Here is a 63802-nt window from a genome sequence, read left to right as displayed (position 1 = left end):
GGGCTAAGCAGCAGGATACAGACAGGAACCTATAACAGAGACAGTCAGAGACAAGGACTAGACAGCAGCATACTGACAGGACCCCATAACAGAGAAAGTCAGAGACAAGGACTAGACAGCAGGATACTGACAGGACCCCATAACAGGAACAGTCAGAGACAAGAACTAGACAGCAGGATACTGACAGGAACCCATAACAGAGACAGTCAGAGACAAGGGCTAGGGAACAGGATACTGACAGGACCCCATAACAGGAACAGTCAGAGACAAGGGCTAGGCAGCAGGATACTGACAGGACCCCCATAACAGGAACAGTCAGAAACAAGGACTATGGAGCAGGATACTGACAAGACCCCCATAACAGAGACAGTCAGACACAAGGACTAGGCAGCAGGATACTGACAGGACCCCATAAAAGAGATAGTCAGAGACAAGGACTAGGCAGCAGGATACTGACAGGACCCCATAACAGAGACAGTCATAGACAAGGACTTGGCAGCAGGATACTGACAGGAGCCCATAACAGGAACAGTCAGAGACAAGGACTAGACAGCAGGATACTGACAGTACCCCATAACAGAGACAGTCAGAGACAAGGGCTAGACAGCAGGATGCTGACAGGACCCCATAACTGAGACAGAGACAAGGACTTGGCAGCAGGATACTGACAGGACCCCATAACAGGAACAGTCAGAGACAAGGACTAGGCAGCAGGATACTGACAGGACCCCATAACAGGAACAGTCAGAGACAAGGGCTAAGCAGCAGGATACTGACAGGAACCCATAACAGAGACAGTCAGAGACAAGGACTAGACAGCAGGATACTGACAGGACCCCCATAACAGGAACAGTCAGAAACAAGGACTATGGAGCAGGATACTGACAAGACCCCCATAACAGAGACAGTCAGACACAAGGACTAGGCAGCAGGATACTGACAGGACCCCATAAAAGAGATAGTCAGAGACAAGGACTAGGCAGCAGGATACTGACAGGACCCCATAACAGAGACAGTCATAGACAAGGACTTGGCAGCAGGATACTGACAGGAGCCCATAACAGGAACAGTCAGAGACAAGGACTAGACAGCAGGATACTGACAGTACCCCATAACAGAGACAGTCAGAGACAAGGGCTAGACAGCAGGATGCTGACAGGACCCCATAACTGAGACAGAGACAAGGACTTGGCAGCAGGATACTGACAGGACCCCATAACAGGAACAGTCAGAGACAAGGACTAGGCAGCAGGATACTGACAGGACCCCATAACAGGAACAGTCAGAGACAAGGGCTAAGCAGCAGGATACTGACAGGAACCCATAACAGAGACAGTCAGACACAAGGACTAGGCAGCAGGATACTGACAGGACCCCATAACAGAGACAGTCAGAGACAAGGACTAGACAGCAGGATACTGACAGGACCCCATAACAGAGAAAGTCAGAGACAAGGACTAGACAGCAGGATACTGACAGGACCCCATAACAGAGATAGTCAGAGACAAGGACTAGACAGCATGATACTGACAGGACCCCATAACAGGAACAGTCAGAGACAAGGGCTAGGCAGCAGGATACTGACAGGACCCCCATAACAGGAACAGTCAGAAACAAGGACTATGGAGCAGGATACTGACAAGACCCCCATAACAGAGACAGTCAGAAACAAGGGCTAGACAGCAGGATACTGACAGGACCCCATGACTAAGACAGTCAGAGACAAGGACTTGGCAGGAGGATACTGACAGGACCCCATAACAGGAACAGTCAGAGACAAGGACTAGACAGCAGGATACTGACAGGACCCCATAACAGAGACAGTCAGAGACAAGGGCTAGACAGCAGGATACTGACAGGACCCCATAACTGAGACAGAGACAAGGACTTGGCAGCAGGATACTGACAGGACCCCATAACAGGAACAGTCAGAGACAAGGACTAGACAGCAGGATACTGACAGGACCGCATAACAGAGACAGTCAGAGACAAGGGCTAGACAGCAGGATGCTGACAGGACCCCATAACTGAGACAGAGACAAGGACTAGGCAGCAGGATACTGACAGGACCCCATAACAGGAACAGTCAGAGACAAGGACTAGACAGCAGGATACTGACAGGACCCCATAACAGGAACAGTCAGAGACAAGGACTAGGCAGCAGGATACTGACAGGACCCCATAACAGGAACAGTCAGAGACAAGGGCTAAGCAGCAGGATACTGACAGGAACCTATAACAGAGACAGTCATAGACAAGGACTAGACAGCAGGATACTGACAGGACCCCATAACAGAGAAAGTCAGAGACAAGGACTAGACAGCAGGATACTGACAGGACCCCATAACAGGAACAGTCAGAGACAAGAACTAGACAGCAGGATACTGACAGGAACCCATAACAGAGACAGTCAGAGACAAGGGCTAGGGAACAGGATACTGACAGGACCCCATAACAGGAACAGTCAGAGACAAGGGCTAGGCAGCAGGATACTGACAGGACCCCCATAACAGGAACAGTCAGAAACAAGGACTATGGAGCAGGATACTGACAAGACCCCCATAACAGAGACAGTCAGACACAAGGACTAGGCAGCAGGATACTGACAGGACCCCATAAAAGAGATAGTCAGAGACAAGGACTAGGCAGCAGGATACTGACAGGACCCCATAACAGAGACAGTCATAGACAAGGACTTGGCAGCAGGATACTGACAGGACCCCATAACAGGAACAGTCAGAGACAAGGACTAGACAGCAGGATACTGACAGGACCCCATAACAGAGACAGTCAGAGACAAGGGCTAGACAGCAGGATGCTGACAGGACCCCATAACTGAGACAGAGACAAGGACTTGGCAGCAGGATACTGACAGGACCCCATAACAGGAACAGTCAGAGACAAGGACTAGACAGCAGGATACTGACAGGACCCCATAACAGGAACAGTCAGAGACAAGGACTAGGCAGCAGGATACTGACAGGACCCTATAACAGGAACAGTCAGAGACAAGGGCTAAGCAGCAGGATACTGACAGGAACCCATAACAGAGACAGTCAGAGACAAGGACTAGGCAGCAGGATACTGACAGGACCCCATAACAGAGACAGTCAGAGACAAGGACTAGGCATAAGGGTACTGACAGGACCCCATAACAGGAACAGTCAGACACAAGGACTAGGCAGCAGGATACTGACAGGACCCCATAAAAGAGATAGTCAGAGACAAGGACTAGGCAGCAGGATACTGACAGGACTCCATAACAGAGACAGTCATAGACAAGGACTAGGCAGCAGGATACTGACAGGACCCCATAAGAGGAACAGTCAGACACAAGGACTAGGCAGCAGGATACTGACAGGACCCCATAACAGAGATAGTTAGAGACAAGGACTAGACAGCATGACACTGACAGGACCCCCATAACAGGAACAGTCAGAGACAAGGGCTAAGCAGCAGGATACTGACAGGACCCCCATAACAGAGAGGGTCAGAGACAAGGACTAGGCAGCAGGATACTGACAGGACCCCCATAACAGAGATAGTTAGAGACAAGGACTAGGCAGCAGGATACTGACAGGAACCCATAGCAGGAACAGTCAGAGACAAGGGCTAAGCAGCAGGATACTGACAGGACCCCCATAACAGAGAGGGTCAGAGACAAGGACTAGGCAGCAGGATACTGACAGGACCCCCATAACAGGAACAGTCAGAGACAAGGACTAGGCAGCAGGATACTGACAGGACCCCATAACAGGAACAGTCAGAGACAAAGGCTAGGCAGCAGGATACTGACAGGACCCCATAACAAAGACAGTCAGAGACAAGGACTAGGCAGCAGGATACTGACAGGACCCCCATAACAGAGACAGTCAGAGACAAGGACTAGGCAGCAGGATAATGACAGGACCCCATAACAGGGACAGTCAGAGACAAGGACTAGGCAGCAGGATACTGACAGGACCCCATAACAGGAACAGTCAGACACAAGGACTAGGCAGCAGGATACTGACAGGACCCCATAACAGAGATAGTCAGAGACAAGGACTAGGCAGCAGGATACTGACAGGACCCCATAACAGAGACAGTCAGAGACAAGGACTAGGCAGCAGGATACTGACAGCACCCCATAACAGAGATAGTCAGAGACAAGGACTAGACAGCATGACACTGACAGGACCCCCATAACAGGAAGAGTCAGAGAGAAGGGCTAGACAGCAGGATACTGACAGGACCCCATAACAGGAAGAGTCAGAGACAAGGACTAGGGAGCCGGATACTGACAGGACCCAATAACAGAGATAGTCAGAGAGAAGGGCTAGGCAGCAGGATACTGACAGGACCCCATAACAGGAACAGTCAGAGACAAGGGCTAGACAGCAGGATAGTGACAGGACCCCATAACAGGAACAGTCAGAGAGCAGGGCTAGACAGCAGGATACTGACAGGACCCCATAACAGGAACAGTCAGAGACACGGGCTAAGCAGCAGGATACTGACAGGAACCCATAACAGAGACAGTCAGAGACAAGGACTAGGCAGCAGGATACTGACAGGACCCCATAACAGAGACAGTCAGAGACAAGGACTAGGCATAAGGGTACTGACAGGACCCCATAACAGGAACAGTCAGACACAAGGACTAGGCAGCAGGATACTGACAGGACCCCATAAAAGAGATAGTCAGAGACAAGGACTAGGCAGCAGGATACTGACAGGACCCCATAACAGAGACAGTCATAGACAAGGACTAGGCAGCAGGATACTGACAGGACCCCATAAGAGGAACAGTCAGACACAAGGACTAGGCAGCAGGATACTGACAGGACCCCATAACAGAGATAGTTAGAGACAAGGACTAGACAGCATGACACTGACAGGACCCCCATAACAGGAACAGTCAGAGACAAGGGCTAAACAGCAGGATACTGACAGGACCCCCATAACAGAGAGGGTCAGAGACAAGGACTAGGCAGCAGGATACTGACAGGACCCCCATAACAGAGATAGTTAGAGACAAGGACTAGGCAGCAGGATACTGACAGGAACCCATAGCAGGAACAGTCAGAGACAAGGGCTAAGCAGCAGGATACTGACAGGACCCCCATAACAGAGAGGGTCAGAGACAAGGACTAGGCAGCAGGATACTGACAGGACCCCCATAACAGGAACAGTCAGAGACAAGGACTAGGCAGCAGGATACTGACAGGACCCCATAACAGGAACAGTCAGAGACAAAGGCTAGGCAGCAGGATACTGACAGGACCCCATAACAAAGACAGTCAGAGACAAGGACTAGGCAGCAGGATACTGACAGGACCCCCATAACAGAGACAGTCAGAGGCAAGGACTAGGCAGCAGGATAATGACAGGACCCCATAACAGGGACAGTCAGAGACAAGGACTAGGCAGCAGGATACTGACAGGACCCCATAACAGGAACAGTCAGACACAAGGACTAGGCAGCAGGATACTGACAGGACCCCATAACAGAGATAGTCAGAGACAAGGACTAGGCAGCAGGATACTGACAGGACCCCATAACAGAGACAGTCAGAGACAAGGACTAGGCAGCAGGATTCTGACAGCACCCCATAACAGAGATAGTCAGAGACAAGGACTAGACAGCATGACACTGACAGGACCCCCATAACAGGAAGAGTCAGAGAGAAGGGCTAGACAGCAGGATACTGACAGGACCCCATAACAGGAAGAGTCAGAGACAAGGACTAGGGAGTCGGATACTGACAGGACCCAATAACAGAGATAGTCAGAGAGAAGGGCTAGACAGCAGGATATTGACAGGACCCCATAACAGGAACAGTCAGAGACAAGGGCTAGGCAGCAGGATACTGACAGGACCCCATAACAGGAACAGTCAGAGACAAGGGCTAGACAGCAGGATAGTGACAGGACCCCATAACAGGAACAGTCAGAGAGCAGGGCTAGACAGCAGGATACTGACAGGACCCCATAACAGGAACAGTCAGAGACAAGGGCTAGACAGCAGGATAGTGACAGGACCCCATAACAGGAACAGTCAGAGACAAGGACTAGGGAGCCGGATACTGACAGGACCCCATAACAGAGACAGTCAGAGACAATGGCTAGGCAGCAGGATACTGACAGGACCCCATAACAGGAACAGTCAGAGTCAAGGACTAGACAGCAGGATACTGACAGGACCCCATAACAGAGATAGTCAGAGACAAGGACTAGACAGCATGATACTGACAGGACCCCATAACAGGAACAGTGAGAGACAAGGGCTAGGCAGCAGGATACTGACAGGACCCCATAACAGGAACAGTCAGAAACAAGGACTATGGAGCAGGATACTGACAGAACCCCATAACAGAGACAGTCAGAGACAAGGGCTAGACAACAGGATACTCACAGGACCCCATGACTGAGACAGTCAGAGACAAGGACTAGACAGCAGGATACTGACAGGACCCCATAACAGGAACAGTCAGAGACAAGGACTAGGCAGCAGGATTCTGACAGGACCCCATAACAGGAACAGTCAGAGACAAGGGCTAAGCAGCAGGATACTGGCAGGAACCCATAGCAGGAACAGTCAGAGACAAGGGCTAAGCAGGATACTGACAGGACCCCAAAACAGAGACAGTCAGAGACAAGGACTAGGCAGAAGGATACTGTCAGAACCCCATAACAGAGACAGTCAGAGACAAGGACTAGGCAGCAGGATACTGACAGGACCCCATAAAAGGAACAGTCAGACACAAGGACTAGGCAGCAGGATACTGACTGGACCCCATAACAGAGACAGTCAGAGACAAGGACTAGGCAGCAGGATACTGACAGGACCCCATAACAGGAACAGTCAGAGACAAGGACTAGGCAGCAGGATAGTGACAGGACCCCATAACAGAGACAGTCAGAGACAAGGGCTAGGGAACAGGATACTGACAGGACCCCATAACAGGAACAGTCAGAGACAAGGGCTAGGCAGCAGGATACTGACAGGACCCCCATAACAGGAACAGTCAGAAACAAGGACTGTGGAGCAGGATACTGACAAGACCCCCATAACAGAGACAGTCAGACACAAGGACTAGGCAGCAGGATACTGACAGGACCCCATAAAAGAGATAGTCAGAGACAAGGACTAGGCAGCAGGATACTGACAGGACCCCATAACAGAGACAGTCATAGACAAGGACTTGGCAGCAGGATACTGACAGGACCCCATAACAGGAACAGTCAGAGACAAGGACTAGACAGCAGGATACTGACAGGACCCCATAACAGAGACAGTCAGAGACAAGGGCTAGACAGCAGGATACTGACAGGACCCCATAACTGAGACAGAGGCAAGGACTTGGCAGCAGGATACTGACAGGACCCCATAACAGGAACAGTCAGAGACAAGGACTAGAAAGCAGGATACTGACAGGACCCCATAACAGAGACAGTCAGAGACAAGGGCTAGACAGCAGGATACTGACAGGACCCCATAACTGAGACAGAGGCAAGGACTTGGCAGCAGGATACTGACAGGACCCCATAACAGGAACAGTCAGAGACAAGGACTAGACAGCAGGATACTGACAGGACCCCATAACAGAGACAGTCACAGACAAGGGCTAGACAGCATGATACTGACAGGACCCCATAAGAGGAACAGTCAGAGACAAGGACTAGACAGCAGGATACTGACAGGACCTCATAACAGAGATAGTCAGAGACAAGGACTAGACAGCATGATACTGATAGGACCCCCATAACAGGAGCAGTCAGAGAGAAGGACTAGGCAGCAGGATACTGACAGGACCCCCATAACAGGAACAGTCAGAAACAAGGACTATGGAGCAGGATACTGACAGGACCCCATAACAGAGACGGTCAGAGACAAGGGCTAGACAGCAGGATACTGACAGGACCCCATAACAGAGACAGTCAGAGACAAGGACTTGGCAGCAGGATACTGACAGGACCCCATAACAGGAACAGTCAGAGACAAGGACTAGGCAGCAGGATACTGACAGGACCCCCGTAACATGAACAGTCAGAGACAAGGGCTAGGTAGCAGGATACTGACAGGACCCCATAACAGGAACAGTCAGAGACAAGGGCTAAGCAGCAGGATACTGACAGGAACCCATAACAGAGACAGTCATAGACAAGGACTAGACAGCAGGATACTGACAGGACCCCATAACAGAGAAAGTCAGAGACAAGGACTAGGCAGCAGGATACTGACAGGACCCCATAAAAGAGATAGTCAGAGACAAGGACTAGGCAGCAGGATACTGACAGGACCCCATAACAGGAACAGTCAGAGACAAGGGCTAAGCAGCAGGATACTGACAGGAACCCATAACAGAGACAGTCATAGACAAGGACTAGACAGCAGGATACTGACAGGACCCCATAACAGAGAAAGTCAGAGAAAAGGACTAGACAGCAGGATACTGACAGGACCCCATAACAGGAACAGTCAGAGACAAGAACTAGACAGCAGGATACTGACAGGACCCCATAACAGAGACAGTCAGAGACAAGGGCTAGGGAACAGGATACTGACAGGACCCCATAACAGGAACAGTCAGAGACAAGGGCTAGGCAGCAGGATACTGACAGGACCCCCATAACAGGAACAGTCAGAAACAAGGACTATGGAGCAGGATACTGACAAGACCCCCATAACAGAGACAGTCAGACACAAGGACTATGGAGCAGGATACTGACAGGACCCCATAAAAGAGATAGTCAGAGACAAGGACTAGGCAGCAGGATACTGACAGGACCCCATAACAGAGACAGTCATAGACAAGGACTTGGCAGCAGGATACTGACAGGACCCCATAACAGGAACAGTCAGAGACAAGGACTAGACAGCAGGATACTGACAGGACCCCATAACAGAGACAGTCAGAGACAAGGGCTAGACAGCTAGATGCTGACAGGACCCCATAACTGAGACGGAGACAAGGACTTGGCAGCAGGATACTGACAGGACCCCATAACAGGAACAGTCAGAGACAAGGACTAGACAGCAGGATACTGACAGGACCCCATAACAGGAACAGTCAGAGACAGGGACTAGGCAGCAGGATACTGACAGGACCCCATAACAGGAACAGTCAGAGACAAGGGCTAAGCAGCAGGATACTGACAGGAACCCATAACAGAGACAGTCAGAGACAAGGACTAGGCAGCAGGATACTGACAGGACCCCATAACAGAGACAGTCAGAGACAAGGACTAGGCAGCAGGGTACTGACAGGACCCCATAACAGGAACAGTCAGACACAAGGACTAGGCAGCAGGATACTGACAGGACCCCATAAAAGAGATAGTCAGAGACAAGGACTAGGCAGCAGGATACTGACAGGACCCCATAACAGAGACAGTCATAGACAAGGACTAGGCAGCAGGATACTGACAGGACCCCATAACAGGAACAGTCAGACACAAGGACTAGGCAGCAGGATACTGACAGGACCCCATAACAGAGATAGTTAGAGACAAGGACTAGACAGCATGACACTGACAGGACCCCCATAACAGGAACAGTCAGAGACAAGGGCTAAGCAGCAGGATACTGACAGGACCCCCATAACAGAGAGGGTCAGAGACAAGGACTAGGCAGCAGGATACTGACAGGACCCCCATAACAGAGATAGTTAGAGACAAGGACTAGGCAGCAGGATACTGACAGGAACCCATAGCAGGAACAGTCAGAGACAAGGGCTAAGCAGCAGGATACTGACAGGACCCCCATAACAGAGATGGTCAGAGACAAGGACTAGGCAGCAGGATACTGACAGGACCCCCATAACAGGATCAGTCAGAGACAAGGACTAGGCAGCAGGATACTGACAGGACCCCATAACAGGAACAGTCAGAGACAAAGGCTAGGCAGCAGGATACTGACAGGACCCCATAACAAAGACAGTCAGAGACAAGGACTAGGCAGCAGGATACTGACAGGACCCCCATAACAGAGACAGTCAGAGACAAGGACTAGGCAGCAGGATAATGAAAGGACCCCATAACAGAGACAGTCATAGACAAGGACTAGGCAGCAGGATACTGACAGGACCCCATAACAGGAACAGTCAGGCACAAGGACTAGGCAGCAGGATACTGACAGGACCCCATAACAGAGATAGTCAGAGACAAGGACTAGGCAGCAGGATACTGACAGGACCCCATAACAGAGACAGTCAGAGACAAGGACTAGGCAGCAGGATACTGACAGCACCCCATAACAGAGATAGTTAGAGACAAGGACTAGACAGCATGACACTGACAGGACCCCCATAACAGGAAGAGTCAGAGAGAAGGGCTAGACAGCAGGATACTGACAGGACCCCATAACAGGAAGAGTCAGAGACAAGGACTAGGGAGCCGGATACTGACAGGACCCCATAAAAGAGAAAGTCAGAGAGAAGGGCTAGACAGCAGGTTATTGACAGGACCCCATAACAGGAACAGTCAGAGACAAGGGCTAGGCAGCAGGATACTGACAGGACCCCATAACAGGAACAGTCAGAGACAAGGGCTAGACAGCAGGATAGTGACAGGACCCCATAACAGGAACAGTCAGAGAGCAGGGCTAGACAGCAGGATACTGACAGGACCCCATAACAGGAACAGTCAGAGACAAGGGCTAGACAGCAGGATAGTGACAGGACCCCATAACAGGAACAGTCAGAGACAAGGACTAGGGAGCCGGATACTGACAGGACCCCATAACAGAGACAGTCAGAGACAATGGCTAGGCAGCAGGATACTGACAGGACCCCATAACAGGAACAGTCAGAGTCAAGGACTAGACAGCAGGATACTGACAGGACCCCATAACAGAGATAGTCAGAGACAAGGACTAGACAGCATGATACTGACAGGACCCCATAACAGGAACAGTGAGAGACAAGGGCTAGGCAGCAGGATACTGACAGGACCCCCATAACAGGAACAGTCAGAAACAAGGACTATGGAGCAGGATACTGACAGAACCCCATAACAGAGACAGTCAGAAACAAGGGCTAGACAACAGGATACTCACAGGACCCCATGACTGAGACAATCAGAAACAAGGGCTAGACAACAGGATACTCACAGGACCCCATGACTGAGACAGTCAGAGACAAGGACTAGACAGCAGGATACTGACAGGACCCCATAACAGGAACAGTCAGAGACAAGGACCAGGGAGCCGGATACTGACAGGACTTCATAAAAGAGAAAGTCAGAGAGAAGGGCTAGACAGCAGGATATTGACAGGACCCCATAACAGGAACAGTCAGAGACAAGGGCTAGGCAGCAGGATACTGACAGGACCCCATAACAGGAACAGTCAGAGACAAGGGCTAGACAGCAGGATAGTGACAGGACCCCATAACAGGAACAGTCAGAGAGCAGGGCTAGACAGCAGGATACTGACAGGACCCCATAACAGGAACAGTCAGAGACAAGGGCTAGACAGCAGGATAGTGACAGGACCCCATAACAGGAACAGTCAGAGACAAGGACTAGGGAGCCGGATACTGACAGGACGCCATAACAGAGACAGTCAGAGACAATGGCTAGGCAGCAGGATACTGACAGGACCCCATAACAGGAACAGTCAGAGTCAAGGACTAGACAGCAGGATACTGACAGGACCCCATAACAGAGATAGTCAGAGACAAGGACTAGACAGCATGATACTGACAGGACCCCATAACAGGAACAGTGAGAGACAAGGGCTAGGCAGCAGGATACTGACAGGACCCCCATAACAGGAACAGTCAGAAACAAGGACTATGGAGCAGGATACTGACAGAACCCCATAACAGAGACAGTCAGAAACAAGGGCTAGACAACAGGATACTCACAGGACCCCATGACTGAGACAATCAGAAACAAGGGCTAGACAACAGGATACTCACAGGACCCCATGACTGAGACAGTCAGAGACAAGGACTAGACAGAAGGATACTGACAGGACCCCATAACAGGAACAGTCAGAGACAAGGACTAGGCAGCAGGATACTGACAGGACCCCATAACAGGAACAGTCAGAGACAAGGGCTAAGCAGCAGGATACTGGCAGGAACCCATAGCAGGAACAGTCAGAGACAAGGGCTAAGCAGCAGGATACTGACAGGACCCCATAACAGAGACAGTCAGAGACAAGGACTAGGCAGAAGGATACTGACAGAACCCCATAACAGAGACAGTCAGAGACAAGGACTAGGCAGCAGGATACTGACAGGACCCCATAACAGGAACAGTCAGACACAAGGACTAGGCAGCAGGATACTGACAGGACCCCATAACAGAGACAGTCAGAGACAAGGACTAGGCAGCAGGATACTGACAGGACCCCATAACAGGAACAGTCAGAGACAAGGACTAGGCAGCAGGATAGTGACAGGACCCCATAACAGAGACAGTCAGAGACAAGGACTAGACAGCATGACACTGACAGGACCCCCATAACAGGAAGAGTCAGAGAGAAGGGCTAGACAGCAGGATACTGACAGGACCCCATAACAGGAGCAGTCAGAGACAAGGGCTAGACAGCAGGATAGTGACAGGACCCCATAACAGGAACAGTCAGAGACAAGGACTAGGGAGCCGGATACTGACAGGACCCCATAACAGGAACAGTCAGAGACAAGGGCTAGGCAGCAGGATACTGACAGGACCCCATAACAGGAACAGTCAGAGACAAGGACTAGACAGCAGGATACTGACAGGACCCCATAACAGAGACAGTCAGAGACAAGGGCTAGACAGCAGGATACTGACAGGACCCCATAACTGAGACAGAGGCAAGGACTTGGCAGCAGGATACTGACAGGACCCCATAACAGGAACAGTCAGAGACAAGGACTAGACAGCAGGATACTGACAGGACCCCATAACAGAGACAGTCAGAGACAAGGGCTAGACAGCAGGATACTGACAGGACCCCATAACTGAGACAGAGGCAAGGACTTGGCAGCAGGATACTGACAGGACCCCATAACAGGAACAGTCAGAGACAAGGACTAGACAGCAGGATACTGACAGGGCCCCATAACAGAGACAGTCACAGACAAGGGCTAGACAGCATGATACTGACAGGACCCCATAAGAGGAACAGTCAGAGACAAGGACTAGACAGCAGGATACTGACAGGACCTCATAACAGAGATAGTCAGAGACAAGGACTAGACAGCATGATACTGACAGGACCCCCATAACAGGAGCAGTCAGAGAGAAGGACTAGGCAGCAGGATACTGACAGGACCCCCATAACAGGAACAGTCAGAAACAAGGACTATGGAGCAGGATACTGACAGGACCCCATAACAGAGACGGTCAGAGACAAGGGCTAGACAGCAGGATACTGACAGGACCCCATAACTGAGACAGTCAGAGACAAGGACTTGGCAGCAGGATACTGACAGGACCCCATAACTGAGACAGTCAGAGACAAGGACTAGGCAGCAGGATACTGACAGGACCCCCGTAACATGAACAGTCAGAGACAAGGGCTAGGCAGCAGGATACTGACAGGACCCCATAACAGGAACAGTCAGAGACAAGGACTAGACAGCAGGATACTGACAGGACCCCTATAACAGGAACAGTCAGAGACAAGGGCTAGACAGCAGGATACTGACAGGACCCCAAAACAGAGACAGTCAGAGACAAGGACTTGGCAGCAGGATACTGACAGGACCCCATAACAGAAACAGAGATAAGGGCTAGACCTCAGGGTACTGACAGGACCCCATAAGAGGAACAGTCAGAGACAAGGACTAGGCAGCAGGATACTGACAGGACCCCAAAACAGAGACAGTCTTAGGTAAGATTCAAACAGCTCCTATCTTTCCTGACGATTTCCGTTTGCGCGGAATCGCCCCTGGATTTTGCCGCACGCGATCAGATTTTGGCGCATTGGCACTGGCTTGCATGCGACAGAAATCAGAGGGCGGGCAGTCGGACAACCCGACGGATTCGGACAAACCGCAGAATTTTAAAAACGCGATTGTGTTGCAAGATCAGCAGTCCCATGCACTGGGAAGGAAGAAGAAGGTGAACTCCGTCGGACCTCGGCACAGCAACAACACATGCAGGAACTCGGGCTCATGATCTTCATGAATCGCACTGTACCCGAGTCCTCGCCAGACAACGCGCAGCCGGATCGCGACAGGACCGGGTAAGTAAATCTGCCCCATTGTATCTTAACTAGAGATGAGCGAGCACTAAAATGCTTGGGTACTCGTTATTCGAGACAAACTTTTCCCGATGCTCGAGTGCTCGTCTCGAATAACGAGCCCCATTGAAGTCAATGGGAGACTCGAGCATTTTTCAAGGGGACCAAGGCTCTGCACAGGGAAGCTTGGCCAAACACCTGGGAACCTCAGAAAAGGATGGAAACACCACGGAAATGGACAGGAAACAGCAGGGGCAGCATGCATGGATGACTCTGAGGCTGCTTAATCGCACCATTATGCAAAAATTATGGGCAACAGCATGGCCATGACAGAGTGACAGAATGAAGCTAGATAGCATGTAAAACATCCAATAATTGACCCTGACACTATAGGGGACGGCACGCAGAGGCAGCGGCAGCAGTGGCAGGCTAGAGAGTGTCATGGCGACATACCCTAAATGGACTCAGGCTTCACCAAAGGAGGTGAGCAAGAAGCGCTGAAATGATTTCCTATGTGAACAAAAGTTTGACGGTATATTTAGTCGATAACACAGCATGGTGGCGACATAGTGACCAAGTTCCATAACGTATCTGGTGAAACACCCGAAAAATGAGCCTGACACAGCTCTTTTGATAAGGGGACGACATGTGGAGGCAGCCATGGAGACGACTTCCATGATTAAGAGCGACAGTATGGGGCATTCATTTTGCGCTGCTATGATTGCAACTTCAGGTCTCCAGCATGGCAGCGACAGATGGGCCGAGTTCCACTATGTATCTGGTGAAACACCTGAAAATTCTGCCTGACACAGCTCGTTTGATAAGGGGATGATGTGCTGCATATCCTCTCGTGCTCCAGCGTCTGGGGTATAGAGAGTTGAAATGAGACATTGGTGGACGCTGTGGAGGATCGTGGAGGCAAAATGGACAGGAAACAGCAGGGGCAGCATGCATGGATGCCTCTGAGGCTGCCTAATCTTGGGATGGAGCTGGCGGTCCGCTGCCAGGTGAGCTTTCGCCTGTCCAAGCCCCTGTCTCTCGGCTCCTCCCCACCCAAAATGGGCCTGGGGGCCAGAAGCGTTTACTTTGAAAAAATTATAATTTTCAAAGCCGGCCGGGTCGTTTGAATATTTCATCTAGGAATAATGGAATAGCATAGTGGTTCTATTTTTAATAGTTTTTTCGGAAATGGTTCCATGATTAAGAGCGACAGTGTGCGGTATCCATATTGCACTGCTATGATTGCAACTTCAGGTCTCCAGCATGGCGGCGACAGATGGGCCGAGTTCCACTATGTATGTGGTGAAACACCTGAAAATTCTGCCTGACACAGCTCGTTTGATAAGGGGACCATGTATGGAGGCAGTGAACTAGTAGTAGATTAAAGGTGCTGCCGTTAATACTATGTTAGTTGGATCTTGGGATGGTGCTGGCGCTCCGCTGCCAGGCGAGCTTTCGCCTATCCAAGCCCCTGTCTCTAGGCTACTCCCCAAACAGCACTTCTAAGAACCTTTTGTATAAGAACAAGTGTAGTAGCGTTCTTACAAGTTTGGGTTATGGCGGGTGAGGGGAATGTAAACAGATGTGCAAGAAGCGCTGAAATAATATTGGTAAATGATAAAAGTTTTCCAGTATATTTTGTGGATTACACAGCAGGGTGGCGACAAAGTTAACAAGCTTGATGTGGAAGCCATGAAAACAACTTAAAATTCTGCCTGACACAGCTCGTTTGATAAGGGGACCATGTATGGAGGCAGCTATATGGACGACTTTTGGAGGCAGCTATGGCGATGACGTGTGGAGGTAGCAATGGAGACAACGTGTGGAGGCAGCTAAAAAGACGACGTGTGGAGGCTGCTATGGAGACAATTTAATTTGGATAGTGCCTGTATGTGGCAGTCCAAAAAAGTTTTCAAACCAGAGGAGCAGGTAGGTGGTCCTCCAGAAAATTAAATACATAGAGTACTATAGCTATAGCCATTTGGCCCTGGAAAAAAATAGCCAGTTTCCTCTGCTTTAGTGTACAAAGAGGAGGATAAGGAGGACAATGAGGAGGAGGAGTGCATACATTATTCAGGTTGAGCTTCTTTCACCTTGTGGAGAATTGAAATCCTGGGAAATCCAGACTTTATTCATCTTGATAAGCGTCAGCCTGTCAGCGCTGTCAGTCGACAGGCGTGTACGCTTATCGGTGATGATGCCACATCACGGGATAGGCAGCCTAGCATGAAATCTGCTATATGCGCCAGAGTCCCAACGCGCAAGAATTCACTTCCCTCACTGGCCTGACTCTCCATTTCCTCTTCCTCCAACTCCTCTTCTTCTGCCCATACACGCTGAACAGTGAAGGACTGAACAATGGTCCCCTCTTCTGTCTCGCAACATTCTCCTCCTCTTCCTCCTCCTCCTCCTCCACCTCCTCCGATATGCGCTGAGAAACAGACCTGAGGGTGCTTTGGCTATCAACAAGGGAATCTTCTTCCCCCGTCTCTTGTGACGAGCGCAAAGCTTCCGACTTCATGCTGACCAGAGAGTTTTTCAACAGGCCAAGTAGCGGGATGGTGAGGCTGATGATGGCGGCATCACCACTGACCATCTGTGTTGACTCCTCAAAGTTACTCAGCACCTGACAGATATCAGACATCCACGTCCACTCCTCATTGTAGACTTGAGGAAGCTGACTGACCTGACTACCAGTTCTGGTGGAAGTTGACATCTGGCAGTCTACAATCGCTCTGCGCTGCTGGTAAACTCTGGATAACATGGTTAATGTTGAATTCCACCTCGTGGGCACGTCGCACAACAGTCGGTGAGCGGGCAGTTGGAGGCGGCGCTGCGCTGCCCTGAGAGTGGCAGCATCTGTGTTGGACTTCCTGAAATGCAGATGCGGCGCACCTTCGTGAGCAAAACAGACAGATTGGGGGATGTCTTGAGGAAACGCTGAACTATGAGATTTAACACATGGGCCAGGCATGGCACATGTGTCAGTCTGCCGAGTTGCAGAGCCGCCACCAGGTTACGGCCGTTGTCACACACAACCATGCCTGGCTTCAGGTTCAGCGGTGCCAGCCACAGATCAGTCGGCGCCGTGATGCCCTGTAATAGCTCTTGGGCGGTGTGCCTTTTATCGCCTAGGCTCAGCAGTTTGAGTACCGCCTGCTGTCGCTTAGCGACGGCACTGCTGCTGTGCCTAGAGCTACCGACTGATGGCGCCATGCCCACGGATGGTAATTCGGAGGAGGAGGAGGTGGAGGAGTGGTGGGAGGAGGAGGAGGCATAGTAGGCCTTTCAGACCTGGACCGAGGTAGGCCCCGCAATCCTCGGCATCGGCAGTATATGACCAGCCCCAGGGTCAGACTCGGTCTACCAACAGTGCTCTACCATGAGTCCCAGTAACTTGAGACATGAACCTAGGGAGTGTAGCTGTGCGGCGTTCCCCTGCTCCCTCATCAGCAGGTGGTGTCTCACCCCGCCCAGGACCACGGCCTCTGACCCCTGCAGTAGTTGGACGCCCACGTCCACGCCCTCGTCCTCTACCCCTAGCCCGCGGGTTAAACATTTTCCAAATAAAGTGTAAACTTGAATTTTTTTTTTTGTTTTTTTTTTTTAAACAAAACGATGCTATCCTATTGCTATGGCTAGTTTCTAACCTACACTGACAGCACACAACTGGATTTTGTGCTGTGCCTGATGAGTCTGAGTTATAAAAAGAAATAAACGTAAAAAAAAAAAATCAGCAGACTGTGCCTAATTCAAATCAAACCCCTAATAAATTGTCCCACTTCGGTGTTTGAGGTGGATATGTGTGTCACTAAGAGCTAAACACAACGGTCGCAAGTCTCCCTGCAAATTACTCACAATATGGTCCTAGCTGCACTACTAATAGCAGCAAGTCCAGCCACAAGCAAACCAAAAAAAAGTAAAATAAAACGTTATTGTAGCCCTAAGAAGGACTGTTGGGTTCTTGTAGAATCACTCCTGCCTAACACTATTCTAATAGAACACCTTAACGCTTTCCCTGACCAGCAGCAGCTCTCTCCCTAGCGGCATCCAGACACAGAATGATCCGAGCAGCGCGGGCAGGGGCTAGTCTATTCCAGGGTCACCTGATCTGGCCAGCCAACCACTGCTATCGACGTGTAAGGGTACCACGTCATGCTGGCTGGAGTGCAGAGTCTCCTGGCTTGTGATTGTCTGTTTCTGGCCGCCAAAAATCACAACGGTGGGAGATGCCATTTTCTCGAGCTGGCGAAGTATTCGTCCGAGCAACGAGCAGTTTCGAGTACGCAAATGCTCGAACGAGCATCAAGCTCGGACGAGTATTTTCGCTCATCTCTAATCTTAACCTATTCTTTACTACCTGGGCAATTTCCTGCAAACTCCTGATATGACTTGACCTACATGTATATAGTTAATTTTGGGAGGTTTCATATAGTAAGTGTTAACCCTATCTCCTTAAACTGCCCATAGCCATTAGATTAGCAAATGAGGGTAATAATTAAAGAGGTCCTGTCATACAGATATCATTGAAGCAGCTCATAATGGAACTTGTCTCTATTCAGGACTGAGGAGGACTACCTGAAGGGAGGGGTCTAAGTGGTCCTAAGGGTGATGTCACACGTTCAGTTTTTCAGATGCAGTTTTTGATGCCCAAACCAGGAATGGAGTAAAAGTAGGAGGAGGAGCAGCACCTTTCAATTATTTGTCTCACCCATTATGATCCACACCTGCTTCTGGCTTCAAAAACTGCATCTGAAAAACTGAACGTGTGCCATCACCCTAATTTTGATTTAGACCTCACTGTGTATGTCTGTAGTACCATGGCATGTGAAGTTGGTGCACTTTGATCTATTGAATCTTTCATTATGATGAAGATTCTTGGAAATTCATCACAGATGATTCCAGGTATGACTGTACAATTTTCCACTCTCATACAAAAATGGTTTGATGTCCCAAAGCTGCAGCAAAAAATCATTTCCCCTTTAATTAAGGAACAAAAGCATGCCCGATTTCCACTGCGGAGGTTTCATCAGATACCATCCGCTGTAATACAAAGCTCCTCAATTGACAAGGAGGTATAGAGTTACCACATCTCATCTGAAGCTGGAGATGTGTGTAGGCTGCCTTGCCTCTCGTAATTGATTAGATGTGCTCCAGGTGGAAACAAGTCCTTCTCTAGCCTGGAGGTGTTACATTATTTGATGAAGACATTGTGGTGACAGCTTGTATATAACTATGCCTTTACTGTATCAATACTTTCATAGGTCATCTCCATTGCCTCATTCTGTAGAAGACATCTATACCACATGCTTCTATTCTCCTTCCAAATGTGTCTGAAGAAACGTCAAGTTGATGTTGGCTTTCAGTATTAGCAAAATGGTCCCTTTCATCTCATCCCACTTCTCGCGGTAGTCCTCCCTCCAACTATTGACTATTGTCATGGTTGCTATACTACTGCTTTACCAAAGAGATTTCAGAACCTCTACTTAAACCAGTACAATTTATCTTAGTTGTTCTCTCCAACTTCTGTTCATTTTTGCTCCAGTCTTTCTCCAGTTTTCTTGACTTGTAGCTTTGTCTGGTTCCTGATTTATTCTCTCTCTTGGCTTGTTGCTTGAGGTTGTGTTACTGTTCTAGTTTGACTCCTGGTTCTTTGCTCTGACTATACTTTTGCTACCACCTTGTGCTTGCTTTGTTGTCTGTTGCTCAACCTCAGGCCTTAGGTACTTTACATCTGTTATCAATGTAAGGTCAGTAGCATTACAAGGATGTGCTCCTGAAAAGGAGAAGAAAATTAGTAAATGCTTTGCATGTCGTTTTTGGCGAAGACCAAACATTGATTTACGACCCTGTAAGGTCTGAAGTCAAGAGTGTCAAAGTTCAACCCTAAGGTGTTCAAGACTTTGACTGTGGATGACAAGAACTTCAAGAAGAGAGTCATGGCAAAATAGGAGTCATATTGCTACCTCATTCACTAATATAACATCAGGTGTCACAGGAGGACATATATATCTTCTGTTGTGGCCAAAATCACCGTATAGGCACAGTCCTAAACTAATACCCATGTGATATAGTAAATATAAGCTGTAGTATAGTATAGTATAAGCTGTAACACACTTGAGTCTTCATGCATTGCCCTGTAGAACACATGATCTACCATGAAATATGTGGTCACTTGGAGTTCACCAATGTGGTGTCCCCTTTATACCATATCTATGAAGGGTTTATGTTGGGTCAGGCTCTTTGAGTTTGATTTTCCTGGGATAGGAAACTCTGTTGGGGGTCACATCCTTACTAATTGTATTATATACACTCATTAAAGACGGGAAATGTAAACTTGTAAATAGGGGAACTTGGTGATAAAATGAACAATTGACCTCCAGAAATTTCTCATTTCTAGGAAACTGCAGGAAAAAGAGAAAGCGAGTATATTAGATGGAATCACCAGTGAAGCTTATGAGGTTATTCAGGTCTTATATTTATCAGTCGCACACTCATGAACCTTCCTGGGCATTGGTGATTAGTAGTGGAAAAATGAGATGGTTGGCGGAATATTGGTTTAAAGCGCTACAGCCATAAAATGGGTGATAACTTGGTGAATGGTCCTAGCCTAACCACTCTTACCAATCTTTTGTACCCCAAATGAATGGAGTAACTGAGCGTGTAGACACCACTCATGCCTTTAATTTCTATGGAGCTTCCAGAAACTCATTCAAATACTGAATGTAATTTGTAAAACCCATGATTCTTATATATAACATGTATTATTACCTGCATGATTTGAATTGGACTACATTTCCCATGAAGCCTTGCAGGCTGTAATCAGGGGTGAACCTAAACTCTCTGCTGCCTGAGGCGAGCTATAGAACGGCGCCCCCTCCACCCGATCTGGTAGTAATATATCAGTATGAGGGTACTCCATCCAGTGTCTCACGCTCATGCTGACATGGGGTGTTAAGAGACCCTAATTTTAAGAGTCAGGTCCTGCTTTGTAGCAGGTGACTGCACCCCTGATGCTGCCCCCCATATTGGTGCAGGTGGTGCTGCCTAAGGTAAGAGGCTCAACTCGCCTCATGGCTGGTGCACCCCTGACTGTAAGCATTGTCTGAGAGTCTTATTTTCAAATTACAGCAAGGACTCTGCATGTGCAATATATACTGTAGAAATTCAAGTCCACATACATTGGCATTAATCTCACAATATGGGACTACAATTACCAGCTCTCATCCAATCTGATGCTTATATGGGATATCACTAGACTACAGGAGGCAGTGATGTCACAGGACATAAGTGTCACGGGTGGTGACCCGTGCTCCCCGGGGCTCGCAGGCGCGGTGCCAGCACAACTCACCTCTCCCCGTTTCGGAATCGCTGCCAAGTTCCGGCCGCGCACGTCAGGAAATCTAATGGGCCAGTGCACCGCTAATTGGTGCACTGGCTGATAACTTCCACTTTAAAAACCCTGCACCTTCCTTACACTCTTGCCGGATCTTTGTGCCTCACAGCCTTAGAGAAAGCTCTGTTGCGATTTGCCTGCGTTCCAGTGTCTCCTGCATTCCAGTGTCTCCTGCGTTCCAGTGTCTCCTGCGTTCCAGTGTCTCCTGCGTTCCTGACTCCCTACGTGTTCCTGTGTTGCCTGACCTCCTCCGTGTTCCCGTGTACCAGTGATCCTCCGTGTTGCTGTCCTGTTTGCTGTGTTCCCGTACCCTTCTGCTTGGACCTCCTGTTGCTGACCCCGGATTGGACTCTGACGCCTGCCCTGACCCTGTGACTGGACTGTGACCTCGAGATTGCCTGCCGATTCTGTACCTCGACCTTGACCGCCACTGCAGACAAGTCACGCCTGAGGAACGACCTGGTGGTACCACGCCGCAGCTTATCTAACCCGCCTTGCGGCGGCTCTGGTGAAAACCGGGTACCACTTAGACTCCGGTCCCAGGTAGTGGGTTATCGTCTGCAGTGGTCCAGAGGATCTACAACTGCAAGCCTGACAATAAGATTTACAGCCAGAGTGTGGAAGAAGAGTAGGGTTAGTATGTAACTATATTGTAAAACAGGAGGATTATAGGAAAATAAAAAAATATTTGGACAATTCCTTTAAGTTTCAGGACAGTAAATGCCATAGTCCACGAATGATAAGGAGAAGAAGAGGATCTGCTATAATATTATAACCTGTAGCAGTTGGGTCTGTTGTTTTTACTGGATGTCCTTGAGTTTTCAGAGTCCAGACTGCAATGTTATGGCAGGACAGCAAAAAATGCCATCAGTCAACAGCCCAAAAAACTTACAATGAACAATGGAGAAAACTGGATGGTGACAACGTGAACAAGTACAGAAATATTAGTGACCGCGGCCAATGTCATCTATAAAAATATTATTGGTAAATAAAACTATGAATTGATTATCTGGGTCTATAATATAGCGTTATAAGGGCCCATCTTCCAGCACCCTCCTTATACCAGGGCTAGGAGTAAGCACTGTGTCGCCTCTTCATTTAGCAAAGTGACTTACATTTTGTAGAGGCCATGTGTGGTATTACAACTTCCATTCGATTGTTCAGAACTATGGTGTAGTACCAGATACAGCCACTGCAGAATGTATGGTGCTGTGATTGGTAATGAAAAGGCCATATCAGTAGCACTGCCACAGGATGGCCAGGGATCAGAACTTTGCTGTTCTCATATTGATAGCCTATCCTTAGGATAACCTTTCAAGTCCTGGAAAATCCCTTTAAGCAACACATCTCTACATTGTTTTACTGGGGTCCTTGTCTTACTTGTACTGGTATTTATTCGAGGTATCTTATTTTACATGGCTGTTACAGGTTGGTGCTCCAGTTTTATGATGCAGCACTCTGAATCCTCGTAAGTTTGTGGATCAATGTGGGGCTCATTTACTAAGGGTCTGCGGACCGCACTATCGTCGGAATATCCAACGATTTCCCATGTGCACTGCATTTAGAAGGGTTTTTTGTCGTACACGATCGGATTTTGTCACTTTGGTGCCGGCTTTCATGCAACATAAATCGGAGGACGGGCCGTCAGATGATCCCACTGATTCGGACAAAGCGCTGGATTTAACATCTCAAATTGTGTCGGAAGACACGCACTCACATACACCGGGAAGAAGAAGGTGAACTCCGACGGACATCAGTGGGGAAGCAACACATGCAGGATATTGGACGCACGATCTTGGTGAATCTCGCTGGACTTCATCCTCGTCAGACAGTCCGGATCGGGGATCGTGATGGGTAAGTAAATGTGCCCCTATGTTTTACCTATTCAGATTGACAAGGATGTTATCCTGCTATCCCTGGACTCTTTTGTAATTAGGATACATGGCTGCTACCTCTCATAGTAGTAGATAGCACAGGCAGCTAAGCATATGCCAATACCAAGCACCAAGGGTCCGGTAAAAATGGCCAAACCATCCAAGTTCAGGGCAAATGGCAATCCAGTGGAATATAGACAACAAGCCTCAGGTCGGAGCAGGCCTTAGGTCAGGGTAGGTGGATATGGATCTAAGTCAGGTCAAGAAGGGGTGGTCAAGAGAGTGCAATAAGGTGTCACAGAATTGGAGTCCACAAACGGGGTAAAACAAGGAGTACAGATCATAGTGGTTAAGGCACAACATCACTGGAAACACTTAGGGAGTAGAATAGGGAAGGCTGAATGGAAGAACGCTCAACCACCTCTTATTGGGAAGGGTGCCTTTTATCACCAAGGGTGTTCACTGGCTGCCAAGGGACACGTAAATCTCAGAGAGTTGTGTACCAAGAAGGGTCTGACTAGCAGCATCAGGTAGAACAGAGCAAGGATTCCCCCCGTGATGAAGAGTCCAAGACCTGCCCGAACCAGTGAGATAGCACCAGGCAGAGAATGCCACTGTTACACCCCTGCTTAGACATAATGCTAAACGATTTCCTTGTGCCACCAGTAGGGGGAGTTTCAGAGCTTAGCGCATACAGTCGAATATCGTCAAAGTCTAAGCTTTATTGTATGACATACATGTTCCATGCAAGATACATTTCACATTCAGCAATCTAGAGGACCCTAGTATGAACAGCTCAGGCTGTAGGGAAAGGATAAGAATGACATCAAAGAGATGAGAGGTAAAGGAATCTTCTAGAATAAGCGACACTGAGAATATGATTCCTATTTTATATGAATAGTTATGCAGACATGGATAGGGGTATCATGCGGCCCGTCATCCCGTATCACCCGTCTTGAACTATACTTGTTATTTCTATTTTTGGATGACTTTTTCTTTCACAAACAGGAAGCTTCTACTGTAGATAATTCTTAACATGTTCTTGGTATGTAGACTATGAAAACATCTGACTATCTCCAGCAGGAAAAAAAAAAGATAGGGGATATGATACAAGAAGGAGCTAGAAATAAATGGAAAGAATGATATAAGATTGTGAGAGAGATAAGATCCATGGATGGATACGAGACCGATAGACAAACATGAGATGGTACACTCCATTAAAGGGTTAAAACACAAAGAATGAAGATCACTATTAAAAATTTAGCCCAAAATTTATATTCCAGGTAATTTATGTGCCATACAAAGGAAATCTCTACTAATGTAATCTACTTGAAGTTTTCTCTTCCTTGTTATGTAATTGACTTTGAGAAGAAAGAAGAAATTCTAATTCTCTAGTTTCACCTTCAAAGGTTAGTATAACCCAAGTATAACCCAAGATAGCAGCACTACAGGAATAAAGGTGGGGTACACTGATCCCCCAGGGGACCAGGACCATCAGGCAAAATTTCCCATATGAAGATACCAGCATATAAAAAATACATTAAAGCGAACCTGTCACCAGGAATGTCGTTTTTTAAAATCTGACAGGTCCTAATAGCCGATTCTGACATAAAAAATGTCTTTGTCAGCATTCTGAATCATTTTAGTACTTTTTAAAAGTTTATATCACATTACCTGGCTCATTTCCAGCAGCATGTGGAGAGTCCCAGGCAGCTTGTGTGTGCCTGTGTCTCAGTCTCCTCATGTATTCTTCCTCTACTCTACACTCATACATCCCTCCCCCTATCCTCTTCCTGCCATGTGATATGAGCAGACAGGGCAGGGAGGGGGATGGTGTGGAGAGACGAAAAATGCATGAGGAGACACATACACACAGATGCTGCAGCTGGCACTCCCTGGTACTCACCAGAAGATGCTGACAGGGAGCCTGGTAATGTGAAATAAACTTTTATAAAGTACTGAAATGATTCATAATGCTGCAAAAGAAAATTTTAGAATAAGCATAGCATACTACTGGAACTTGTTACCAGCTATAAATGACATTCCTGGTTCAATTTAAGTATGGGGAGAGGCTGGCATAGCTTTTATAATAGTAATCATCTTTATTTATATAGCGCCATCCAATTCCATAGCACTTTACAAATCATATTTTAAACAGTCTAACATATTGGGGCTCATTTACTAAGGGTCCGCAGACCGCACAAACATCGGATATTCCGACGATTACCGCTTTGCACTGCATTAAAAAGCGGATTTTAGCGCAAACGCGGCGGCTTTCATGCAACACAAATCGGGGGCAGGTTGTCGGATGATCTGACGGATTCGGACAAACCGTGGAATTTAAAAAAGATTTTGTTTCGCAAGATCAAGCACTCACATGAACCGGGAAGAAGAAGGTGAACTCCGGCGGACCTCGACACATGCAGGAACTCAGATGCACGATCTTAGTGAATCGAGCCGGACCCGAATCCCAGCCAAAATCTGATCGCGTGCGCCAAAATCCCCGGGCAATTCGGCGCAAAATGTAAATATTTGGGAAACCCGGCAAAAGTGCGGTGTTTGGACCCTTAGTAAATGAGCCCCAATGTTTTATATGCAATTTATAATCTGTTGGCAATTTTTATCTGCTGTGCATTTAGGCTCACTGTCTATGCTCAGCATGGCACAGATGGTCTGGTAATTGGGAGTGGATTGGTTTAGTTGGAGCCAGAGTTAGTTTCAGCACAGTAGCTCTGTCATCAGCTGCAGAAGCAGTAGATACTCACCAACCACAAGCGTCTACTCACCACCAAGAGAAGATCACAGAATCCTTGCCATGTCACACATTCTTAGAGAGTCCTGTAAAAGTTTTTATAAGGAGCGCCTCACTCCTAGTCAGCTAGTCTTAGTTCACGTGGTGTTAGACTTAGTTTCAGCCCATAGGGCAGCTCTGTCATCAGCTGCAGAAGCAGTAGATATTCACCTACCACAGTCTCCTCACCACCAAGAGAAGATCACAGAAACCTGACCACACACAGAGCATGAGAACATCTAAGCCATTGTAAGGCAAGGAACCAAATACCAATTAGTCATGAGAAGGGGCCAGAATGGCCGCACAAAACCAGAGCCACACGGATATAGTAAGTTGAAATGGTGAACTGTGTGAATTTTGTGTTATCATCAAATTGTTCTGGGGCCTAGTAGCAAAAAAGCCTATAAGCCTACACCAAACCCAGTATTGTAAAAAGAATTATATCTACAGGACTTAAATGTATGGTGACTAAATGAAAAGGAATTACTATTGACTGATTGTCCGCAATGGTTAAGCTATAATCTAGCGTACAGCTCCCGGGACCCCTCAGCTGGACGTAAGACATGGAGCAGAAGTGACTTGATGCCATCACTGCTGATATGGCTGTTAGGGCTTCTGTGAATGTGAGTAGCATTCTAAGGTCTATCTTTAGAAATAAATCATCCACAAATACCATGAATCAAGGGTATCCCCACCTACATCTATTCCCAACCCTTTTTTGGAAAGGTTCCTTGGCCACTGATTGTTGGGGGATATGGTGTCAGTCCACCTACTAGTCAACTATTGATAGCCTTTGCCAAGAACAGGTCTACCTTTAGAAATAAATGGAACAGTAAGTAGAGATGAGCGAACATACTCGTCCGAGCTTGATGCTCGTTCGAGCATTAGCGTACTCGAAACTGCTCGTTGCTCGGACAAGTATTTCGCCAGCTCGAGAAAATGGCATCTCCCGCCGTTTTGCTTTTTGGCGGCCAGAAACAGAGCCAATCACAAGCCAGGAGACTCTGCACTCCACCCAGCATGACGTGGTACCCTTACACGTCGATAGCAGTGGTTGGCTGGCCAGATCAGGTGACCCTGGGATAGACTAGCCGCTGCCCGCGCTGCTCGGATCATTCTGTGTCTGGATGCCGCTAGGGAGAGAGCTGCTGCTGGTCAGGGAAAGCGTTAGGGTGTTCTATTAGCTTACTGTTAGGCAGGAGTGATTCTCCAAGAACCCAACAGCCCTTCTTAGGGCTAGAATAGCATTATTTAATTTTTTTTATTTGCTTGTGGCTGGCCTTGCTGGCATTAGTAGTGCAGCTAGTACCATATTGTGAGGAATTTGCAGTGAGACTTGCTACCGTTGTGTTTAGCTCTTAGTGACACACATATCCACCTCAAACAGCTAAGTGGGACAATTTATTAGGGGTTTGATTGAATTAGGCACAGTCTGCCGATTTTTTTTTTTTTTTTTTCAAAAGTGAAAGTCACAGCACAAAATCCTTTTGTGTGCTGTCAGTGGTGCAAATGCAATTTCATCTAGCTTAGTCTGCCTGCTACTGTTTAACAAGCTAGTCTCCAGAAATCCCAATCCACATTCTCTCTGCCGGTGAAGCGTACTGTACGTCACGTGTGGCGTAATCTAATAAGTTTTTTTGTTCACATTAGTGTCATCGCCATGCTGTTGCCCATAATTTTGGCATAATGGTGCGATTAAGCAGCCTCAGAGGCATCCATGCATGCTGCCCCTGCTGTTTCCTGTCCATTTCCGTGGTGTTTCCATCCTTTTCTGAGGTTCCCAGGTGTTTGGCCAAGCTTCCCTGTGCAGAGCCTTGGTCCCCTTGAAAAATGCTCGAGTCTTCCATTGACTTCAATGGGGTTCGTTATTCGAGACGAGCACTCGAGCATCAGGAAAAGTTTGACTCGAATAACGAGTACCCGAGCATTTTAGTGCTCGCTCATCTCTAATGGTAAGATCATCTGTTGAATCAGGCGTGTAACTAGGAGAGGCAGGGTCCTATAGCAGACTTCTAAATGGGGCCTACCAACCCCCTCAGAAAATATACCTATTTGTATACTCACAAATGTATCTCTTCCCTAACATTTCTTATCTGAGCTGCTGATTCATGCTCTTTACTGTGTAATATATGCCCTAATGCAGCATAATGGGACAGATTTACTTACCCGGTCCTGACACGATCCCGTACGTTGTCCGGCGAGGATTCGGGTTTGCCACTTTTCACGAAGATCCTGCGCCCGAGTTCCTGCATCCGTCGCTTCTGCAGCGAGCTCCGCCGGAGTTCACCTGCTTCTTCCTGGTGCATGTGAGTACTTGATCTTGTGACACAATTCCTTTTTTAAATTCCGCAGTTTGTCTGAATCGATCGTGTTGTCTGATGGCCCATCCCCCGATTTCTGTCACATGCAAGCCGGCGCCGATGCACCACAATCCAATCGCGTGCGCAAAAAACCTGGGGCAATTTGGTGCAAAACGGAAATAAACGCGAAACCCGATGAAAGTGCAGTGTTCAGAACCTTAGTAAATGTGCCCCCATATGTATATAATGGTGCACATTCTCCTTTCTTTAGTGTGTCAGGTCGGATCCTAGGGCCCCTTGACACTGCGGACCCCATAGCAGCTGCTATGGCTACTAACGCTGTAGTGTTGCCCCTGTGTTGAATTGTCTCTGTTGCATCTTCTGATCTTTGTTTGAACAGTATGGGCACCAACTATCTCAGTGCCTGATAAGTTTGCCACAACAAGTCAGGTGTACTTAGGGCTTTAACAAAGAATTAACTCACTAGCCATCGAAAAATCATCCACAATTACCATGAATCATGAGCACCTCCACCTACACTTTTCCTCAACCCTCTATTTGAAAGGTTCCTTGGTAGGAAGCTGTTGGTCACCTGTCTTCCATATGTCCTAATGTGCCATTTACTGCATCTTCTTATCCTACTGCTGCTGTCTCTAAGCAGACGTTGCCTTTGAAGTTCTGGCAGTCCATGGGTGATACATGGCTTCTGGAACACTGACACGTCAACGCATCATAAGGGAGATAAGCTTACTAAGTACCGTGTGCTATTCTCCTCCCTGTGTCGTCGTATTAAAGAATGGGCCATGGATTAAGACTAACGCACATGATTTTCCACATTAAACATTCCTCCTTCACAATTAGAGAACCTTAATGGTAGACAGTCAGACATTTGTGGTCTTTTGATTCTGGGTTTTCATTACACAAGGAAATCTTAACTAGACCCATGGAAAGATACTCAATTTGTTGACTTAAAGTCATGGACATGGACCTCTAGACAATGATCAGGATTGGTCATGACTACATGTTTTGACGAGTGTTGGTCAAGCCCAGTTGCTTAGGTTTGTCTGGTTCCACATCGTAGACCCTTGGTTGCCAAGGGGAAAGCAGGAAATCCGAAAATCAGTCAACATCAAACATCAACATCAATTGTTCTTCAAGGATCCACTTCCAGCAGAGATTCATAACACATTGGGGTCGCGTATTGCACTTTCGTCGGACGGTTTGCAGGGATTGCATGGCCTGGACAGGTATATAATAGGTATCTGCTTTGGGATTATGTTGCACGCGATCGTTTTTCGGCGCAGCTGCGCTGGCTTCCATGCGACAGAAATTGGGGGACACGCTGTCAGAAGATCCGACTGATTCGGACTGAGCGCCGGATTTAACTTTCAAATTGTGTCACAAGCTATGCACTTGGGGCCTGGCGGCAGCCGGGGCCTAGAATGCCAGAGTGGCTGGCGATTGTGGCTTAGGGCGCGCTGTTGTCACGGTGCTTGGTATGGGGACCGGAGGGCTGTCCTACAGTCTGGCAGGTCTCCAGCAGGTTGTGTGTGCAAGAAATGATAGGCTGATGCAATAGTTTCTCCCTGGGGCGACCCCATAAGTGCCTGTATGATGAGTCCTTGGGTAATGGATGGGGAAGCCTGTGATGGTAAGCAGCTGTATCCAGGGATCAGACAGAGACAACGTTGTGCAATTTAACTTACAGTTCTTTATTGAACTTCAGCAGGCAACGGCCTGCAAATTCAGATTACTGCATATGCGCCATGAAAAAAAAGGTGAACTGTGTCGGACCTGTGTGGGGAAGCGACACATGCACGCTATCGAGCGCACTATCTTAGTGAATCACGGCACAGGGCATTGTCTGATGATAGTTCGGTGAACTCCAGCGGCTGCGTAAGTAAATGAGCCCCAATGTTTTCTTAACCCCTTCACGCTCCGTGGCGGATATATCCGCCACGGAGCGCAGTGACTTAGCGCTCAGTGGCGGATATATCCGCCACGGCGCTTATGCCGGCTCGGCTCTGGATCAGAGCCGAACCGGCATCGGGAAACACGGGGTGCCGGCTGTAACCCGTTAAATGCCGCGGTCAGCACGACCGCGGCATCTAACATGTCTCTGGGGTGTCTTTCCCCCACGATCGGCCCCCCCGAACCGTTTTCGGGGGGCACCGATCGCTGCTATGGATGTGCTGGGGTCCGATCTGGTCCCCAGCACAGCCTGCAGGCACTGCCAGTAAGATGGCGTCTGTGACGTCATCTTACTGGCATAGTGCCAGCCTATGCAAGTGCATAGGCTGACACTGATAATACTCTGCAATACATGATTATTGCAGAGTATTATCATGAACAAGCAATCAGATGATTGCTTGGTCATTTCCCATGGTGGAAAAAGTGAAAAAGTAAAAAAAAAAATGTTATTCAATAAAAAATAAAGTAATAAATCAATAAAAATGCCCATAAGCCCCATAACATATAAAGAGACATATAACCCCAAAAAAGTCTAAATCATAACAAAAACCCCACATATATAGTATCACCGCGTCCGTAACAACCCGTAGAATACAAGTAAAACATTATTGAACCCCCACGATAAACGCCGTAAAAAAAAACTGCTATAAACCTTCCAAAAATTATGATTTTTAGCTATTCAATCCCACAAAAAATGCTATAAAATGTGATAAAAAAACCATGTGTACTCCGACATGATACTGGTGCAAAGTACAACATGTCCCGCAAAAAATAAGCCATCAACCAGCTCCGTAGCCAAAAAAGTAACAATGTTATGCCACTTGGAAGACGGCAATACATAAATGATAGATTTTTCCCCACATTAGGGTTTTGTTTGACAAATTTAGTAAAACGTAAGAAAATATATTCATGTCTGGTATCCCCGTAATCGTATCGACCCATAGAATAAAGATAATATGATTATTAGTCTATACGGTGAACACCAAAAAAAAAAAGAGTAAAAAATCCAGTACAGAATTGATGCTTTTCTACTCCTGCCCTCAAAAAAAGTTCCAAAATTTTCAACAATAGGTGATACTAACCCCAAAATGGTAACAATGGGAAAAGCATCTCATCGCGCAAAAAAAATGCCATCACATGGCCCAAATAACGAAAAAGCGAAAATTTTATAGCCTTCAAAAGGGGCCAATGAGGAAACTAAAATCCTGGCAGCTGCAGGGCTCTCCTTCCCTTCTGCGTCTCGCTGTGCCCCCATAACACAAGTAATGGCCACATGTGGGGGGTCTTTGTACTCAGGAGAAATTGTAGAACAAATTGTATGGTGGGTTTTCTCTTTTTATATTTTGGAAATGTGTAAATTTTAGTGCTAAATGAACGTATAAGGGAACAATTTGACCATTCTAAATTTCATCTCCATTTTGATTCAATTACTATGAAGATCTCAAGGGGTTAACAATCTTCGTAAAAGCGGTTTCTGATAGCTTGAGGGGTGCAGATTTGAAAATGGGTTGGTTATATAGGGGGTTTTGATGCTAAATATGTAAAATTTCATTCAAAACTGTATTTATCCCCAAAATAGTCAATTCTGAAAATCCGGAAAAGCGATATTCTATTTGTAAGCCGCGTGACATCAAAATAAATTATCCAGACATTTCAGAAATTATGAAAATGTAACGTAGACAAATGGGAAATGTTATTCAGCAACTTATTTAGGTGGTAAATCTATCTGCCTGAAAACGCAATGATTTTGAATTTCGAAAATGGCACATTTTTCAAAAAATTTATCATATTTGCTTTTTTTTTGTAAGTAAACGCAAAACTTATCAGCCAAAATTTACCACTAAAATGAAGTACAACATGTGGGGAAAAAACAATCTCAGAATCGTTTTGATAAGTAACAGTGTTCAAAAGTTATAACCATATAAAGCGACGCAGGTCAGAATCCAAAAAATCGGGCTGAGCCTTAAGCTACAAAATGGCTGCGTCCTTAAGGGGTTAATTTGGTGGTCAGCTGACTTATGCTATAGTGACTTTCTGCCAGTGGTGTATCCAGAAAAACAGAAAACATGTAGGGATTTCACATGGTAAAAATTGATACCAGATGTTTATGGGTTCTCTGTGAAGGTGACTTTATAGGCCACACAAGTGGCTAAGATGTAATTCACGTATCCTCCCCACAAACAAGGGGGATTCTGTACCATAATTAATAATTAATAGGAGAACTTCAGTCTGGTAACTGGTGGAGGAACTCTAATTACTTCTGTCTGGTGGCTGTTGTGATAGTCTGTTGGGTCGGCATTTATAAATGTCTACCTTGTGGAAGTGCCTGGATCTCCGTGACTTCTCTTCAGAAACATGATTTATGATGTTGTGATAAATGCTCATTTTTAGCTGCTCTTGCACTGTGTACTATGGTCTCACACAATAAATTCTCTGCAAATTTCCACAAGACGGGAAGTATATCTGACATTGCGATTGGACAGTCTTCCACTGCACTTCATTGTAACACATGCTGTTTTCCAAATTCCACAGTTTTTCTAGGAACCAAAGTTCCAGCTGGGACGGCATGCAACAGAGGGAACAATTGGCTGCTCTACATGTGCATGAATGGCTCTCTCTACAGCTGCTATGGTTCAGACTCAAGAAGAAGAGTAAAAAAAATAGGCAATGCACATGTAGTCCCACAGGTTATGGTTCAAAGGTGTAACATGGTGGTGATGGGCCCCATAATAAAAATCTGCAATAAAGTCCTCACTCAACATGTAGTATTTTAGAGATGTTGCTTCAAAGCAGGGTCGGCGCCAGCACTGGGCATACCTGTGCAATTGCCAGGGCCCAGAGCAGCTGGGGGGCCCACGTAAGGCTGTACATAAGGAATCCATGGGACTGAGGGAGTCTGTGTATAAAATAACCTTGAGGGGGCTGTATATAAAATAACAATGAGGGGGCTATTTGGGATGATAAACTAAGGAATATTTTAGGGCACAGGAGACTTTTAGTTTCTTAATGTTTAATGACGCCACAGGAGTTCACTGCAAAGGGGCCCACTGAGGTGCTGTCGCCCAGTGGCCAGATGAACCCTGGAGCCGGCTCTGCTTAAAAGTTAAAAGTCATGACATAAAGGGGGATTATTAGGTAATACTTGGCACCAGAGAAACAAGAAATTTTAGGAAATAGGATGTGATTATCAACCATGATGAGAAAACATCAGACCTTTTTTGTTGCGCCTCTCCCTTGTTTCTCCTTCTCTGAGTACCTTACACATTTTATCATATCCCTCCCTAGCTCATTTAATCTTTTAATCTCAGAACCTCTAGAACCCAAACCAATATGACCTCCAACTGTAATTAGACAGAAATGTTGTGACTTGATGGTTTACAAGGGTTTTGTTAGCATGTTAAGACATTTTATCGAATTGTATTCATGATAAATTTGAAAGGTCAGAGTGGACATATTTACAGATGACCCTTGACCAGTCTTCCATAGTTGGTTTGGTTGCTCCATATTGGAGCTGGTTGGCTTTACTCAGTAAATCAGAATACCTAGGAGAGTAGACTTATGTTATTGGCTCCTGCACCAATGGCCATTAAGTGGATGACTCTGTATTGGCTTTCCTGCCTTATTGTACATTAAGAGGGTCCATAGTAAGATTAAAAATAAGACTTAGCATTCAGCACCACCTTGGACAGAATAACTTGTTTTAGCTGGTATAGATCACCTAGGTGGTGGTGGTAAAGTGAAGATGGTAAAGTCTCTTTTGGTTAAAGCCAGTAAAAGTGTTCATAATACAGTTCATGGCTCTCTAGGCCAGTGAAGGGTTTAATGGTAGAGTCTCTGGTGGTCTAGGCCAATTAAAGTGTTGATGGCAAGTCCTTGGGGGTCTAGATCAGCGAATGAATTAATGATTTCTGATTTTCCCTGAATTGCCCTGGGATTTTGGCGCACGCGATCGGATCTTTGTGCATCGGCTCCGGCTTTCAAGCAAAAGAACACAGGGGGAGTGGCCGTTGGACAACCCAACAGATTTGGAAAAAACCACAGAATTTAAAAAATAATTTGTGTCGCAAGATCAGCACTTACATACACCGAGGAGAAGAAGGTGAACTACAGCGGACCTCGGCGCAGCAGCGACATCTGGTGGATATCAAACGCACGGACCTTAGTGAAACCCGGCAGACCCAAATCCTCGTCGGAGAACGCGCCGCTGGATCACGCCGCTGGATCACGCCGCTGGATCGCGACTGGACCGGGTAAGTAAATGAGCCCCGATGTTCATGATAGTCTAGACAATGGAAAGTCTAGTCATGACAAATAAAACAATTGTTGGTAAAGTCCCTGGATGTCTCGGACAGTAAAAGTGTTGTTGGTAACCTTCCTTTGTGGTGTGAAAGGTTTGATAACAAAGTCACTTGTGTTTTAATGAAATGAAAGTATCCATGATAAAGTCAAGGGTCGATTAACAGTTAACAGGTTGATGTTAAAGTTTTTGGTCTAGGTTATTATAACAATGCTGGTAGAGTCCCTTGTGGTTTGGGACAGTAAAGGGTTTGGTGGTAAAGTCCCTGGTCCAAGCTATTGAAGTCATTGATGGGAAAGGCCTTATTGGTCTAGGACAGGTAGAGTTGATGGTATCCTCACTTGTAATCAAAGGCAGTGAGGACCGATATTCGACTTTGTGTTTCCCACATGCAAGGCTATGGAAAGAGTTTGAGTGTTGGACTCAAATTCTCCGTGATAGACTCAAAGAGATGAATAAAGCATTCTTGCCAAAAACGTGCCGATTGAACAGTGGGAGACTGTATGATGAATATTTTTGGGTACTAGGCCATGGCCCTTAACCAAGCCCACATGATGGTTAAACACGCCAACGTTTAGGAGCATGGCTTGTCTCGTTTTAAAACATGGACACAGGATTGACCCAATCTCCTAGGGCTCAAGGAGGTCTGCCATTTTTTGGCAGCCTCCCAAAGATACCAACAATGTATGAAATATAATTGCCTGACTGCTGCTATATTCATTGGGGCACAGAGCCCAGATTCTAGTATTAGATGGATTTGTCATTGCTCCGAATAGGCAAAAAAAATGTCATAAAAACTAATCAAAAATCCTCCAAAAATAGTGAAAAAAATAATGAAATTTTTTTTGTAAATAAATTATATGACCCCCCAAAAAGGTGCCATTAAAAATTAAGTTCATCCTGCAAAACGGAAGCTCTCTTACAAAATTAAAAAATCAACAACTAGAGGTCCAGTTAAAATACGTCAATTGATAAGTGTCTTATGAGAACTAATCGACCTCCTTTTTTCATCTTTTCCCCCACAGACTTGCCTCGTAGTGTTTTCGTGTTGTTCTTTGTCCTCAGTCCGGCCTAGTTCATGTTGTAGCTCGCCCCTCGGACCGGTGTGAAAACACGTGAAGTAATGTCTACATGAAGAACAAGTTCATGTTCCACTGTTATGTTGAAAGATGCATTGCCCAATGTCTTCAGTACATGGTCACCTGGAGGACCATGTTGTCATATCATAGTAAAGATGTACTGTTATAGGTGGTTCATGACCTGACGATGTGTAGAGGTCATTTTACTCAGAGACCTTGGACCTTGCATGTTCATGAGTACCTTCATGACTGGACTTCAGATAGGGTGCCTCTACATAGATGTCAAAGAAAATTGTATTCAAAATGTGTTGTTTTCCTGTTAATTTATTATTATGTGCAGCAGAGTTAAAAGTAGTGGATTATAATATAGGCAGTTTGGGTGCTATCCCGGGGCCCAAGTTTTCTAGAGGGCCCATGGTTATCCAAACCACCCACCAAATTTTATACTCAGAAGGGCCTTCACCCATGAAATCCTCGTACATCTGTTCCTGCTCTCAATACACATGTACACACGAGCCTTTTAAGATCCTTTGAAGGTCCTTCAAAGGTCCTGAAACCGCAGATTGAGAGCAGCAGAAGGGACACATCCTCCATAGAAGCTGATTCTAGAACCATATGTAGGAAGTGACTTCCTCAGTCAGAAGTCTCTACAGTTTTTATGGCGAAAGGGCTGTAGATCAGTTTAAGCGCTAAGAGCACAGCAGTGTGAGGACATTCCCATTTTCTAAGACACCTATAGCCCCTAAATATCTTTGGAAAACCTATAATTCTGGAATATAAATCCATTTTTCTGTGGTTACACAGATCTAGAGGGATGATTTGTAACGCTGTTTGCTGTCTACATGTTCCCAACCTCTGAGAAACATCCCCCTAATATTATTATATTATTATTAGAAAATCTACTTTGTAGTTTTATTATTCTGCGCTATTTTATGTTGTTTATCTTTTACTATTTTGAGCTATTATAGGATTGCTCCCGCCCTGGAGGTCTCCAACATTGTCATGCAGAACCATTACATCAGCCCAAGCAATATCATGGTCCCCGCTTATAATGTGTCTGTGTTTATTATATTTATCTGGTATCTATAATCTAATTGGGCTACAATTACCTCAGCTTTCAGTAGTGCTCCTGCCCTGTGACTGCAGGCCCTCACAAGGTACTTGATAATGAGGTTTTAATGTCCCCTTAATATTATGAACCACGGAGTGGAACCAGTTATGACACAGGTCGTGCGGTATCTGATGAAACGTCTGCGAGATGGATTATCCCATTAACTAATCCGGTGTAAACGTCTTAAACAAACTATTTAGCTGAAGGGAACAGAGCGGCGCGATGTGCTGCGCTGCCACAATAAGGCCATACAGATGTCTGCACATTTTCACCAACATCTGGAAAGCGTTCAGAGGCTGGTGTGTAAAATGAAACGAGGGTCTCGACCTGCAGTGGGAAAGTATCCAAAATGAAAAGGGGGGCCGCCGTCAAAATCCACACAAAATCTCTGTGTCTGTCACAGATGTGCTCATAGATACATAACTCCGGCTTTGTCAATGTCAGCAGCAGCGTTTGCCATATACTGGATGTCGAATCGAAAGTTCTGGGTCCTTAATTTATAAAATGGGGTCCTTTTATGGAAATTAAAAGAAGACAGATACGTGTTAAAGGGGTTGGCCACTTTACCTCATACTTTTTTGTAATGTGTGTGCGGGGGGCAGGATATTGGGGCACAGTTACTTACCTGGTTATGCACTGTGCCGCGATTCACTAAGATTGTGCGCCCGATATCATTTTACCTCTTCATTTTACCTCATGTCTTTTACCTCATCATTTTACCTCATGTCTTTTACCTCATCAGCCGGACATTCCTGACCATAAAATGGCCGAAGATGGAGGATCATGTGATCTCTATCTGTCCATGAGCAATCGTTCTGACTGGAACTTGATCTTATATTAATGAATACTATAATAAGGTCCTGGCAAGGCGATTGTTCTTGGACAGTTAGAGATCACACGACCCTCGCTCGGCGGCCATTTTATGGTCAGGAATGTCTGGCTCATGAGGTAAAATGATGAGGTAAAAGACAGGAGGCTTCACTTTACATATCAAGAAAGCCGAGCAGAACTATTAATAAATGTATAATGGTAAATTACCTCAGATCCTGCCCCTCAGACATTACAAAAAACATGAGGTAAAGTGGACAATCCCTTTAAGTTAAAGAAGCATCTGTATTCGACGCTGCTTTCCCTTATGGTTCTCTTTGACGGTACACTATTAATATTTATAGAATTAACTCTATTAACAGGAAGCAGCGCCACTCATTTTATTATTTTTTCCTTCTGTGGTGATTCTTTACACAGTATAGCGGTATGTACACATATCTAGGATAATAGTACCCCTAGCAAGAACAAAGCTACATTCCTCTCTAAAGACCTCTCCTTTAAGAAACCCGATCCTCGTCCATTTCCTGGAGAATGATGCAACAAGATCCCCCTGTAATATTTTCTTGAAACTCTCCAATGAATTCCAGGCCAAGGAACGGAAAAAAAAAAAATGAGAGAAAGTCATCATCGTGACCATGATGTCATTGTTATTACTGCTCCGAACTCGGTTCATTTTTGCAAATTGGTAGAGGATTCCCTCATTCTAAAAATATTTAAGGGTCACCACCAGCTACTGGGTTACAGCTGCAGAACAGGTGGTAATGTCAGTATGTGTCCACCCTATGGAATTGGAATCCAAAAAGTCTTAGTCTATGAGGGAGATTTATCAAGCTGTCTAATTTTAAGAATGTGCTTAGTTGCCCATGGCAACCAATTACAACCCTTTCATTTTACCAGTGATCATGAATACTTTAAAACTGAGCTGTAATTGGTTGCCATGGGCAACTAAGCACATTCTTAATATTAGACAACTTGATAAATCTATAATGGGGCACATTAACTAAGCGTCCAGGGACAGCATTTTCCGTTTTGCGCCGCATTTAACTGGGGTTTTTGGGACACGTGATCGGATTTTGATGCAATTGCGACGACTTTCATGTGACACAAATCAGGGGGCATGGCCGCCGGACAACACGACTGGTTCGGACTAAGCGTGGGATTTAACATTCAAAATTGTGTCGCAAGCTATGCACTTACATGCACAGGTAGGAAGATGGTGAACTCCGGCGGACCAGAATCGCGGCAGCTCCGAATCCTCGTCGGACAAAGAACCTGAGGGATCGCGACGGGACGCGTAAGTAAATGTGCCCCCATAGTTCACCATAGTCCAGAACCTCTGTTTCTACTTCATACATTGTTCTTCATAGTGGCCATTCTTGGTATTGCGGCTCAGCCCTTTTCACTAGAATGGGACTAAAATTTGAGTCACGTGATCAATGGGTGTGACACTACAGACCTATAATGATTGGTAGGGTGCTGGGTGTCTGAATGATAAACCCCTTTAATTAAAACATGACAGGAGAGGGTCAACTTCTGAGAATGTTTTTAGAAAAGCAAAATGAATATGGAAATTAAATTATTCAGTAACTTAAATATTCTATAGTTTTATTCCTACTCCCATGGCAACCGATAAACAAACCTTCTAATGTCCAATTCTGCAGTCATACTCTAATTTCATATGTTTTTATACTAGTGTATTGAATGTATGTCAAGAATAGTAAAGGCTAGCCTTAAAGGAATTTGACTGACGGGTCAGACTACACAAAGCTTGTTTGTTGTCTGTTACCATGGTAATCACAAATATGTATAGAACCTAAAGAAACAAACTTTTTTTAAGCAAACTTCACAGAAAGTTGCGTTGTGATTTAGCTCTTGGGTGGCTGTTTGGCTCCCCCTATCACTCAGCACCCCCAGATATTAATGATAAATAGTATAAGATGGCCAGTGGGTAGACAATCCCCGTTCTCTAGCTATAGCAGGCCAGGTTGTGGTATGGACGATGGACGTGCAGGCCTTCTCTTTTGTAAGCTAATATTTTTGCAATCTAACTTGATGCTACTGGGCCCCTATTACAGGCCCCTCATCCCCCATTATACTCTCATCTCATCTTATCTGCAGAGGGCAGGGGTCAACCTAAGCTATCTGCTGCCGGAGATGAGCTATAGAAAGACCTCACCTCCAAGGGGTGGATGAAGACTGTCATGGACCCTGGGCTCTATGAACCCTTGGGGAATGGAGGATGTGTCCCTTCTGCCTGCTTTCAATCTGCCCTTTCAGGACCTTTGGGGGACCTTCAAAGGTCCTGAAAGTGCTCTTGTGTACATGTTTATTGAGATTAGAAAGATATGTATGAGGATTTCATGGATGAAGGTCCTTCTCAGTATAAAATTTGCTGGGTGATTAGAAAATTTGGGCCCTGGGCTACCACCCAAACTGCCTACTGCCCCCTCAGCCCCATCTTGTAGTTATGTGTCAGGTTTTAGTATGAGGGTTCCCCATGCAGTGTCTCATGCTGGCATTGGGGGAGAAGAGACACAATTTTAAGCGTTTGTAGTACATGACTTCGCCCTTGATGCTGCCCCCCATCTTGCTGCAGAGCCTCAACGCACCTCATGGCTGGTACACCCCAGGCAGAGGGGCTTCCAGGACCCTCAGACAACAAGGTCACTGACAACATCTACCACTTCATTCCTTACAGCTGTAATATATCCCCATCCCTAATGTTCACCTAGAATAAGGAGATTTATTTCCGTAGGCATAAAATAAAGGACTGAAGAGGACAAAAACTCTCCAAAGAAACCAAGGACAACCAGTCCACAACATACCTCACACCACCCACAGCACTCGCAGGTCTTACAAGTCCCAGACACCTGTAATTACCCCCATGTTTATCTATGTCCAAACATTCTACTCGCCTACAAATACAGCAAAAAAAACATGTTTTTTTAAAGATGATGGGACTCAAGGGTCACATGTAAACCTCTTAAAATCTGTGGCAGAGAAATTGTGATGAAATGCAAATGAGAACTTCGGAGTAAAATTGTGATTTTAAGAAGATGACCACAGTCCTGGTGCCCGGATCTATGAGTATCATGATGGATTTGGGTGGTAGATTCCTTTAAAGGAATAATTTTGGAGAACTCATTGGTCTCATTCAAAGCAATGGGCAAGGGGTTGGGCACTTCACCTTGTGTATTTGTTACTGAGATAGTGGGGGTCATTTGCTAAGGGCCCGATTCACGTTTTCCCGACGTGTTACCCGAATATTTCTGATTTGCGCTGATTTCCCCTGAATTGCCCCGGGATTTTGGAGCACACGATCGGATTGTGGCGCATCGGCGCTGGCATGCACGCGATGGAAATTGGGGGGCGTGGCCGAACGAAAACCTGACGGATTCGGAAAAATGTGTTGCGGAGTACTTACCTTCCTTCACTCTTCACTTACCTTCACTCAGCCCGGCTCGGAGTATTCCAGTGCGTTCCGGGGAACTTCAGCGCAGCAGCGCCACCTGGTGAACGTCGGAGGAACTGCCTTAATGAATCCCGGCTGGACCCGAATCCAGCACAGAGAGCGCGCCGCTGGATCGCAAATGGACTGGGTAAGTAAATCTGCCCCAGTATGTTATTAATCTTTTTGGCGTAGTTCTGTAGACCACTTTTAACTATGGTCTACTAAATTATACAACTCCCGCTTTTAGTTTTACCTCAGGGAGCCTATGCTTAGGTAGTCTAGGGCAACCCCTTCCCCCTCACACTTCTGGTTGGACCTGCCCAGAAAAGGGGGAGGTTCTCAGAAAACCCTATAGACAATAGGGTGGATTTATCATACTGTTTTCATCTAAATCTAAAATGCCCTGGGCAACATTTATTAAAGATTTTGTACAGTTGTCAGACACTTCCCCTAATACTATAGAATGACAAAGAGGCGTGGCTTTGTGGGGAAAAGTTTGAAAGTTATGAATTATACAGATATGGCAAATTTTTAGTGTGATTTTCTTGACGTAAACTAGACATAAACTAGGCCAAGAAACGTAGGTAGTTTGAGACACTCCCCATGTTTTTGGTTGGATGACCCCAAAAAAGGAAGAGTATCACAGACTACTTTATAGACAAATTTAGGAGATTAATTATGCCTTCTTTTCTTAATCAACCCATCTCCCCCAGTTTTACTTTTTCCCCGACCCACGCCACTTTTGACCTGTCAGGGTGGGGAGCGGGGCAGAGACCATAGAAAAACTGGTGAAGGCTATAACAAAAACTCAGACATGGTCTACAGGTTTGAACTGGAGGAGTTTGCACCCATATCCTTTAAAAGACCGGAATTAAAGACGACTTAAAGGAGGTTTACCCAGTTCTCAAATTTTAATTTTAATATCTTTTAATAAAGATACTTTTTATCCCCTTACTTTTCAATTTGAGTCAGTTTTATTGCTGTTTTAGCTCTAGCAGACACTTCATGATTCCTCTAGTGCTGTGAGATGCTGGGTGCTGACAATGTGCTTATATTATCAGGGTACAGGGTTTATATACACTTTCATTTAGCTTCTGAAGATTCTACTAGTATCTGACGCATAGAAAGAGAGATGAGACAGATTAGAGATGAGATGGATATAAGACACAATGACACACTCAGCTCTGCTACCTCACCTACAAAACACATAGTCAGCACTGCTATACTTCCCCCTTTCCCTCTGCAGTACAACCAAAGCCATTCATCAAGAGGTATCTGCTCGGCCATAGTCAGGAGTTTATGGTCGGAGACAGGGACTGATAGAGACAGGTTAGAATTACATCTGTGAAATGCTGTATTTTTGTTAATAACAGTGAATTAGAGAATGTGTTATTTTGTTATCCTCAGTATATTTTTTCTTTGTGGGAATACACCTTTAATTATTTCCCCCAATTATCCTCAGGTAATCTGAGATACACACCCATGCTGTTGGTTGGAACAACCCAGTACAGTGGGATTGCTCAGACTACTTTATCACTGTGTTTAGGTAGTCTAGGACACGCCTCCAGTCTTGGTTGGCCCATCCCAAAAACGGGGAAGTGCCTCAGACTACCAGAGCACAGTGTTCCTACAGTCATTTGAGAAGTTGGTCGCCATAATAATTTTTATCTGTCGGTTGATATGAATCAATTTACTGAGAAGTCAACATTTTTTCACCAACATTTCTGCCAAAAGCAGAAGACGGACATAATCAAACAGGAAATCTGTGGCCACAGTGACATCAAGCTGTGCTGCCTGCAAGGGGTTAATAGAAGCAGCTAATTAGGAGCAGACGTTGCGCTCTCAGACATCCCATAATGTTTACAGTCAGGGGCCGGAGTATGGCCCGTCTTTCTCCTGTGCTCCCATATCATCTCATCTTCATATATCTGTCACTGAATGTCACAGCATGTCATCTGCACCCACTGCCATCCGAATATAGCAGCTATACTGACACAGGAGAAGCCACCAATGTATACACTATACACCCGCCTGGCACACACACAGGCGCCAGCAGACAAACTAATAGCCAAGAACAGAAGGATTTAGGAAGATTTCAATAAAAAGGCAAAAGAAAATCAAGCAAAACCCAAATATAATCACTACAGTAGCTCCAGAAGTGTAGCAAACTATCAAAGAGAGTTGTGCAGCAGCTGCTGATGTGTTTAGCTCACAGAGCATTGTCTAGACTGTATACAATTGTATTTAGCTCACAATGCATTGTCTAGACTGGATACAGATTTATTTAGTTCACAGAGCATTACCTAAACTGGATATAATTGTATATAGCTCACAGATTATTGTCTAAACTCAATACAGTTCTGTTTAGCTCATAGATCATTGCCAGAACTGGATACAATTGTATTTAGATCACAGAGCATTGTCTATAATGGATAGGAATGCATTTAGCACAAAGAGCATTATCTAGGCTTAGTACAATTGTGTTTAGATCACAGAGCATTGCCTAGACTGCATATAATGTATTCAGCTCACATAGAATTATCTAGGCTTAGTACAATTGTATTTAGATCACAGAGCATTGTCTAAACTGGATGTAATTGTATTCAGCCCACAAAGTATTTTCTAAACTGAATTCAATTGTGTTTAAGTCATAAAGCATTGTCTAAGCACAATGGTATTAACTCACAGACTGGATGCCATTGCATGTTATTAACACACAGAGAGCATTGTCTGGACTGCACATAATTGCATTTTGCTCACAAAACATTGTCTAGACTGGATAAAATTATGTTTAACCCATAGAGATTTGTCTACACTGAATACAATTTTATTATGGCCACAGAGCATTGTCTATACTGGATACAATTGTATTTATCTCACAGAGCATTGTCTAGACTGGATACAATTGTATTTATCTCACAGAGCATTGTCTAGACTGGATACAATTGTATTTATCTCACAGAGCATTGTCTAGACTGGATACAATTGTATTTATCTCACAGAGCATTGTCTAGACTGGATACAATTGTATTTATCTCACAGAGCATTGTCTAGACTGGATACAATTGTATTTATCTCACAGAGCATTGTCTAGACTGGATACAATTGTATTTATCTCACAGAGCATTGTCTAGACTGGATACAATTGTATTTATCTCACAGAGCATTGTCTAGACTGGATACAATTGTATTTATCTCACAGAGCTTTTTCTATACTGGATACATCTCTGTATAAAAGATCATAAAGTATATTAGAAAATGTTGAACTGTTGAACTATATTTTTTGTAATCATGAAACGTAATGTAACTCAAACCACAATATAGCAAGGAGTAGATGGAATCTGCAGAACTTCTTTCCTGTGATGCACAGAACACCACAACTTCCTCCTACAGCATTTACAGTAATTAGACATTTTACTAGTTTACCACAGTTATATAGGGGGCCAAAGCCAGCATCTACCCAAAATGGGCAACCTCCTCTCTGTCTACCCCTTAATTTTATCTTCTGTCCCTCTTATTTCATTCCCGCACTCCTCTCTTCCTTTCTCCTGCACTTGTTCTTCCTATGAGATCTTTCTATTTTCCTCTCAATATCTTTCCCCTTCTTTATCCCCCTCCACCCACTTTTATCCCTGCACTCCCCTTAATCCCTACATCATCATCTTCTTCTCCTCCTTCTTTTGCATCCATCCACCCAGGGGAGCACCAGCCATGGGGCGAGATGAGCCTCTTGCCGCAGACAGCACCACCTGCACTAAGGTTGGGAGCAGCATCAGGGGCACAGTTGCGATCTACTACAGTTACAAAGGCAGAAGAGAGTTCAGGTTCACCCCTGCATCCCTCCTCCATTCCTCCTATTCTTCCGCTCGCTTCCATCTTCTCTCTCTTTATTAACTCAACTTTAACCTTCTTCAATTAGACCCGCCCCCATTTTTTAAATAAATAAATAAAATAGAAACAAATTAAAATAAAATAGAGATTTATGACAGCAGAGTTCTCAATCCAGAGGTGCAGGTCCTGTAAGTGCTTTGTGCGAAGTGCACATAGCTTCTCCACAATCCCTCATCTCTGCTCTGAGGAACAGCTGTAAACTGGCTTATTTGAATACTGCAGCAGTCACTCAGAGCACCTGCAGAACCTGCAACCCTATTAATAATGCACGTAAATGATACCTAACACTGTCCATAGTTATGTAGGGACCGTTCCCCTTTAAATATAATTCTGGATAAGTCATTTGTCCGATGTCAGTAGATACTTATGTGAAAATACTGTGTCTCTGCACTTGACAATATGAGCTTTTCTCAAGAACCAGATCGCAGCTCTGTCCCATGTGTTTGGCCAGTATTACTGACCCCCGTCAGACGCTGACTCATTCCCCAAAGCCTCTGCCAAGACTCCGCCGGACTATTCGCCAAGGACCGTCACTCGGCCCACCCAGCTGTTCAGATGGGGTCAGCACCCTCGATAAGAGAGCGGAGAAACCATTAAACTCATGTAAAGATGTTATCTTTATGAAGGCTCCGATCCAGATATGTTCTTGGGGTCTGATAAGCACAAGGGAAAATTTGCAATAATAACAGTAAGATTTACGGAGCGCCTGGAAATCATCACTAGGAACATAGGACTTCTACTTCTGCCTAAAAGGGACCTCTCACCTCTCCCGACACCTCTGCTTTATTAAATATTTGTATTTCCCAGGAAGTCACAGCTCTGTTACCATTCTGTGTCATGAACATGACGTTCCTCTGTTACTCCTCCTAGAAATTTATGAATAACTTAACAGCTGAGTGATTTTTCTTATCAAAGCAATGAGTGTTTCCAGCCTTACAATTTTCCTTCCCAATATATACAGGAAGACAAGAAGGTGGCTCCAGCTCCAAAATCTATAAAGATTGTCATATTTTGAATGGAGACGATTTTACGTCATATGTATTGATGTTGTATGGTAAATATTCTACTTAGAATTTAGATGAAAGCTTAATCCTTCTAACATTATAGAATCATTGGTTGGTTCCATTGTATTGTATGTTATCAGCAACCCCTTCTCTGGGAAAAAGCCCCCAATTTAAAAATTTAAATAAATAAATAACAACTAAGGAGAGTTTTTGCTAAGTTTTTCTTGAATTGCCTTAAAAAATTAATTTAATAAAATTTAAAAATTTGGACAACTGACAAAAAACGAGTCCTCGTGTTGGCTTAAAAATAAAAATAGGAGAATTGTTCTATACAGGGGCCAGGGCATGGGTAAGGGGCCTGGTGTGGGGCCTGGGGCTGGCTGGAGAGTAGGCCCAAGGCCTGGTGTGGGGCCTGGGACTGGCTGGAGAGTAGACCCACGGCCTATCATGTGTGGGGCCTGGGGCTGTCTGGGGAGTAGGCCCGGGGCCTAGGGCTGTCTGGGGAGTAGGCCCGGGGCCTGGTATGAGGCGTGGGGCTGGCTGTGGGGTAGGCCGGAGGCCTTCGGCCGGCTGTGGAGTAGGCCCGAGGCCTGGTAGCAGGCCCAGGGCTGGATGGAGTGTAGGCCCGAAGCCTGGCGCGCGGTGGGGGAGGGTCCCTGGGGGTGCCGGAAGGACTGGGGGAGGGCCGGCCCCGCGAGTGAGAGGATGAGGATCGCTGCCGAAGGGGGCGCCTCGGCTTGTTATCGGCCCGACCTGGAGCGCGGCCAGATGTGTAGGCCACAGGCTCCGGCTGGTATCGGAGGTGAGGTGAGTGTGGGGGGAGCGGCACCCCAGAGGTGAGGGGGTCGCTTTGCCGGCCGAATGCTCGGGAGGCCGCACATCGGGGCTGGGTGTTACTCCAGGCCGGGGCCTGACCTGGAGGTGAGGAGACCGGAGCTGGGAGCAGGGGGGGGCTGTGGAGGGAGCGCTTGCGCGACATGCTGGTAGGGTGAGAGGATGAGCGGGCAGCAGTGCTGGGGTGCAGGGCAGGGGAGCGGGCAGCAGCGCTGGGGTGCCGGGCAGGGGAGCGGGCAGGGGATGCAAAGCGCTTACCCCTTGCAGTCTTCTCCACAGGGATCCCCCGACAATCCTCCGGTGCAGACGGTGTCCCACGTGGTCCGGGCGATGGCATCTTCTTCTGGCCCAGGCCGCGCTTCCTGGCTGGTGCAGGTGATTCTGGGCTCAGGCGGACAGGAGGCCTAATCTTCCTCATGGGACGTCCTCTATCTTCAGCCAGCTGCTCACGTGGAGGAGATCCTGGAGGAGGTGAGGCGCACTGGGTGGGTGGCGGTGACAGGGTGGCGGGCTGCCGGGCGGGGGTGGTGGCTGTACCCTCCAGGGTGGAAGCCACTGCAGGGGGTTTCGATCCAGGGAGATGGGTGTCCTCTTCAGGGACGTCCGCTTCTTGAACCAACCCCGCAGCAGGATGCTGCAGGAGGGTATCCAGCCAGGCTGAACCATCCAGGGCCACACATTGAAGGACTTGATCTTCTAGGGAAGCCATGCTAGGTATTTGCAGAGGGGTCTCTGACTTCTCGCCTCTTTGGTCCAGGGGGCAGAAGGAAAGAGGCCCCCCCACGTGCTCTCGGACTTTATAAAACCCCCGGGCGGGTCCTTACCCGCCCCCAAACAATGCCTCCGGTGACCTCACACAGGAGGAGTAAAGGGGCAAGCCCCAGCAGCCTACCGGAAGGCTTGAAACCACCCCCTCAGCCCCTTCACTATTTGCTTTGGGGCTTGTTATTATCAGTGGTAGATTCTGCCTGCGCAGGCAAGGGTTAAGCTTTCTAAAGTTATTGTCCAATTGTATTCCTTCATATGAACTGGAGTGTGATTATAGACTGAGCCACCACCTGACCCCTGGACAGGAAGGGGCAAGTCCTCTTAGGCCTTGCTTCTGAGCACATGCTCTCACCACATGAGCAGCTCCTAGGCCCCAGGTCTCCCATAGAGCACATCATCTGTCAGTGACGAGAGAGATAGTGTGTAGCACACCTCCAGTGGATTACCACCCAGGACAAAGCTGCAGCATCCAGTACTGGACACAGCTACATCCCAGCCTGCACCCACTACCAGGCTGGTGAACCAACTCCTGAGGATCACTCTCCATGACCACTCCAGTAATCCTGAATCTGTAACCAGATTGTTTGATGTGTTGCCTGCAGTTGCTCCAATAAAGAACTGTGAATTACTTTTGCACAACGTTGCCCACATCTGTTCGCAGTCTAGCATCACTGGGGTCCCCAACCATCACCCAGGGACATATTTTACAGACACTAAGGGGTTGCCCCAGGGAGAACCAGTATCTGTGCCTCTCCCTCATTTTCTTGCACACACCACCTGCTAGAGACCTGCCAGGCTGTAGGACAGCTCTCCGGTCCCCAAACCAAGCACTGTGACATCAGCATGCCTAGTCCGAACCACCAGCCACTCCGGTGTTCTGGGCCCTGGCTGCCTCTAGTCCCCAAGAAAAAGCTAGGCCCCGGTGGGGGATGTTGCACATGTTTTCCCAGAATCCCCTAGTGTAGCTCCCATGGCTATAAGTCTCCACACGCCTACAAGGCAGCCTTAATTGGCAAACTCTATAAGAAGAACTCTTACTTCCCAACCCATACCACCTGCTATTGTAAGAACTAGTCTGGGTGAACTGTTAGAGGCAAATCTACCCATGGCGGTAAGTGGGCAGATGCCTGGTGGTCACTTTTTGTGGTGTTTTTTATGTATTTTGCATGTGTAGTTATATAATTATCTATGGGAATTCTGCACAAAGAGGAAAAGACAGGAAACTTAATGTAATGAGAAGGGTGACGGAAACCCTGTACACTGTAACGACTGGAGCCGAAGGCTTATCTGCACTTCAATAGCGACTTATGAGCTTCCTTTTCTGATAAGACAAAGAGTGGATTAAAGGAGCGCTTCCCGAGTATGTTTATCCATCTCCCCTAATCACACATTTCAAGATACAAGATCAAGTCTCAAGAAATTTCGAGGCTTATGTGTTTAACCACTTAACAACACAGATATTACCTTTAAAAAAAACTAAAATTTTCAACTTTCACACAACATATTCTGATCCTAATATATTAAGTTTTTTTTATTTATTTGCACAACAAAATCTCATTTTTATTGATAGAATTTGGGGACATGTACATCATTTTTACCACTTTTTCATTCAATTTAATTTTGGATGGTAAAATAACCAAAAAAATGTATTTACATTGTTCCCGATATAAGAGAAATCTTTTTAGATTTTTATACAAGTATATCAGCCAGAGTTACCTTTTTTAAGGCTATTTTTTTTTTACTTTTATGTGTATCGGAAAAAAAATCTTTTTATTTTTAATTATTTGTTATTTGCTTTTAGGTGCAAATTGGGGCTAAAACTGCTACCTGTGAGGGAGTATATCAGTGTCAGGCACCAAGGGTAGTGAATAGAGATGAGCGAACACTAAAATGCTCGGGTACTCGTTATTCGAGACGAACTTTTCCCGATGCTCGAGTGCTCGTCTCGAATAACGAACCCCATTGAAGTCAATGGGAGACTCGAGCATTTTTCAAGGGGACCAAGGCTCTGCACAGGGAAGCTTGGCCAAACACCTGGGAACCTCAGAAAAGGATGGAAACACCACGGAAATGGACAGGAAACAGCAGGGGCAGCATGCATGGATGCCTCTGAGGCTGCTTAATCGCACCATTATGCCGAAATTATGGGCAACAGCATGGCCATGACAGAGTGACCCTGACACTATAGGGGACGGCATGCAGAGGCAGAGGCAGCGGCAGCAGGCTAGAGAGTGGCATGGCGACATACCCTAATTGGACTCAGGCTACTACCCCTACTAAATTTTCCCACTTCGGTCTTTGCTATGGATATGTGCGTCACTAAGCGCAGAACACAGCGGTCGCAAGTCTCACTACAAATTGCTCAGAATTGGCAAGTACATGCACTGCAGAAAGTACAGCCACCAGCAGATTAACCAGAAATCAAATATATAGAACGCTACTGTATGCGTAAGTAAGCTCTTTGTATTCTCCTATGGCTATTTTCTAGCCAAGTATCAAAGCACACTACTATGCCAGATGAGATGACACTGAGTTAGTGCCTAATTGAAATCCAACCCCTACTAAATTTTCCCACTTCGGTCTTTGCTATGGATATGTGTGCCACTAAGAGCTAAACACAACGGTAGCAAGTCCCCCTGCTAATTCCTCACAAAATGGTACTAGATGCAAATTAAAATAAAAAAAGTAGAACGTTATTGTAGCCCTAAGAAGGGCTGTTGGGTTGTTGTAGAATCACTCCTGCCTAACACTATTCTAATAGAACACCCTAACGCTTTCCCTGACCAGCAGCAGCTCTCTCCCTAGCGGCATCCAGACACAGAATGATCCGAGCAGCGCGGGCAGCGGCTAGTCTATCCCAGGGTCACCTGATCTGGCCAGCCAACCACTGCTATCGACGTGTAAGGGTACCACGTCATGCTGGGTGGAGTGCAGAGTCTCCTGGCTTGTGATTGGCTCTGTTTCTGGCCGCCAAAAAGCAAAACGGCGGGAGCTGCCATTTTCTCGAGCGGGCGAAGTATTCGTCCGAGCAACGAGCAGTTTCGAGTACCCTAATGCTCGACCGAGCATCAAGCTCGGACGAGCATGTTCGCTCATCTCTAGTAGTGAACCATTGGATCACCGTCGATGATGACGTTAGCCGACACCTGGGACCGGAGTCTAAGTGGCACCCGGTCTTCACCAAAAACCCGCCGCAAAGCAGGTTGGACTTGCTGCGGCGTAGTACAACCAGGTCGTTCCACAGACAAGACTTTGTCCACGGTGGCAGCCAGGGGGAGGTATAGAGTCAGTTCGGCAAGTCTGTGGTCGGAGACAGGCAGGAGGTCAATGTAGGCGGCAGAGGTTTAGAGGAAAAGCGGATGGTCAGGGCAGGCAGCAGAGGAACGTAAACGGGAACAGGTCCGGGGTCACAACTGGAAATCAAATCACAGGCACAAGGCAAAGATCCAAGCTTTTTCAACGGCATGAGCACAAAGATCCGGCAGGGAATGCTAGGCGACACTGGCTTTTAACCATTTCCAGCACCAATCAGTGGTGCGCTGGCCCTTTAAATCTTCTGAAGCCGATGTGCGCCCTAGGAGACGGGAACGCATGCACACGGCCGCCAGACAGGAGTCAGGAGCGGGGAGAGGTAAGATTGTACTGCGGGGTGCAGGGGCACACGGAGGATCACGGGAGCACCCGTGACAGTCGACATAAGAGGTAAAGGCTGTCACAGACAATGGAGTTCTGCTGTATTTATCACATTCCCATTAAAATCAGAAAGTGAATTCGGCAGGAGGTGTGAGGGGGGGGGGGGGGTTCAAGTGACTTTTCCATATGACGCAAAAGCAAGGCTAAGCACTCAGTTTCCATAGTGAATAATTCCTGTTATTCCTTTTCTTTATGTATGACTTACCTGTATCACAATGGATAAGTGACACAAAGATATTCTCCTTCACTTGCCTGGTAATATTTTTTCAGCTAGATTCATTGTAAATGTTCAGCGGTAGAAGATCACATGACATTCCCAACTATTACTAATTCTACTGTTTGCTATCTGTGTAATTGGCGACTGCTTCTATTCATTGACAGCAATCAGAGAATTTTTGGTACTTGCACGGTATGTACAATCGGAATGGAAAGTATTCAGACCCTTTTAAATTTTTGATGAGGGCATGGACTAGTAATAGAGATGAGCGAACACTAAAATGCTCGGGTACTCGTTATTCGAGACGAACTTTTCCCGATGCTCGAGTGCTCGTCTCGAATAACGAACCCCATTGAAGTCAATGGGAGACTCGAGCATTTTTCAAGGGGACCAAGGCTCTGCACAGGGAAGCTTGGCCAAACACCTGGGAACCTCAGAAAAGGATGGAAACACCACGGAAATGGACAGGAAACAGCAGGGGCAGCATGCATGGATGCCTCTGAGGCTGCTTAATCGCACCATTATGCCGAAATTATGGGCAACAGCATGGCCATGACAGAGTGACAGAATGAAGCAAGATAGCATCTAAAACATCCAATAATTGACCCTGACACTATAGGGGACGGCATGCAGAGGCAGCGGCAGCAGGCTAGAGAGTGGCATGGCGACATACCCTAATTGGACTCAGGCTACTACCCCTACTAAATTTTCCCACTTCGGTCTTTGCTATGGATATGTGCGTCACTAAGCGCAGAACACAGCGGTCGCAAGTCTCACTACAAATTGCTCAGAATTGGCTAGTACATGCACTGCAGAAAGTACAGCCACCAGCAGATCAACCAGAAATCAAATATATAGAACGCTACTGTATGCGTAAGTAAGCTCTTTGTATTCTCCTATGGCTATTTTCTAGCCAAGTATCAAAGCACACTACTATGCCAGATGAGATGACACTGAGTTAGTGCCTAATTGAAATCCAACCCCTACTAAATTTTCCCACTTCGGTCTTTGCTATGGATATGTGCGTCACTAAGCGCAGAACACAGCGGTCGCAAGTCCCCCTGCTAATTCCTCACAAAATGGTACTAGATGCAAATTAAAATAAAAAAAGTAGAACGTTATTGTAGCCCTAAGAAGGGCTGTTGGGTTCTTTGAGAATCACTCCTGCCTAACAGTAAGCTAATAGAACACCCTAACGCTTTCCCTGACCAGCAGCAGCTTTCTCCCTAGCGGCATCCAGACACAGAATGATCCGAGCAGCGCGGGCAGCGGCTAGTCTATCCCAGGGTCACCTGATCTGGCCAGCCAACCACTGCTATCGACGTGTAAGGGTACCACGTCATGCTGGGTGGAGTGCAGAGTCTCCTGGCTTGTGATTGGCTCTGTTTCTGGCCGCCAAAAAGCAAAACGGCGGGAGCTGCCATTTTCTCGAGCGGGCGAAGTATTCGTCCGAGCAACGAGCAGTTTCGAGTACCCTAATGCTCGACCGAGCATCAAGCTCGGACGAGCATGTTCGCTCATCTCTAACTAGTAATTTTGTAGACTCTGGGTTAAGGAAGGGTCGGATGTGAGAGATGTTCTTGAGATGGAGACGGCAGGTTGTAGTAAGGGCCTGGATGTGAGACTTAAAGGATAAGGCAGAGTCAAAGATGACTCCAAGGCAGTGGACTTTAGGGACCGGCGAGAGTGTGGTGGGAGGGATGTGCTAGGCGAAGGAAAGAGTTCTGTTTTGTCCATGTTAAGTTTTAGAAAATGGGAAGAAAAGAAGGAGGATATGGCTGAACATAGTGTCTGTAGCGGGGGGATGGCAGGCTGTATACTACTGGGGGCTGGCTATATACTACAGGGGGCTGGCAGGCTATATACTACAGGGGCTTGCAGGCTATATACTACAGGGGGCTGTCAGGCTATATACTGCAGGGGGCTGGCAGGCTTTATACTACAGGGGGCTGTCAGGCTATATACTGCAGGGGGCTGGCAGGCTTTATACTACAGGGGGCTGGCAGGCTATACACTACAGGGGGCTGGCAGGCTATATACTACAGGGGCTTGCAGGCTATATACTACAGGTGGCTGTCAGGCTATATACTGCAGGGGGCAGGCTGGCTATATACTACAGGGGGCTGTCAGGCTATATACTGCAGGGGGCTGGCAGGCTTTATACTACAGGGGGCTGGCAGGCTATACACTACAGGGGGCTGGCTATATGCTACAGGGGGCTGTCAGGCTATATACTGCAGGGGGCTGTCAGGCTATATACTACAGGGGGCTGTCAGGCTATATACTGCAGGGGGCTGGCAGGCTTTATACTACAGGGGGCTGGCTATATGCTACAGGGGGCTGGCTATATGCTACAGGGGGCTGGAAGGCTATATACTACAGGGGGCTTGCTGGCTATATACTAGGGGGGGCTGTGACCAATGCATTTCCCACCCTCAACTTATACTCGAATCAATAGGTTTTTGCAGTTTGTTGTGTTAAAATGAGGGGTCTCGGATTATACTCGAGTCGGCTTATACTCGAGTATATATGGTATGCTTTTACTGATAATGTATTTGTGTGCTGCCTTGGATTTCTTTGGTTGGGTATATAATTTAGTGTTGGGTCTACTTTAGGCATGCTCTTTCACATGCACCTTAAAATATTTCCAGGATCAATCCATTTATTATAATGAAAATCCTAAAGCTGCATTCACTCTGTATACGTTTGAACTCATGTGTTCGGGACTTCTCCTGAGCTGCACCGATTCTTTGGAATTCTCTTTTACAGACTAAACCCAACCACCAAAGCTTCAAATGTTCCCTTAAAACCCATCACTTCAGACAGACCTATCAAACTCCCTAACTGCATAAAAATTCCACTCTCTTTTAACTTACCTATTCTGTGTATTCCTCCCATCTGTGTAACCCTACAAGCAACGGATAAAATTGTATTTTTTTTTTTGCCCAATTTGTGGGCACTTCTTTTCAATCTCGGTAACATGGCATCTGATGGAACATGACACAATTGGTCGTGGATAATATTGGGGACCATAACCCACCATATACATGAGCCCCGAGCACTAGGAGTCCTAATACATGTCCCCGCACCCCGGTCTCTGGCGCCAGGCTCAGACAATACTGTGGACAATGGATAATTACAATGTGACAGCTGAAATATTTTCGGGAAGCGAGAATTGTCGTCAGGTACATCAGCTCAGTGACAAAACAGACACGGCTGAGAAGTTATCCGCATGTTTCCTCTCTAAGGGAGGAGACCGTCATATAGTTATCTGCCATGTGCTGTCACGCAACCCTTAGCCGTCTGTCTACAACCGCAACGTCCACAGCCCACAAGTCAGCAGTCACTTATCCAGAGATAATTAAAGAGCTGAAGCGTTCCTGTTATCAGATCCCGAGTCTACCTACTACCACAGGGGAATACTATGTGTATCCTGCCGCTCACATCTCTGAGACACGCAGTGACAGCCATAAACATACTAGTAAGAACACGGATCACCTTACAGCACTGGAACGAGGGAGGGACGTACAGTATTCCGGGAGCTGCAGCCCACTACTCGCTCACAAACATTAGAACAGAACCAGAACCAAGTTTGTTGGGAAAAGATGGGGGGGGGGTCCCTTTTGTTGGCCTTCAGCAGTTTTGGAATTTAAAGGAGCTGGACAATTTTCAATAAAATTATTCTATTAGACATACATGTGTATGTAGCTGTGTCATTGCCTCCTTTGAAAGCTGCAGCCTTTCCCTGTTCTCAGTATGCCGCCATCTGCATATATACACACCCCTGCCGTCTCTGTGACTTCTCTAGGTCTTCAATGTGACGTCAGTCCCTCTCTGTCTCCTCAGTCACCAACACTGATAGAGATTAGGAGAAAGAGGGAGCAGGATGACTCATACTCCAGACGCCACCTATTCAGCAGAGCTCAGAGATGTAAAGAAAGAAGCATAGAGGGTCTGCACACAGCACAAAAGGAAGAAACAGGAGTGATGGACATTAAAGGATTATCTAAAAACATTGAAGCTTATGTACGAAAACTTATGTGAACGAGTGGCCAACACCTCTAAGGACCTTTGGAGGACTTTTAAAGGACTCGGAAGGTCCTTTTATATATGTGTGTCAAGAGACGGAAAGATACAAGAATTTAGGGGCTTGAGGTCCCTCTCTATCTTATCTTTTCAGGGCTTGGTGTATGGTTTGGGTGGCCCTAGAATCCTTGGACCTGAACTACTACCAAAACTTCCAATATTATAATCCACTGCATGTCCATCGGTCCCATGTGATCAGACTTCTTATCAGAGGTGTGATTTAAAACGGTGTCCCAGCTGCCACTGTGACCTGCAATGAGTGCCGGTTACCTGTAGGGGGTAGGTGTCAATATCTCCACAGACACTGTACAGCTTTGAAGTCCATAACTAGTTGTCATACATGGCGGGCGTCCAATGGAAAATTCAAGCCAATCTTCTGTCATCTTAGTTTCCATCCAGCTCTCCTGCTACGTAGACCGGAGGCTTCTGGTAGGTTCTGCACACACAGATGTTGAGTATCACGCAGAGTCCGAGTCTGATATATATACGATTTCATCAGGACGACGGTGAATTTGGCTTCACTCAGACATCAATTAAACCAATTAAGGAAACACTCCGCACCCATCCAGAGAATGTATAGCATGTCCCACCTATAATGTATAGCATGTCCCACCTATGGGTAACACGTGTTATAGTGTAGTGAGCACATGTACAATCTGGTGTTTTCAAAGTAAACCTTTATGAACATTGTTTGTTTTACAGCAGTGCTGGAAAATGTGCTACTGGAAACCATCAGCAAGCAGGTTGGCGTTAGATCATATGATGACTTTTTTATACCAAGTGTTTGGATATTGTAATGATTGTATGTACCTGGTTTTTACCAAACAGTAACAATCCTGGATCATCTCTCCTCATAGCTCTACAGATCTCTACTTCTTTGTTATTCCTCCTCTTTGGAATTTATGAATAAATTGACATCTGGGTGTTACCAGTTGGGGGCGTGTCCCTACACACTATGAAAATATCCAATTGGTGCTTTGACAAGGGGATTATAAATGATTCAGCCCCAGGGAAAACTTTTGGCTTCCATTCTCCCACTTAGCATACAATTACGTTCTACCATTCTAAAAAGGTTACCCACCTATTTACGAAAACTAATACACTGCCTCCACCATTGCATTACACATTGTGCCCCCTATTAGAAATTAAAATGGTGATCCCTCAAATAATATCCATTTATTGCCATAACCCAACTCCATTGTGTGCCCACAAAGTATAATACCCATCATAGTGCCCCCCACAATCTACAATGTCCCCCACATTCTGTAACCCCTACCTTTATGGTGCCCCATTACTCTACTCCCCTGTCAAGTACCTCCCCTCTACAATTATAATGCCTCCTTGTCTATAGCTCCCTCTACATTTATAACCCTCCTTTCAGTAGTCTCCTACTGAATAATGACCCTTATCAGTTGCCTCCTCTCCCTATCTATAGCATCTCCCCATCTTATGCCCCCTTTTATTTACATCCCCCTTTCAAATAGCCACCATGTATTCATGTATCCCCTTCCCACCCTTTATTTCCCTTTGCAGTCAAATTGGGGAAAAAAAAAAAAAATCAGATTTTCTCCTTTTCCCATTCCTCCACAGCTGTCTTCTTATCTGCCCCGGCTGTGTGCGGCTCTGAAGCAGGCAGACATGATGATGTCATCACACCTCTCCTGCCACACACAGCGGGGGAAGTGGGTAGGGCTTCTGATGTGGGTCCTTTAACAGCCACCTAAAGCTTCTATTGCAGTAAGTTCTCCACTGATATTTATGATATATCCATAGTTTGACAGGTTTGTCAGTGCGGGGAATTCATTAATCTGTTGACAACACCAGTCTATTATTGCGACAGATATCTGTCGCTTTTTAAGAATAGTTATACTTTTAGACCAGCTTTTAGCTGGCCCAAACTGTCTGCTGCAATGTGGTGCACAGACTAATTTCTGTCGAACACGCCCTTTCCACAGACCACACCCCCTTTGTCAGAGGAGTCAGAAAAGTGCCAGAAAATGGTCATTTACTTAGGGCCCGAATCGCTTTTTTTCGTTGGGTTTCCCACACGATCGGATTGTGGCGCATCGCGCCGGTATGCATGCGACAGAAATCGGGGGGCTTGGCCGTTGGAAAAACTGCGGAAATAAAAAAAAATGTGTCGCTTGACACACACTTATCTGCACCCAGCAACGGATTGTGAACTCCAGTGAACTCTGACAGACTTCAGCGCAGCAGCGACACCTGGTGGACATCGGGTGCACTACCTTAGTGACTCGCCGGAAGACCCAAATCCTCGACAGAGAACCCGCCGCTGGATCGCGAATGGACCGGGTAAGTAAATCTGCCTCAATGGGGCTCATTTATTATTTGCATATTTTTTTGGTGCACAAATTGTGTGATGTGGTGCACTGAAAGAAGAACAAATCAGAAATTTCGAGTCACATTCATGAAGGGGTTTAAAAGTCAGTAGGCTTGCTTTTGGTTGTTCTAATGATTCGCCAAAAAATTGTGCCAAAAAAAGTGTCAGGAAACTAGAAGTGCAGAAAAAGTTTCTGAAGATCTGTGGCCAAATTGAGCGACAAAAAAGAAGCGCCAAACTATAATAAAAACGGCTGCTATAAAACTGACGCCAAGCCAATAATAAATGCCCCCAATGGGGCAGCCCCTCCCATCAACATGAAAATACATGACATACATGCAGGGAGGGGGTCAAGTGATTGGCTTGTTATTGACACGGGATGGCACAACACACTTGTTGGTTACTGTCCAGGCAAAATAACAGGTTTGTTGTTACATCCTCCAGGTAGGGCTCTTACTCAAACATTTCAGAACATATTGGGAGATTTACTTGTACCGTCTACAAGGTGTAAGGCGAGACTAGACAGTGACTGTAACAGACATATTACATTGTCTGTATAACTCTTTACACCCCCGAGCCATTTTCACACCCCTTTTTCGTAGTCATAAAACTGTCCAAAACAATCGCTAACTGTGATGTATGGACTCGGTTAAAACTTTTTTTAGACAGTTTTATGGCGTAAATTACACCACAATCCTAAATACATCTGCCCCCCTCTGTTATCTGCCCTCTCACAGGTCACCATTGACCTCACACCACTTATTATGGGTTATTATCTCACAAGTTACCCTGGAGGTCCTCCACGCCTTATTTATAAGAGAGAACTCCCAGCATGCTCTTGGTCATGGCTAGATTAAGACCTCTCACCTCTGCTTTGACTCCTTCCTAGTCCTGACCCCTCTAGTTAACAAGTTCCACCTCGCCTCCACAAATGGACAGGTCTCTCAGGACAATTATAGGTCCATAGGACACTATACAGACTATCAGGGACTGATTATGACTGCCCTGAGCCCTGGGCTGTATGAATATTAGAGCTCCTACAAGTCTGGAGCCACTTCCTACATATTGGACTTGAATAAAGTTTATTGGACAATGGAGGATGTGTCTATTCTCCTTGCTTTCAATATGTGGTTTCAGGACCTTTGGAGGACCTTGTGTACAAGTGTACTGATTTCAAGGGTAGCGATGGGCCCCAGGAAGGCTTGGAATCTGGGTTACCACCCAAACCGCCTATATTATAATCCACTACTGTGTCCAGTCCCAAAACATGATGGGGCAAATTTACTTACCCTGTCCTGTCGTGATCCCCGATTTGGACAGTCCGACGTGGATGAAGTCCAGCGCGATTCATGAAGATTGTGCTCCCGAGTTCCTGCATCCGTCGCTTCCGCGCAGAGGTCCGCCGGAGTTCACCTTCTTCTTCCCGGTGCTTGTAAGTGCATGTCTTACGACACAATTCCAAATGTTAAATCTAGCGCATTGTCCGAATCCATCGGGTTGTCCGACGGCCCGCCTCCCGATTTCTGTTGCGTGCAAGCCGGCGCCTGTGCCCCTGTTAAATGCGGTGCAAAACGGAAATAGTCGGGAAACGCGATGAAAATGCGCTCCGCAGACCCTTAGTGAATGAACCCCAATCTTTGTTCTCCAGATCGAGAGTTAAATGCAATGGTGAAGCAAGGATCTGTGGTATCTCCACCGCACTATTGGCCTCTACCACTGCTGTGTGTGGTCACCAAGCCTCAAATAGTCTGTTCATTCCTGATTCCTAGATACAGCTAGGACAATAACCTTATGGACTTCATAACAGGCCCATTACATATTATAAACGGTAGATCCTTTGTGTTGGCCACATTTACACATTAGCTATATATGATATAACTGATAGATTCTATATACCGTATATACCGGCGTATAAGACAACTTTTGAAGACTGAAAAATCTTCAGTTTGGTCTGGGGTCGTCTTATACGCCGGTAATGTTTCTTCTCACCTTTCCCGCGATCCACCGAAGCTCCGCTGCTACACTCCGGCCGGCGGTGACAGCTCCGTGGGTGCCGGTGTCGCAGAGAATATGACGTCGGCGCGCAGCTGACGTCATATTCTGTGAGCCGCCAGTGCTCAATGAGCTGTCACCGCCGGCCGGAGTGTAGCAGCGGAGCTTCGGTGGATCGCGGGAAAGGTGAGAAGCTGGCCGTTACCTTGGACCCCTCAACACTGCTCCCGCGGTCTCCCGGCACGCTTTACGCACCTGCAGCCTCCCGGCGCGCTCTCCGGTCCCGCGGCCTCCCGGCGCGCTCTCCGGTCCCGCGGCCGCCCCGTAGGCTTCCTGGTCCCGTGGCTGCCCGGTAGGCTTCCTGGTCCCTCGGCCTCCGGCTCTCCACACTGCTCCCAAGGCCACTCACTAAGTTGCTGCCTGGCCAGCACACTTCCTAGGCTCACAGTATACCTCCTAACCGACCCACCCCACTGCAAGATATGTAAGTCCCTATATATGTATGTATAGTTAATGATTGTATGCTATATGTGTGTATTTGCTTACACTATGTGCTGTATGTATGAAAAAGGGGTAGTCTTATACGGCGAATATATCTTAAACTCTATATTTTAACAGGAAAGTAGGGGGGTTGTCTTATACACCAGGTCGTCTTATACGCCGGAATATACGGAAGATTTATGTCCCATACAATGCACTCTAAGGCCCACGCGCTTCAATCCTGAACAATGTCGTCTCTACAATTCAGGCAAAGTACATAAGATTCTGGGATTAGGTTATTCCAACACTATATCCCGGGGGGGTTGCACTGCTTTTCTTTCAGGTCTGAAGAATTTGGCTGGGTATGAAGTGTTATTCTAGGTCCATTCTTCAGGCACTCGCTGTATGAGTACTTACATGAGGAAAGATCCGTTGTTTACTGAGTGACAATGAGGATGTCTACAAAATGACTTAATGTAAAGTAACAAGGTGAGAGATGACGGTAGAGGGTGTGAACCTTTGTCCCACCACTTGGATGTAATCCATGTATGAAGGTGCCTAAATCTTGAAGAAGATATGGAGAAAAGTAAAGCTCCTGCAACATTGGAGAAGAACCAGTAAACCGCTGGTAAAAGTCATACCTCCAGGCAAAGAAAGAGAGAGAACCCAAGATCCCAGATCCTGGCATTGCATGACCTTGTCAAGGACCTTGGAAGGGTCGTTCTATGACTTTGTATAATATGAGGTTCAGCAAAATGTTGGCACATAGCTGGCTACAAGTAAGTGTAGTGTGGCCATGACAGGCCGGGGTGGGAGGGAGTAGACAACGGCGGGTGGAGTGTCTAAGTGAGGTGATAGGTGGTTTTGAACTTGGGAGTGGAGCTAGTACAGACATATATATGGGGGTTCAGGAAGGGAATGCCATCTTTTGGCTGGATCAAATTGTCCTGTCCATCATTCATGTATTAGGTTCAGGCATGTGATTTTGGGGAAGAGGAATACAAGTAGCTTTCCTTTCTGGCAGGTGGGAGTTAAATTGGTTAGGAATTAGGTTTGGTGAGATGGGGGTGGGTTCTTGGCAAGAGCTAACATTGGTCGGTCGGTAAAAATACGGTTATCATTATGAGATGTGAATTATCAGGTTCTTTCAAGGTGATCCCCAAGGAGCTGGGTGGTTTGAGAAGTTGGTATGGTTTCAGTCACATCTGCTCACGCCACTTATTAGAAGGTTGGTGGCTTGTGGATTCGGCAGGTGTGATTAGTTCGCTGAGCGTGTTTTCTTCCTAGCCCGCAGGCTGCTTAAGCCTGGGGGCGGCAGGACTGGCGGTGTTTCTCCTTCCCCCCCCCCTTTCTTGTTGTAATTAAACCCCTCCCGTGTCCCGTCCCCTGCCCGGGGTTTTTTACTGGGCTGCCAATCAGGTGGCCAGGAAGTGCTTCCTGGCCACTTGATGGCGCTAGCCCTGGGCTATTTAGCCCTGAGCGCGGAGCTGGTCCAGCCTCTTTTGGACTTGCTCCGCGCTCAAGATTTTCAAGAGAACAACCCCTGCAGGACTGCAAGTATGGCAGACCCTGCGCTTATGGCTTTTGTGGAGGAAAAGCTGAGGAGGGAGGGCTCCGGCTGGTTGGCCCCGTTGCTGTCTCAGCCGGATCCCTCTCCTCTGTCAGCGGCTGCTCCTCCGTCGCCGCCCCCCAATGCCCGGCCTGCACGGCGCGGTCGCGCACCGTGCAGGCTTAGCCCGTCCCCCATAAAGACACGGAGCCGGGCGAGGGCTCCGTCTCGGAACCCGACCGCGGCTCCGATGTCGGCAGAGCGCGCTCGGCGCTCTGCCAAGTCAAGGAGTCGCGTGCCGGCCGCAGCAGGCGGGCCTGCCACGAGCACAGTGTCTAGGCCCCCGCGCGTGGAGGAGGCACAGGACAGGACTGCTCCGGTGCCTCCTCCCCCTGGCAGCTTGCCTGCGCCGGCAGGCGCAACGCAGGCTGCTGGGGTAGATAAGTCAGGCCCACCACCCAAACAGCCTGGCCGTTTGGCCAGGTGGTTTGGGCTGGGGGCCAGTAGTGAAAACACACAGCTTGCCCTACCCCCCCCCCCCCCTCAGTCACCCCCACCCCCGCCCACCCACTAGAGTTTAATGCGCCGGCGCAGCCGTTGGCGCTGGCACAAAACACCATGCAGCCCCCCGCACACATTTCCCCCCCCCCCCCCATCCCATCAACAGGGTCCCGATAGTGGGAGTGACAGCGGGGATTCTAATGAACCCGTGGGTCGTCAGGACACAATTTTGGTGTCTGGCGGTTCGCGGGGCAGGCGTGAGAGGGGCTCCAGTCGCTCGAGCGTCGCCTGCAGTTGCGCAGCACTGCCGCGGCATGGATGTTGCTCGGGGGCTGGGTCCCGCGCGCGTAGCCCTGTGGAACGGTGTAGGCACCGCTCCCGTTCAGCCCGATCTTCCTCCCGCGCTTCTTATGCAAGCCGCCGGCGGTCAAGGTCTCGTGACAGAGACAGTAGGCGTTCTGGGAGATCCAGTTGGGGCCGGACTTGGTCCAGGCGCTCTTCGTCCTCATCCAGTGGTGGTCATACCCGCTCATCTGGCAGGCGGCCAAGGAGATGGCAGGACAGTTCCCCCCTTCACGGGGTGGATGATGCCAGGGTGCCGCCGACGGTTCCAGCTGCTGTGCTGCCTAGTGCACCCATGGCGCCTCCTCCTTCACCAGCGATGACCCCGGTCGTTCCCGCAACGGGTGAGTTGTTGTGTAACAATGCTTGGAAAAAATCGCATATTGCCGGGGTGATGTGGTAGGCGCTCTTAAGGCGGTATTAGCCAAGATGGAGGCTGGGGCGCCCCCAGGGGCGACGCAGTTGCCGCCTGAGCAGGCTACGGGGTCGGCTGGTATGTTGTTTAGAGATTCTCATTTTTGTGGCGTTGCTCCTCTGGGGCTACGCGTGGCAGCCGACCTCAGGGAAAAGATTGTGAATTTCGAGTATATTGATATTTGGTCATTGTTGTCTCCTGAGCAGTTGACCGTCGATAAGGAAAGACGGTTCGAAAAAAGTGATGATAGGAAACCAAAGGTTGCTAGGACCTTTGGAAATTGGCTCCAGGCGTTCGCGATTATGGCGAGTATTGTGGTTCAGCGTAAGCCGGAGTGTGCACGGGATTTGTTTGTGTACATGGATACCATTTATACAGCGCACAAGTTGCACGGGGGTGCGGGATGGTGGAGATATGATGAGGA

General features: G+C 47.0%; 1 long non-coding RNA gene across 1 annotated transcript; it reads right to left on the bottom strand.

Annotated features, from left to right (window-relative positions):
- Nucleotides 1–19126: 19126 nt before the first annotated feature.
- LOC140125755 (uncharacterized) lies at nucleotides 19127–29222 on the bottom strand. The gene is made up of 2 exons (XR_011854721.1): nucleotides 29041–29222; nucleotides 19127–19943 (listed from the first exon to the last, which is right to left on the bottom strand). It is a non-coding gene; the product is annotated as an uncharacterized lncRNA (long non-coding RNA).
- Between the last annotated feature and the right edge of the window lie 34580 nt (nucleotides 29223–63802).

The sequence above is a fragment of the Engystomops pustulosus genome, chromosome 4 (assembly GCF_040894005.1).
Source record: "Engystomops pustulosus chromosome 4, aEngPut4.maternal, whole genome shotgun sequence".
Taxonomy (NCBI): Eukaryota; Metazoa; Chordata; class Amphibia; order Anura; family Leptodactylidae; genus Engystomops; species Engystomops pustulosus.
This window is presented reverse-complemented; position numbering and strand designations above follow the sequence as displayed.